At 33.9% G+C, this 58,793-nt stretch overlaps 2 protein-coding genes and 1 long non-coding RNA gene across 8 annotated transcripts; all 3 read left to right on the plus strand.

The window, feature by feature from the left end:
- The first annotated feature begins 2,214 nt into the window (after positions 1 to 2,214).
- Positions 2,215 to 34,029, plus strand: LOC105051666 (uncharacterized). Of its 4 annotated transcripts, none has more exons than XR_003802005.2 (5): positions 2,215 to 2,493; positions 3,350 to 3,503; positions 5,463 to 5,655; positions 6,626 to 6,733; positions 33,254 to 34,029. It is a non-coding gene; the product is annotated as an uncharacterized lncRNA (long non-coding RNA). The 4 variants fall into 4 exon arrangements; XR_012138793.1 differs by having other exon boundaries at positions 2,216 to 2,493; positions 3,369 to 3,503; XR_012138794.1 differs by lacking the exon at positions 3,350 to 3,503 and having other exon boundaries at positions 2,225 to 2,493.
- Positions 34,030 to 42,230: 8,201 nt separating this feature from the next.
- Positions 42,231 to 44,305, plus strand: LOC114914204 (F-box protein At2g26160-like). The gene has a single exon (XM_029264731.2). The coding sequence runs from the start codon at positions 42,952 to 42,954 to the stop codon at positions 44,086 to 44,088; it is 1,137 nt and encodes a 378-aa protein (XP_029120564.1). The 5' UTR covers positions 42,231 to 42,951; the 3' UTR covers positions 44,089 to 44,305.
- Positions 44,306 to 46,313: 2,008 nt separating this feature from the next.
- Positions 46,314 to 49,317, plus strand: LOC105052654 (F-box protein At2g26160). Of its 3 annotated transcripts, none has more exons than XM_029267015.2 (2): positions 46,314 to 47,789; positions 48,776 to 49,317. In XM_029267015.2, the coding sequence occupies exon 1, from the start codon at positions 46,629 to 46,631 to the stop codon at positions 47,778 to 47,780; it is 1,152 nt and encodes a 383-aa protein (XP_029122848.1). In that variant the 5' UTR covers positions 46,314 to 46,628; the 3' UTR covers positions 47,781 to 47,789; positions 48,776 to 49,317. The 3 variants fall into 3 exon arrangements, with proteins under 3 accessions (XP_029122848.1, XP_073108392.1, XP_029122851.1); XM_073252291.1 differs by lacking the exon at positions 48,776 to 49,317 and adding an exon at positions 48,071 to 48,308; XM_029267018.2 differs by lacking the exon at positions 48,776 to 49,317 and having other exon boundaries at positions 46,314 to 46,450; positions 46,553 to 47,968.
- The last annotated feature ends 9,476 nt before the right edge of the window (positions 49,318 to 58,793 follow it).

Consider the following 58,793-nt stretch of genomic DNA (forward strand, 5'->3'; position numbering starts at 1 on the left):
AAACGGCATGTTTCTCCATTATAATTGAATTTTCTTATTTTTATTTCTTATTATTGATTTTTAATTTTGTAATATTTTCATATCGTTTAGAGATTTTGAAAAAAAATGTTATGATCCATAATTTGATCCTACTTGACCCTGTCTACGATTTATGAAAAGCTATACTAAATACACATGCTTAAAAGCAATAGACAAATAACCCCTAAGTAACATTACGGCCACAAGTTTAATTAGTTTTACACGTCAAACGGTAGCGCATGTGAAGACTACCTCTAACAGCTCGATTGAATATATGGGACTGGCAATGCTTTTGAGAGATGAATTGCATCCAATATCATCATTGCAAAGTAGTTAAAGTATTGTATGCCCCAAATTTATGTTCAAAGAAGAGGCAAGAAAATACTTCATTCTAGAATTATGCTTTTGAATAAGTAAATCAAAAGTTGGAAAAAAAAATTAAAAGCAAAAATCCAACGTAGATGTCAACTTCTATGGAGTTCTTATTGAAACAAAATGACCTCCCATGGTTAACTTTCTTTTTTCCGTACAATATATCTGACTGACTTTTTTTTGGTTTATAAGTATCTCTTCTTCTTCTTTTAAAAATTTTTAGGATCTATTTGGAGGGAAGGTGTTTGGTTGGGAGGAATGGAGGCTGGAATCGAAATCGGAATGGGTGACTCCCATTCCAACCATTTGGTTGGGAGGAGCCCTATTTCGATTTTGATTTTAGGATGGAATGGGAATGGCTCAATCTATATAGAACTCAATCCCTATTCTTCTCTGTAGATTCAAATTTTTATTTCAATTTCGATTTCGGTCACGAACCAAATGCTTCGGAAGATTTAGTCATTCCGATTCTGATTCCAAGCCATTCCGATTTTCATTCCCATTCTGATTTCGGTTACAAACCAAACACCCTCTGGATGTCAAATCCAAAAATTCTATGGGATTCATGAATTTAGATTAGTACAACTAGAAAAAAGAAGTTTGAATTAGGCTAATATTCCCAATAGTCAAAGAACTTTAGGGGGTGTTTAGTTCGTCATCGAAATCGGAATGGAAATACGAATTGGAACGGCTTGGAATTAGAATCGGAATAGCCAAATCCTCCGAAGCATTTGGTTCGTGATCAAAATCGAAATTGGAATGAAAATTTGAATCCATAGAGGCGAGTAGGGATTGAGTTTTATATAAATTGAGCCATTTCTATTCCACTTTAGAATTAAAATTGAAATGGGACTCCTCCCAACCAAACAGTTGAAATAGGAGTCATCCATTCCGATTCCGATTCCAGATTTCCACTTCTTCCAACCAAACACCCCTTTAGAATAGATTGGCTTGAATCTCATAGGGAGAAAAAAATAATCTATTGAGATAATTTTTTTCCCAATGAGATTTTGGTAAGCCCATATAAAAAATATTGTTGTATGGTTATAGTTATAGAGTTGTAGACATGAACTAAGTTTATTCTGTAATTCAATATTTTTTGATGATCATACTGGTCCAATCTATAATATTTAGGATCCAATCATCTAAATAGATTTTTAGGGGACGTTTGGTTCGTAATCAGAATCAGAAAGAGAATGGGGATCGGAATGGTTTGGAATCAGAATCGGAATGGTCAAATCCTCCGAAGCGTTTTGTTCACGATCGAAATCGAAATCAGAATCGAAATTAGGATGAAAAATTAAATTCATAAAGAAGAGTAGGAATTGAGTTCTATATACATTGATCCATTTTCATTTCATCTTAAAATCAGAATTGAAATATAATTTTTTTCAATCAAATAATTAAAATAAAAATTATCTATTTTACATCACTCTTCTAAATCAAATATTTTTTTTAAAGTGGATGTATCCTATCCGGACAAAAAAAACGAAACAAAAAATCTTGATCCAAAAGTATACACCCAGCGAGTCAAGAATCATTCAACTCGTGTCCAACTGCAAAGTGGGTCCCGTACAACTTTCCAAATCATAGGGTTTGGTTTTATGACTTTCGCATCTCACGGGTACGTTACAGCGTCTAAGAATCTGCATCGCATTTTGTCTATCACGACTTAAATGACGGATCAGATGGATCCACGTGGACGATAATATTCGCCTCAATTCTACGCGCTCGTTTACACCGCGTCCACACGTTATAAAAACTAAAAAGCCGGCCCCATGGCTTATTTCCCTCTTTGATGCAACCCCCGGCTTATTTTTGCTCTCTCTTCTCCAACCGCCATGCCCCGTATAAATACCCCCTCTCCCGTTATCGTTCAATGGATCACTGACTCTACCGCTCGCATTTCTCGTCCTTCGGAGGCGGACGCGGAAGGCGTCGTCTCTTCTCCGTTCAGGCGGCTGGCTTTGATGGGGGAAGGCGTCGTCTCTTCTCCGTTTCTGCTGCTGATCGAAAAAAGTCATCCGTACTCCGGCGACTTTGATCGGAGACGGGACCAGCCATCCTCTAATCCCTCCTCCTCGGGAATGCAAACCGAATCTGGTAAGATATCTAGGGTTTTGTTCTAGCTTATTTATTCCTTTCCTCCCGATCTTCTTTTTCTTTCATGGTCTTCTTGATTGATATGGATTCTTGATGCTTTTCGTTCATTATCTGATGAGTTCTTGATTTCTTGTGTTTTATGACTTCATGGCTGAGCTCGATTGCTGCGCGCGCGCCCCCCCCCTCCCCCCGCGTCACATAGTTAGCATCTTGGGTTTGTTGGAACTTAAGAGGGGTTTTTGCTCCTTGATCATTGATTTTCATATAATGTTTGCTAATCTTCATCTTTTCTTTGTTTAACCTTCAAGAAAATTCCTTTGTTTTGTTAGTTGGTTCTTTTCTTTTTTAATAGTATGATCAATGACCCTAGAGTTTTCGTCTTCTTTGACTCTATTTGATCTCATCTTCTATTTGCATGGAATTGGATGTGGGTTAAAGTTGGTATGCGGTGTAGAATTCCTGATTCACTTTGTTTGACGCTAGCATTATTTATAAAGTATTACGCTTCTTGATTATTGATTTGCATCTAAGATTAGTGGGTCTCCGTCTTTACTCTGTTTAATGTAAAAAAAAAAATAAATTCTTGTTATTTATTTATTTTTTAAATAGAATGATTAAGAACCCTAGAGTGTTTTCATCTTCTTTGAATCTATTGCTCTCATCCTCTATTTGCGTGGAATTGGATGTGGATTTCATGGTTCGATATTTCTTAAAGACGTTAGAGAATAGATTAGAAGTCGTTGGATTTGTTTCTTGGTAAAGAAAGCCATAGATTTGCCCTCTTTTCCCCGCAATGTTGGTTGAAGTGTATTATACAACGTGGAATTACTTAATTCTGAAATTTACTGTTGTTTAGATGTGATATCTTCCCCAAGATTGATTTCCCTCCTCCGGTGTATGGAATACTGAAACGGAAGAAACCACCTGGACAGGAGGTGTTGGTTTTCATGTCAAGTCGGTTCTTGGACTCTGTTTGGTGCTTCTTGGGGCGTTTTGGAGCTTTGACGGTGGTATAATCTATTCTATTGCCCTCTGTGTTATATCCAATGCCTAGTACATGCTCAAATTGATCAGTTATCAGTTTCTGCAGAATGCTTCAATTATCTTAATTGCAACTTGATTGTTACCTATTGTAATTTAACTTAACCTGCTAGAAGGAATTCTTATGTCCAATGCCTGGTAGATACACATATTTATCTTTTTTGAGGTTTTAGATGCACATATTTATCAGTTATCAGTTTCTGCACAATGCTTCAGTTGTCTCAGTTCATCTTGATTGTTGCCTATTGTAATTTAAGTGAACCCATTGTAATTAGCTCAACCTACTAGAGGGGTTCTTGATGTCATGCTTGTTGATTTGTGCAGATAGTTTGTCAATAATACATGCATGTTATTGGTTCCAAACAAGATGTGCAAGATTGATAGGATGTTTTTCAGTTTCTGGTATACAGATGAATATGCTTTTTTTCTTCCCCTTGACCTGAATGATTTGATCTCAGTTGGTACTTTCCTAAGTCTAGATGGGATTTGGTGATATAGCATAGCAATTGGTGCATTAAAGAGCGAGTTATTGTGGTTAGATTCTTTTTTTCCCTTGTATGGAGCGGTTTTAGTGAATTAATGAGATAAAATCTTTGGTGAGGATTCCACTACAATAACCAAAATCATATGCTACACTTTGAGACTTGACGATAGGATGAAAGGTCTTCTCCAATGGATTCGAGAATGGAGGATTTATAGCTGAGTTGATATAGGGACAAGAATGAGATCGCTAGCTCTTGCGGGACACATGGCTAAGGAGATATTTTAAAATGTTCAACTCCTCTACTGATTGAAAGTTTTTAAGAATGACAATAGGTAGGGTTTGGATGGATATTGTACTATCCATTCAAAAATTTGAATTTAATATTCTATATACAAATCTTATCTGATACCCGATCGGATAAGAAAAGAGACAATCATTTTCATACCCAATGGATTCGGGATATCCATGGGTAATCTATTTTTTCATACTCAATCCATACCCATCTCGTATCTATTCCATACAAAAAAAAAAAATAAACAATCAAAATAATTTTATACATATTATCAATCAAAATAAAATTATCAATTCAACATAGAATATAATTTATAAATTCAAATTTATAGAAATCAAACATAGAAATAGAATTATAATTTAATATAGGACATATAAATAATCAAAATAATTTTATACATATTATTAACCAAAACAGAATTATAAACATATATATTCGGATATGGATTCAAATATTATCTATATCCGTAGGTTTGGATCGGATTCGGATTTGGATAGAAAACAGTACTATCCATACTCTATCCATATCTGTACTATAGTTTTTGGATTTTATCTAAATTTAAATTTAAATTTGATTAAATTTTATTTTTTGGATTTGATCGAATTTAGATACGATGCATATCTATTGGATTGGATTGATTTTATTATAAATTTTTAAATTTTATTTTTTTTGTTTGGAAAATTAAAGCATCATGAACAAAAAGTAAAAAGAAAAAGCATTGATCCAGAATTTTACACCCAGCAAGCCAGGAGCTATTCAACTCGGATCCAACTGGAAAGGTGGGTCCCGTGTAACTTGCCATAAGATTTGGTTTTATGGCATTCGCATCACACCGGTACTTTACAGCGTCAAGAATCTGCATCGCATTTTGTCTATCACGACGTAAATAACGGATGAGATGGATCCACGTGGACGATAATATTCGCCTCAATCCTACGCGCTCGTCTACACCGCCTCTGCACCTTATAAAGGGCCGGCCCCATGGCTTATGTGTCCTTTTGACGCAACCGGACGGCTTATTTTCGCTCGCTCGCTCTCTCTCTCTCTCCCCCCGTTGTCTCCAACGCCATGCCCCATATAAGTAGCCCCTCTCCCGTTATCGTTCAATGGATCACTGAATCTACCCCTCGCATTTCTCGTCCTTTTCTGCAGCGGATGGGAGGCGGACGCAGAAGGCGTGGTCTCTTCTCCGTTAAGGTGGCTGGCTTTGAAGGCGGAAGGCGTCGTCTCTTTTCCATTCGGGCTGCTGATCGAAGAAAGCGTCATCCCTACTCCGCCGACTTTGATCGGAGACGAGATCAGCCGTCCTCTAATCCCTCTTCCTTGGGAATGTAAACCGAATCTGGTAAGATATCTAGGGTTTCGTTCTGGTTTATTTCTTTCTTTCCTCCCGATCTTCTCTTTCTTTCACGGTCTTCTTCATTGATATGGATTCTTGATGCTTTTTTCGTGCATTGTCTGATGAATTCTTGATTTCTTGTGTTTCATGACCCCATGGCTGGGTTCGATTCTCCCCTCCTCCTGCCACATAGTTAGCATCTTGTGTTATTCGAATTTAAGAGGGGTTTTTGCTTCTTGATCATTGATTTGCATATAATGTTTGCTAATCTTCATCTTTTCTTTGTTTAATCGTCAAGAAAATTCCTTTGTTTTGGTACTTTGTTCTTTTCTTTTCTTTTTTAATAGCATGATCAATAACCTTAGAGTTTTCGTCTTCTTTGACTCTATTTGATCTCATCTTCTATTTGCATGCAATTGGATGGGGGTTGGTTTCATATTTCTTAAAGACATTAGAGGGTAGTTCAGAAGTCATTGAGTTTCTTTTATTTTCTATTGTTTTTTAAAATTTTTGGGGAAGAGAACCACAAGTATGTCATCTTTTTCCCATTATTAGGTTCAAGTTGGTATGCAGTGTAGAATTCCTGATTTACTATGTATGACGCTAGCATTATATATAAAATATTTCGCTTCTTGATCATTGATTTGCATCTGAGATTAGCTAGTCTCTGTCTTTACTCTTTTTAATGTAAAAAAAGAAAAACAATTTCTTGTTTTTTTTTTTAAATAGAATGATTAAGAACCCTAAAGTGTTTTCATCTTCTTTGAATCTATTGCTCACATCTTCTATTTGCGTGGAATTGGATGTGGATTTCATGGTTCCATATTTCTTAAAGACGTTAGAGAATAGATTAGAAGTCGTTGGGTTTGTTTCTTGGTAAAGAAAGCCATAGATTTGCCATCTTTTACTCACAAAGTTTGTTGAAGTGTATTATACAATGTGTAATTCCTTAACTCTGACATGTATTGTTGTTTAGATGTGATGTCTTCCCCAAGATTGATTTTTCCGTCCTCCGCTGTGGAATAGTGAAACTGAAGAAACCGCCTGGACAGGAGGTGTGGAGCGTTTTGGAGCTTTGACAGTGGTATAATCTATTCTATTGCCATCTGTGTTATATCCAATGCCCCGTACATGCTCAAATTGATCAGTTATCAGTTTCTACAGAATGCTTCAATTATCTTAATTGCAACTTGATTATTACCTATTGTAATTTAACTTAACCTGCTAGAAGGAATTCTTATATCCAATGCATGATAGATACGCATATTTATCAGTTATCAGTTTCTGCAGAATGCTTCAGTTGTCTCAATTCATCTTGATTGTTACCTATTGTAATTTAAGTGAACTCATCGTAATTAACTCAACCTACTAGAAGGGGTTCTTGATGCCATGCTTGTTGATTTCTGCTGATAATTTGTCAATAATACACCCATGTTATTGGTTCCACACAAGATATGTAAGATTGATAGGATGTTTTTCAGTTTCTAGTATGCAGATGAATATGCTTTTTTCTTCCTCTTGACCTGAATGATTTGATCTCAGTTGGTACTTTCCTAAGTCTGGATGTGATTTGGTGATATGGCATAGCAATTGGTGCATTAAAGAGCGAATTATTGTGGCTAGATTCTTTTTTCCCCCTTGTATGGAGCGATTTTAGTGAAATAATGAGATAAAATCTTGGGTGAGGATTCCACTACAATAACCAAAATCATATGCTACACTGGAGACTTGACAATAGGATGAAAAGTCTTCTCCAATGGATTAGAGAATGGAGGATTTATAACTAAGTTGATATAAGGACATGTGGAGAATGGGATCACGAGCTCTTGGGGGGACACATCGCTAAGGAGATATTTTAAATTGTTCAACTTCTCTACCGACTGAAAGTTTCTGACCTTCATTTTTTGTTTTGAAAATTAAAGCATCATTCTTTTTAATAACTAAGCTCTTCTTTTGAAATAATGTGTTTTGAAATTTTATGTTAAAAAAAAATGTTTTGAGGTTATAAATTTACTCATACCATGATTGGAATCAAAAAGTAGTTTTTGGACATTTTTTCAAAAATTAACACCATTTTTCAATTTTGACATTTTAAAATTTGAAACTTAGTCCAAAAGAAGGGTTTAGAATTACTAAATTTTCTCATAAAAAATATTTTTTTATCATTTTGGAACATTATCATTTGAACAAATAATCTTCTTTGAAATCATATTTTGCAAAGTTTGGAAAAACTTTTGATTTTGGAACATTTTGAAGTTGGAAAATAGTTTTGTGGTTATAAAGATTTACTGACATTGACAAAATTTTATCATAAAATGGATCTTTTATGGTTTATTAATATTCTCATCTCAACAACTATTTTACACTTCTGAAAATTAAGTTCCAAAATAAAAAAAAAAAATAGTTTGAAATGAGGTTTTCGAATTATAAAGTTTTTTGACCTTTATTTTTGGTTTTTTGGTTGCATATATACCCAGTCAATATGATTTGTTGCGTACTTCTCCAAAATCACTGTTTGCATGTATACTTCACAAATTCCTGTTTCTTTATTAGATTTTTGACTCATGGCGCATTATTGTTACAATGTCCTTTGACATTAAAATGATACTTCAGAAAGGCATTCATTTATTGTTATAGCTAGCAAACTGCATCTATAATATTGGAACTTTGGAATTTAAACAATGTAGGTTCAAAAGAATGTTTTGTAACAATAAAGTTATTTGACCTTTATTTTTCTGTTTCATCTTTTAACAACTAAGCACCTGTTTACAAATTGCTTGTTTTAAGAGTCAACAATTTTCCAGTTCAAAAGAAGGCTTTGTAATCATTAGGTTTTCCCATGTTATGATTTATATCAAAATGTGTTTTTGTAATGCGTGAACATTCTCCTTTTAAAAGCTAAATTTCATAATTGTGATATTGGGCTGGGAAATTCAAAATAGGAACATTTTTATTTTGACGAATAAAATACTTCTTTGGAATTATAATTTGCAAAATTAAAAAATGTTGAGTTTTGAAAATAGTATCATAGTTATAGATGTTTCCTTGCATTGACTAAGTTCCTTAAACAGCCATATGTATTAAGATTCAAAAATTTTGTTTGAATCAAGTTTCTAATTAGAAAAAATTTTCTGACCTTCATTTTTTATTTAAAAAATTTGAGCATTCTCCTTTTGACAGCCAAACTTTCCTCATAGTTTTGTCATGTTTTGATATTTAAAAATTTTAAGTTCGAAAAAAGTTTTCACACTTATAGGTGTCACGTTATGATTTGTATTGAAAAGGTGTTTTTGTAATTAGAAAACACTCCTTTTGCAAACTAACTCCATTTTGAAATTGGACATTTCAATTATAAAGATTTCTCATCCCATTTTATTTCAAAAATGAGGTTTTGCTGTTTTGGAATGTTCTCATTTTAACAAGCTCCTCTTCTGGAATCACAAAGGTTTTCTGTGTCATGATTTTGTATCAACTAATATTTTTTTAATCTATGATCATTCTTCTTTTGAAAACTAAACTCAACTTTTGAAATTGTTGAAAAAATATTTTTATGCTGACTAAAAGAAATATGTTTGTGATGTAGGGACATTCTCGTTTTAACATATATGGTCCAATTGGAAACAATTTGCAAACTCAGAAAATGCTTTCCTAGTTGTAAAAAATTTATGTGGGCCATATTCATAAAATAGCACCTTTTGTGGTTTATGGATGTTTTTGTTTCAATAACTAAACTTGATTTAAAGTTTCGAAATTCAAAAAGGTTTAAAATTTCAAAAAAAGTTTTCAAACCATAAAGTTTTGTGACCTTCATTTTTTGTTTTGAAAATTAAAGTATTATTCTTTTTAATAACTAAACTCTTCTTTTGAAATAACATGTTTTGAAATTTAGAAATTTTATGTTCAAAAAAGAAAAATTGTTTTGTGGTCATAAAATTTACTCATGCCATGATTCAAATCAAAGAGTTGTTTTTGTAATTTTAGGACATTTTCTTTTAAAATTAACTCCACTTTCGAATTTTCACATTTCAAAATTTGAAACCTAGTCCAAAAGAAAGAAGGGTTTAGAATTACAAAATTTTCTTATAAAATTTATTTTTGTCATTTTGGAACATTATCATTTGAACAAATAATATTCTTTGATATCATATTTTGCAAAGTTTGGAAAAACCCTTGAGTTGGGAACATTTTGAAGTTGGAAAACGATTCTGTGGTTATAAAGATTTACTCACATTGATAAAATTTTATCAAAATATGGATCTTTTATGGTTTATTAATATTCTCATCTCAACAATTATTTTATACTTGTGAAAAAATATGTTTTAAAATTAAAAAAGTTTAAGCTTGAAATGAGGTTTTCCAATTATAAAGTTTTGACCTTTATTTTTGGTTTTTTTTTGGCATATATACCCTGTCAATATGATTTGTTGCATACTTTTCAAAAGTCACAGTTTGCATGTATACTTCACAAATTCTTGTTTTGCAAGGATTCCCCTCATTAGATTTTTGATGAATGATGCATTATTGTTACAATGTCCTTTCACATTAAAATGATATTTCAGGAAGGCATTCATTTATAGTTTTAGCTAGCAAACTGCATATATAATATATAATTTTTAATTTAAGTAGTGTAGGTTCAAAAGAATTTTTTGTAACAATAAACTTATTGGACCTTTATTTTTCTGTTTCATCTTTTAACAACTAATCACCTGTTTTCAAATTTCTTGTTCGAATATTCAAAAATTTTAAAAGTTCAAAAAAAGGTTTTGTAATCATTAGGTTTTCCAATGTTAGGATTTTATATTGGAATATGTTTTTGTAATGTGTGAACATTCTCCTTTTAAAATAAAGAGCTTAATTTCATAATTCTGATATTGGGCATGGAAATTCAAAATAGGAAACATTCTCATTTTGACAACTAAAATTCTTTTTTGGAACTATAATTTGCAAAATTAAAAAAAGTGAAGTTTTGAAAATAGTATCATAGTTTTGGATGATGCAAGGACCAAGTTTGTTAGAAAGACATTTTGTAGTTTTTAAAATGTTCTTTGAACAACAAAGGTCTACATTTTGAAATCCTATGTGTTAAGATTGAAAAATTTTGTTTGAATCTAGTTTCTAAAAGGAAAGGTTTTTTTGACCTTCATTTTTTATTAAAAATATTGGAGCATTCTTGTTTTAACAACCAAACTCTCACTGATAGGTTTGTCATGTTTTGATATTTAAAAATTTTAAGTTCGAAAGAAGTTTTCACACTTATAGGTGCCATGTTATGATTTGTATTGAAAAGATGTTTTTTTTAATTTGGAAACACTCCTTTTGCAACCTAACTCCATTTTGAAATTGGACATTTCGATCATTAAGGGTTCTCATCCCATTTTTATTTAAAAAATGAGGTTTTGTTGTTTTGGAATGTTCTCATTTTAACAAGCTCCTCTTCTGGAACCACAAAGCTTTTCGATGTCATGATTTTGTATTAATAAACATTTGTTTTCTCATTTATGAACATTCTTCTTTTGAAAACTAGACTCAACTTTTGAAATTGTTGAAAAAATGTTTTCATGCTGACCAAAAGAAATATGTTTTTATGATGTAGGAACATTCTCAGTTTGACATATAAGGCCTTCTCAGAACATGCTTTCCTAGTTATAAAAAGTTTATATTGGCCATAATCATGGAATAGCACCTTTTGTGGTTTATGGATATTTTTATTTCAACAACTAAATTGACTTATGAAAAGTTTTGAAAATAAAAAATGTTTAAACTTTCAAAAGAAGTTTTCGAACCATAAAGCTTTTTAACCTTCATTTTTTGTTTTGAAAGTTAAAGCATTATTCTTCAATACCTAAGCTCTGCTTTTTAAATAACACTAGCTTAGAACCCCGTGTGATGCAGGCATGTAATTATTTTTTCTTAAAATAATAAAATAGATATAATAAAATAAATAAATAAAATTAAATATTATTTTTAAAAAAATCACATCCTAAAGCATATGCACTATCCACTGTGCATATGCTTTGGGATTTGGCCAACTTCATTTGCACCTGGTGCATGCAATAATTTCTTCTGGATGTGCCTTGGGCCTTCACTGTTTCTATGAGAAATCGGGCAGTCGGAACTTTCGTGATAGGGCAATCCGCGACCGCTGAAACCCTTGCATCCATCTCACGTGCGGCGAAAGCCTCGGCCACACCACCACTACCACCTCCTCCCTTCTTGATCCCTCCGCCTCCACCACCACCATGTCTCTTACCCCTCCCTTGCCAATGCCGCCCTGGCCCTTGCCTGTGCCGCAGCCATCCTTCTCGTGCTCTCGACCACCACCATCGTTGCTAGCAGTGTTCATCGAGGCTTCTTCATCATTGAAATCCTATGTCCACCTCACGTGCGGTGAAAGCCTTGGCCGTACCACTACTACCACCTTGCCCCACCCCGATCTCTTTGCCTCCGCCTCCACCACCACCACCTCTCCTACCCCTTCCTCACCGACACCGCCCTCATCCTTGCCCACGCACGCATTATATATAATTATCCCAATCTCAACCCATTTCTTTGAAAAAAAAAAGATAATAAAATGAAAGGAAAAGAAGCGAATAGGGAAGCTTAGACGATGGGGTTTTTTCCTATGTTTTCACTCGTTTTTCCTCTATTGTGTCTGTCCTCTAGAGTCCCAATTGGGTGGTAGGTTTGGAGCGGCCGAACCGTGAAGCTTAGACAATGGTTGGGGTTTTGTGTTGGGTATTTTCTTTCTTTTTCCATTCTGGGAGCCTCCTCATCTCTTCCATCCGCCCCACTGCCGACCTTCCTCTAGATCGACGTCCACTTCTGCGACGCCGCCTCCATCGTCGCCGCGGACCCCATCGTAAGGCCTCCAAACTTCAGCACCTCCCTCCCAATCGAAGCAAAAAATACAAAGGGCGCTATCTTGAGACACGTGGCGGACGGTGGCTTTGGGAAAAATAGATACGTGGGAAAAATATAACAAAATAGCTTATAACCCTATGCAATACATGGGATGTGATTTTTTAAAAATAATATTTAATTTTATTTATCTATTCTATTATATCTATTATATATATATTTTTAAAATAATTAAAATAATTTAAAAAATTGCATTTTGTGCATGGTGTGTGTGTTGTAAGCTATTGAATAAATTTTGTGAAGATGCGACAATCCTGATTTTATAAAGCTTCTTAAACCCATCATTTCTTATTATTTTTATCTTTAATTATTTTTAAATCTTGCCATCTCTCCTTCCTCTTTTCCTTTAATCCTATCATCTCACACCTCCAACTCTCCCAATGGCAGCATCGGCAATGCTGCCCATTGGCCATCATTGTCATTAATGGTAGTAGCATATTCGAGCTTGAGATGGAGAGAAAATATATCAATATACGAAACTTGATCATAAAAATACCTTCGACGACCATATTCCCATCTCTTATAGGAAGAGACAGCGGTCTTGTAACATTCCAATCAAGAATTGGTTTGTGAGCGTATCTCTAATTGATGGCCTAATATTGTAATTGTTTGTTGCTGGATTTTAGATGTAGCAAGAAATATTTAAAATTTAAAAAAATTAAAGATATTATTTATTAACATAAATAATGTGCAAATAAATAACATGATAAAAGGTGAAATAGCATTTCTTAAAATTTTATTTGAAATATCATCTGTTTATTTAAATATTCATCGTTGAACTATCTATTTTACTATATAACATTGCTATCAAATGATTGTTATTGGGCATATCTTCTGTATATCTATAATTTTCTAGATGTAATGTTTACCCACGTATCGTCGATGAATCTAATATTATATGCAAATTTTTTCTTATATATAGAATATCAATTGTACTGCATGTTATCTTAATTGGGTAGCACATGTATGTCAAAGTTAATCCTAATGTTTATTTATTTAGTTCACTAAATTGCAATATTCTCTTTTTTTCCCATAGGAGAAAGCAAAAATACTAACATCTAATGTGCCATAAAACAAAAATATGGTGGGGGATGGGGGTGCCGTTGGAGTGGAGAAGCTGTCATAATATCTAGCGTTAGCCATTTTTGGCTCACCTCCTAAACTAAACAAAAACGGGTCTAGAAACTGCTCTAAAAGAAAAAGAGAAGCCTAGCCCATAGGAAGAGCGATAGAGAAAGAGATGGAAGCACGGCTCTGCTCTCCCATCCACAACTTAGCAATTGTTTCCACCGCCTCGATCCGACCAAGCAGCAACGATACGCTGCCCCATGGATCAAAGCAGCGCCCTTCCCGAGCTCTCCTCGCAGGCATCGTCGGCTTCTCCACTCCGCTTTTGAAGATGTCAGAGAGGGGCAATAGCATCAGCCGTAGCCACCGTAGGATGATGTTGGGGCCGCCGTCGCTGGCATCATTCATCGAGGCTTGTTCGGCCGCTTCGCCAAGCTCTTCTTCCGCTCTCCACTCCCCTTTCTCTCTTGCTTTCTCTCCCTTCCAAGCAAAAGCCTCAACCCACGCGGTGGCTCCACCCATCGCCACCACCATTACCACCATGGCCGTCGTGGCCGTGGCTCCCATCAATGCATCCCGAAGCTCCTCTGAAAGGCAATTTTTTTTTGACTACGAGAGCATCCTGTTGAGCCCTTGCTGCTTTCGTGATTTTTTTTGGCTATCAAGGCTTCTGCACTGTGCGCTGTTTCGACAGTGCGCTCCTTTCGTTGTCGGCGGAGCACTGTTTGGGCGATCGGACCTCGAGCGGGCGCGACGCTGTTCGGGGCGTCGAGCGAGCGTTGTCCCGAGTGCTGTTCGCGGAGCACCTTTTTTTTCCTCTTTCTTTGTCCACGTGGATCCTCTCTTTTTACCCAACACCCCACACATCAAACGGAGGCTTCTCTACAGAGAGGCCTCAGTTTTAATATATATACTAGCTTAGAACCCCATGCGATTCACGGTATGTATTTATTTCTTCAAATAATAATTTTATAAATTAAAAATTCAACATAATATAAAAGACATCATAAATGATATCAAATATTTCAAATTAAAATATAAACTCAAAATATTTAAATAACATAATAATAAGAAGTAATATAATCATTTCTGTCTTTTACTGATAAAGAAATTATTTCTTGAATCAACATTTTCAGCATCAATTGTTTCGGAATCCTTATCATTAAGCAGAACATGACCACCTATTTGCATCCCACATATATCTCTTTTCTTCATAGTCTATCAAAAAAAATAATATATATATTATTATTATATAATTTTTTATTTTATTGAATTTTCGGCATCATTAAAGACTTACTCCAGAGAAAAGGTAGAGACAAATTTTCTGATAGTTGAATTGTTAATAACTTTTTAGTCCCAATAGCTCAAAATTTTATCCAGAATGACTAAGAGACAATGATGATCTATACATATTTGAGATCAGTAGTTTGTGTCCGTTTTGTATGCATTTAAGAATAGATGGTTAAGTAGAAGTAGGAGGCAGGCAGTAGTCATATTGTATTTGTATTTATATGCATGATTGTAGTAGTTGACCCATGGGGACTATCCCAATTAATATTTTTTTTGCCCTTGGGTTCAAAGCCAAAAATGTGGAGATCCAGTAGAAAAGGGCCTTTATATAATAAATATTTTGTCAAAGTTTAATTGCAAAACACCCCTAAACTAAATTAACTTAACATGGTCTGGTTCAGTCAATTGTCAAAAGAGCTTAATTGAATATAGCCTTTATCAAGGGCCTAAATGCAAGATTTTTTGTTTAAATAAATGGATCCAGCCGGATTTCAGATCGGATTGGGACCCAAAATCCGAACCTGTTAGGCCCATCTCCTTCCTTTACCTATTTCACCTGCCAGTGCTACCTCTCCCTCAGGTAGGAACCGAGCATGCCCAAAGTCAGCCACCCGAACATGCGAACAATCATCCAGGAGTACGTTACTTGGCTTCAAATCTCTGTGGATGACCATGGGTTTTTGTTCATGAAGATATTGCACTGCCTGAGCAACTTCCAACGCCTTCTTTAACCTTTCTTTCAAAGGGGGAAGAGGTATTGACCTTTCTCTTTGCCTCTCCTTATGTCCGTGCAACCATTTTGTTAAAGTCTTTCCACTTAACAGCTTTGTGACCACCCATCCATTTGCTGGTGGGAGGAGACATGCACCCATTAATCGTTGATTTTATGTTGTCGATGGAGAGGAGCTCACGCTTTCTCCACTGATATTATCTACTTTCCCAAGTCTCCCACCACAACTCAGAAAAAAAGAAAGAAAGAAAAAAAAATCCCCGCTAACGCGCTTCTTTTTCTCTCTCTCACAAAAGAAACACAACGCACTCAAACCCACATCTACCGTCCAAATGGTCCATGTCATCAATCTGCGACATCTGATTCAACGGTTCCCATTTGCTCCGCCGCCCAAAATAAAACAAAGGCGTCCCACCCCTAGCCCGTGCGGACCCGGTTCGTCTCCGCCCAACAGTTGCCAGGCTCAAACCCAACACCTCACCCCGAGCCATCGAACCCAACCAAAACTTAAATAAATCAAAAATAAAAACTCAAATTAAAATGAAAAAGAAATAAAAGGCCGGGGTTGGCGGAGAGAGGGGAGACAGGAGAGAGAGAGCAGGAGGGGGAGGAGAGAGGGAGAGCAGGAAAACAAACGAAAGCGCATCACGAACTCGTTGTGAGGGTTTTTTTCTCTGGAGGGCTCGCTGGATAGAGGAGGGAGGGGAGAAGAAACTTAGAGGGAAAAATTGTAAATTTCTCCAACTCCTGGGGTGAGGCTCAAGGTTTCTTCACTCGTCCCCTTCTTGCTGAATCTAGCGTTAGGTCTTTTCTTTCTCCTCTTCCGCGTGGTGTTTTGACAGCGCACAAGAGAGTTGTGAGGGCATGATTCGGGAACGTGAACGGCATCGTCGGAGTAGTCATGGTAGTGGGGAGTTGAGGGGCCGGCCCTCTCTTCATCGTTCGGGGAGAAAAGCGGACGCAAGACCGAGCCTTTTTTTTTTTTAGTGATGTGTCATGCAACTGTTTAACCACGTGTCGAATGGAGATGCCTTAACGCGGTTGCTCCGGTTTTATATATATATAATAGAATATATGTCATGAAATTTAGAAATTTTATTGCTTAAAATTTTTTTTTGTGGTCATAAAATTTACTCCTGCCATGATTCGAATCAAAAAGTTGTTTTCATAATTTTTGGACATTTTCTTTTAAAATTAACTCCACCTTTGAATTTTCATGTTTCAAAATTTGAAACTTAGTCCAAAAGAAGGGTTTACAATTACAAATTTTCTTGTAAAAATTATTTTTGTCAATTTGGAACATTATCATTTGAACAAATAATCTTCTTTGAAATTATATTTTGCGAAGTTTGGAAAAACTTTTGATTTTGGAACATTTTGAAGTTTTGAAAATGGTTTTGTGGTTATAAAGATTTACTTAGATTGACAAAATTTTATGAAAATATGGATCTTTTATGGTTTATTAATATTCTCATCTCAACAACTGTTTTACACTTCTGAAAAATAAGTTTTAAAATTAAAACAGTTTTAGTTTGAAATGAGGTTTTCCAATTATAAAGTTTTTTGACCTTTATTTTTGGTTTTTTTTCTTTGCATATATACCCTATCAATATGATTTGTTGCATACTTTTCAAAAATCACTGTTTGCATGTGTACTTCACAAATTCCTGTTTTGCAGGGAAGTCCCTCATCAGATTTTTGCCTAATGGTGCATTATTGTTACAATTTTTTTTCACATTAAAAAGATATTTTAGAAAGGCACTCATGTATTGTTTTAGCTAGGAAACCACATGAACAATATTGGAACCCTGGAATTTAAGTAGTGTAGGTTCAAAGGAATTTTTGGTAATAATGAAGCTATTTAACCATTATTTTTCTGTTTCATCTTTTTAACAACTAAACACCTATTTTCAAATTGCTTGTTCTAGTATTCTAAAATTTTCAATTTCAAAAGAAGGTTTTGTAATCATTAGGTTTTCCCTTGTTAGGATTTTATATCAAAATGTGTTTTTGTAATGTGTGAACATTCTCCTTTTAAAATCTATATTTCATAACAGTGTTGGGCTGGGATATTCAAAATAGGAATATTCTCATTTTAACAAATAAAATTCATTTTTGGTATTCAAATTTGCAAAATTAAAAAATGTTGAGTTTTGAAAATAGTATCATAATTATAGATGTTACCTTGCATCGACCAAGTTTCTGAAAAAGACATTCTGTAGTTTTTAAAACGTTCTTTGAACAATGAAGGTGTACTTTTTGGATTCATATGTATTAAGATTCAAAAATTTTCTTTGAATCAAGTTTCTAAATAGAAAAAGTTTTGTTACCTTCGTTTTTCATTGAAATAATTGGAGCATTCTCCTTTTAACAACCAAACTCTCACTTATAGGTTTGTCATGTTTTGATATTTAAAAATTTTCAGTACAAAAGAAGTTTTTTCACTCATGGGTGTCATGTTATGATTGGCATGGAATACGTGTTTTTGTAATTTGGAAATGATCCTTTTGCAAACTAACTCCATTTTGAAATTGGACATTTCAATCACTAAGGTTTCTCATTGCATTTTTATTTCAAAAATGAGGTGTTGTTCTTTTGAAATGTTCTCATTTTAACAAGCTCTTCTCTGGAATCACAAAGCTTTTCCGTATCATGATTTTATGTCAACAAACATTTGTTTAAAATTTATGGACACTCTTCTTTCGAAAACTATACACAACTTTTAAAATTGTTGAAAAAATGTTTTAATGCAGACTAAAAGAAATATGTTTTTGTGATGTAAGAACATTCTTATTTTGACATATAAGGTCCTCTTGGAAACACAATTTTCAAACTCAGAAAATGCTTTCCTAGTTATAAAAAATTTATATTTGCCATAATCATAGAATTGCATCTTTTGTGGTTCATGGATGTTTAACAACTAGACTTATGAAAAGTTTCAGAGTTCAAAAAGGTTTAAAATTTCCAAAGAAGTTTTCAAACCATAAAGTTGTCTAACATTCATTATTTGTTTTGAAAATTAAAGCATTATTCTTTTTAATAACTAAACTCTTTTTTTTGAAATAACATGTTTTGAAATCTAGAAGTTTTATGTTCAAAACATAATTATTTTGTGGTCATAAAATTTGCTCATGCCATGATTCGAATCAAAAAGTTGTTTTTGTAACTTTTTAATTTACACTTCTGAAAAATTAGTTTTAAAATTACAAAAAATGTTTGAAATGAGCTTTTCCAATTATAAAGTTTTTTGACCTTTATTTTTGGGTTTTTATTGCATATATACGAAAACTTGGTGAAACAATGTTTTTATGCTGATCAAAAGCAATATATTTCTGTGATGCAGGAACATTCTCATTTTAACATATAAGGTCCTCTTGAAAACACAATTTTCAAAGTCAGAAAAGGCTTTCCTAGTTATAAAAAAATTATATTGCACATATTCATAAAATAGCACCTTCTGTGGTTTATGGATGTTCAACAACTAAACTTGACTTATAAAATGTTTCAAAATTCAGAAAGGTTTAAAATTTCAAAAAAAAAATTCAAACCATAAAGTTTTCTAGCCTTCATTTTTTTTTGAAAATTAAAGCATTGTTCTTTTTGATAACTCAACTTAAGAATTCTTTTGAAATAAACTTGTTTTGAAATTTAGAAATTTTATGTTTAAAAAAAGTTTTTTGGTCATAAAGTTTACTGATGCCATGATTTGAATGAAAAAGTTGTTTTTGTAATTTTGGTAATATACACTTCTGAAAAATTAGTTTTAAAATTATAACATTCGTTTGAAATGAGATTTTCCAATTATAAAGTTTTTTGAGCTTTATTTTTGGGTTTTTTTGCATATGTACCCAATGTTGTTGAAACAATGTTTTTATGCTGACCAAAAGAAACATGTTTTCATGATGCAGGAGTATTCTGATTTTAACATATAAGGTCCTCTTGGAAACACAATTTTTAAAATCAGAAAATTCTTTCCTATTTATAAAAAAATCTTATATTGGCCATACTCATAAAATAGCACCTTTTGTAGTTTATGGATGTTCAACAACAAAACTTGGTTTATAGAATGTTTCGAAATTCAAAAAGGTTTAAAATTTCTAAAAAGGTTTTCAAACCATAAAGTTTTCTAACCTTCATTTTTTGTTTTGAAAATTAAAGCATTATTTTTTTGATAACTCAACTCTTCTTTTGAAATAGCATGTTTTGAAATTTAGAAATTTTAGATTCGAAAAAAAATGTTTTGTGGTCATAAAATTTGCTCATGCAAATTGGAGCATTCTCCTTTGAACAACCAAACTCTCACTCACACGTTTGCCATGTTTTGATATTTAAAAATTTTAAGTTCGAAAGAAGTTTTCACACTCATAGGTGTCATGCTATGATTTGTATGGAAAAGGTGTTTTTGTAATTTGGAAACACTCCTTTTGCAAACTAACTCCATTTTGAAATCGGACATTTCAATCAGCAAGATTTCTCATCCGATTTTTATTTCAAAAATGAGGTTTTGTTGTTTTGGAATGTTCTCGTTTTAACATGCTTCTCTTCTGGAATCACAAAGCTTTTCCATGTCATGATTTTGGATCAGCAATTGTTTTTAAATTGATGAACATTCTTCTTTTGAAAACTAGACTAAAATTTGGAAATTGTTGAAAAAATGTTTTTATGCTGACTAGAAGAAGTTTGTTTTTGTGATGTAGGAAAATTCTCATTTTGACATATCAGGTCCTCTTAAAAACACAATTTTCAAACTCAGAAAATGCTTTCCTAGTTATAAAAAAATTATATTGGCCATAGTCGTAGAATAGCCTTTTTGGTTGTTTATGCATGTTCAACAACTAGACTTACGAAAAGTTTCGAAGTTCAAAAAGGTTTAAAATTTCAAAAGAAGTTTTTAAACCATAGAAGTTTTCTAACATTCATATTTTGTTTTGAAAATTAAAGCATTATTCTTTTTAATAACTAAACTCTTCTTTTGAAATAACATGTTTTGAAATTTAGAAATTTTATACTCATAAAAAAATGTTTGTGGTCATAAAATTTACTTATGCCTTGATTCGAATCGAAATGTTGATTTTGTAATTTTTTTTAGTTTACACTTTTGAAAATTTAGTTTTAAAATTAAAAAAATTTGTTTGAAATGAGCTTCTCCAATTATAAAGTTTTTTGGCCTTTATTTTTGTGTTGTTTTTGCATATATATCAAAAGTTGGTGATACAATGCTTTTATGCTGACCAAAAGAAATATATTTTTGTGATGTTGGAACATTCTCATTTTAACATATAAGGTCCTATCGGGAACACAATTTTCAAAATCAGAAAATGCTTAGTTATAAAAATTTATGTTAGGCATATTCATAAAATAGCACTTTTTGTGGTTTATGGATGTTCAACAACTAAACTCGACTTATAAAATGTTCCAATATTAAAAAATGGTTTAAATTTCAAAAGAGTTCGCAAACCATAAAGTTTTCTAACCTTCATTTTTTGTTTTGAAAATTAAAGCATGATTCTTTTTTACAGCTCAACTCTTCTTTTGAAATAATGTGTTTCAAAATTCAAAAATTTTATGCTATAAAAAAATGTTTTGTGGTTGTAAAATTTACTCTTTCCATGATTCAAATCAAAAAGCAGTTTTTGTAATTTACACTTCTAAAATTTAAGTTTTAAAATTTAAAAAATTAGTTTGAAATGAGCTTTCTTTTCCAATTATAATGTTTTTTGACCTTTATTTTTTGTTTTTTTTTTTTGCATATATGCCTTGTCAATATGATTTGTTGCATATTTTTCGAAAAATACTATTTGCAAGCAAGGTTCGCCGTCTCGGTACCGATGGCCGTTTCGGTCGGTCGGCGGTACGGTTCGGTATGGTTTCGTATCGAACCGAATCGGCAGCAAACTGATGAAGGCATCGGATCTGAATCAGGGGAAGAAAAAGAGAGAAATAGAGAGGGGGAGGAAGAAAGAAAAGGAGGGACGGGAAGGAGGGGGCGGGGTCGCTGGATGGCCTCTGGCTAGCCGCTGTGACCGTTGGATAGCGCAGTCCGCGCACGCGGTGCCGCGGGCGTGAAACAAGGGTGACGCCCCTGTTTCACGATTTTTTTTTTACAATCAAAATTTAAGTGAAGCCGGCAAATGGTTTGCTGGCTTCATTGATTTTAATTTTTTTTAAAAAAATTTTTTAAACAGTGAAGCCGGCAAATGGTTTGCCATCTTCACTGTTGATCTTTGTTTTTAAAAAAGAGGACTGCGTGAACAGGGACGACAGACCATATTCCGCGATCGCGATGCCGCCTGTGTCGTTTCCACCACCTCCCTCCCCCGGTCTCGGTAAAGCCTGCATCCGCGACCGTGATGCCTCCCACTCCCATCTCCAGTGATCTCTTTCCTTTTCTCTCTCTCTCTCTCGCTCGTTTCAAAGTCCTATCGGGTGAACCAACGAGCCGTGGATGCTTTCGCGGCCCTCTGGTGGCCGCAGCGGGCCACTGCTGGCCTCCAGCGGCTCTCGCCTTCCTCCCTCTCTCCTCTCTCTCTCTTTCTCACTTTCCCTCTCTTTTCCTCCCTCCTTCGCCGGTATACCCTTTGAGCCAGCTGAACCGTGCCAGTTCCTCATCGGTCCGACTCGGTACGGGGTGTACCGGCCGGTTTGGCACGGTACAGCATTTCATATTTGTAAGTATACTTCATAATTTTCTATTTCGCAAGGATACTCATTAGATTTTTGACTACTGGTGCATTATTGTTGCAATGTTCTTTCATGTTAAAAGGATATTTCAGAAAGGCACTCATTTATTGTTTTAGGTAGCAAACCACAAGCATAATGTTGGAACTTTGGTATTTAAATAGCGTAGGTTCAAAAGAACTTTTTGTAATAATAAAGTTATTTGACTTTTATTTTTCTATTTCATCTTTTTAACAACTAAACACCTGTTTTCAAATTATTGTTCTAATATTCTAAAATTTTCAAGTTCAAAAGAAGGTTATGTAATCATTAAGTTTTCCCATGTTAGGATTTTATATGAAAATGTGTTTTTGTAATGAGTGAACATTCTTCTTTTAAAAGCTAAATTTCATAATTATGATGTTGGGCTTGGATATTCTCATTTTGACAAATAAAATTCATTTTTGTATTATAATTTGCAAAATTAAAAAATGTTAAGAGTTTTGAAAATAGTGTCATAGTTGTAGATGTTTCCTACCAGGTTTCTGAAAAGACATTCTGTAGTTTTTAAAATGTTCTTTGAACAACAAATGTTTACTTTCTGAAATCATAGGTATTAAGATTCAAAAATTTTGTTTGAATCAAGTTTCTGAATGGAAAAAGTTCTGTTACCTTCATTGTTTGTTTGAAAAATTGGAGCATGTTCCTTCTAACAACCAAACTCTCACTCATAGGTTGGTTGTGTTTTGATATTTAAAAATTTTGTCACACTCATAGGTGTCATGTTATGATTTGTATGGAAAAGGTGTTTTGTTAATTTGTAAACACTCCTTTTGCAAACTAACTCCATTTTGAAATTGGACATTTCAATCACTAAGGTTTTTCATCCCATTTTAATTTCAAAATTGAGGTTTTGTTGTTTTGGAATGTTCTCATTTTAACAAGCTCCACTTCTGGAATCATAATGCTTTTCCATGTCATGATTTTATATCAATGAATGCTTTTTCTAATTTATGAACATTCTTCTTTTGAAAACCAGATGCAACTTTAGAAGTTTGTTGAAAAAATGTGTTTTTTTTTTTTGATGTAGGAACATTCTCATTTTAACATATAAGGTCCTCTTGGAAACACAATTTTCAAACTCAGAAAATGCTTTCCTAGTTGTAAAAAATTTATATTGGCCATATTCATGTAATAGCACCTTTCATGGTTTATGGATGTTTTTATTTCAACAACTACACTTGACTTATGAGAAGTTTCAAAATTCAGAAAGGTTAAAAATTTCAAAAGAAGTTTTCTAACCTCCTTTTTTTTTTATTGAAAATTACAGCATTATTCTTTTTGTTAACTAACCTCTTCTTTTGAAATAGTATGTTTTGAAATTTAGAAATTTTTTGTTAAGAAAGAGTTATGTGGTCATAAAATTTACTCATGCCATGATTCAAATCAAAAAGTTGTTTTCGTAATTTACACTTCTGACAAATAAGTTTTAAATTTAAAAAATTTAGTTTGAAATTAGCTTTTCCAATTATAAAGTTTTTTGACCTTTATTTTTGGGTTTTTTTCGTATATACCTGTCAATATGATTTGTTGTGTAATTTTCAACAATCACTATTTGCATATATACTTCACAAATTCATGTTTTGCATGGATACCTCTCAGATTTTTGACTAATGGTGTTTAGGACTGGAAGTGGGCCCAAACTGGGTCTTTGGGTCGGGTCATGAGCTATGCATAAAGCAATTTAGGTCATTTTGGGTCTTAAAAATAGGAGTCGAAGGAACTTTGGGCAGCCTAGCTTGGTCTAGGCCCAACTTGATCCTGGTTGTGTGAACTAGGCTTGAAAGCCTACCCTAGAATTAGGTCGGAGCTAACCAGGAACTGGGCCTAAATTGGCCTGGGGTTGCTCTCTGTCTGTCCTCTCTTTAATCTTGGGCCTCTTAGTGATGGAGAGTATGGCGGATCCATGTTGGCACCTTCTTTTCTTTTGAGCTAACGGAAAATAGTAAATAATGAGACAGGTTTGTGCTTACTTGTGAGATCATTTTTTTGATTTATCCTGCATTTATATTTTTGTGTTCAGTAAATACATCACCAGTGGGCCCCAAATCAGGTCAATTGAGCCAACGAGGGTCAACCTAGGCTTAATTGGCCCAAACAGGCTAATTTGGGTTAGATTGATTGGTTTTCAAGCTGAGCTGAGTCCCAGGTTTGTGATAAGATTTAGAAAAAGTCTTTAGGACTAAGCTTTGACCAAAAGCCTCTAAAAAATATTCAGACTAGGCTCAAGCAGGGGGATGGCCTGGCCTAATTCTAGTCTTAGTGGCATAAGTGAACAACATTTTTTAAGTATAAAATGGTTTTATTAACCTTTTACATTAGTACCCTCAATATATTGTGAAAAGATAGTTATTTTTAATATGGTTTAATGTTAAAATTTTCAAGGATATAAATGTGTAATGTTAACAAACCAACAATGTCCTTTTACACTCCAAGTAGTTATTTTTAGTACTTTAGTATAACATCTGACATGAAGGAATTAGTTGCAAAGCTAGGATGATTTGAGGGTAGACATGCAAATAGTAAGTTATGGAAGATGTATAACTAACAAGCAATATTTAAGGGCTAGATATGCAAAAAAAAAAGAAAACTCTAATTTTTTGTCTCAAAAATTGGAGCATCATCTTTTTACAATTGTACTCTCTCTGGAAATTGCTTGTTTTGAAATTCAGAAATGTTAAGTTCAAGAGGCCTTGCACTCCAAATTTTCTCATGTTATGATTCTATATATAATCTTTGACCCGTGAAAATTAATTGTGTTTTTGAATTTGGATGTCACAGAATCCAAAGTTTAGTCTAAAAGAGGTTCAGAATTTGAAAGTTTTCTTAGGTCTCATTTTTATTTCTATTGTCATTTCTGAACGTTCTTATTTATATGTGCCAACTCTTATGGAATCACTATTTTTAAAGCTTAAAATTTTTGATTTTTTGAAAATAGTTTTGTAGTTATAAAAGTTTCCTTGCAAATATGATTGACAGATCTTTTGTAATTTTTAAATTTTTTTTTTCAACAGCTAAATCATAGTTTCAAAATCATGCATTTCGAAATTCAAAAGTTTAGCTTTGAGACAAACTTTGAAATTAAAAGTTTTCTTACCTTCATTTTATTGTTTTAAAAATTACAACACTGTTCTTTTGGCAACGGTTCCTTGCTTTTGAAATAGTGAGTTTTAATTTGAAAAATTTTTATTTCAAAAAAGGCTTTTGCTTGTATAAAGTTTTCTGTTGTATCAAATTATACCTTTATGGTTAAGGAATGTTCTGCTTTCAGTAACTAAATTGCACTTTTGGAGTGCTGCTTTTCAAATTTCATAAATTTCAAACACTGAAAGAAGTTTTGGAATTTATAAAGCTTTCTTACCTTCAAATAATTTTATTTTCAAAAATTGGAGTGCTATCCTTTGACTATTGAAACTTTTGAAATTGTATGTGCTGAAATCCACACTTGTAATGTTTCCTCAGGTCATTATTCGATATCGAAAAGATAATTTTGTGTTTGTGAACATTCTCTTTCTCAGAAACTAATTTCACTTTTAAAATCAAATATTGCAAAATACGGAACATGGTCCATGATTACAATTTTTTCTCAAATCCCATTTTTGTTTCCAAACCTGCTCTTTGTCATTTCTAAAGATTCTCTTATTAATAAAAAAATCTCCTTATTTAAATCTCATTTTGTAATGTTCAAAACTTTTGTTAGTGGAAAGTGGTTTAATAGTTATAGAAGTTTCCTTGTGCTAACCAAATTTTCATGAAAACCCATTTATAGTTTCTGCATGTTTTCAGCAATTAAACTGAACTTCAAAATCGTATGTTTCCGGATTTAAAATTTAAGTTTGAAACAAGATTTGGAAATGGTGGAAGTTTTCTGAACTCTTTTTATTTTGAAAGCTAGAGCATTGTCTTTTTTTTTTTTAAAAAAAAAAAAGCTGCCCTTGTGAAACTATGTGCTTTAATTTTAAGAATTAAAATTTTAAAATAGATTTTGCTTTCATGAAGTTTCCTCGCATCATTATTTTGTATCAAAGTGTTTTCGTAACCAACATTTCACTTTCAAAACTAAATCTACTTTTGAAATTGCAAATTTTTAATCTCAAAACTTTGTCCAAAAGTTATGTTCACATTTTCAAAATTTTCAAATCTTATTTTTCTTTGAAAATTAATTCTTTTGATTTTGGAATGTTCTGAATTTAGTAAGTAAGCTCCTCTTTTGGAATTACAATTTTCAACATTCAAAATTTCATGACTTGACCAAACTTTATCTGAATATACTTTTTATGATTTATGAACACTTTTAAATGATGTGTTTTTAAAGTCTGAAGTGAGGTTTTGGGATTTATAAAGTCTTTCACTTTCATTTTTGTTAAAAAAGAAATTAGGGCAATATATTTTTAACAGCAAAATGTTCCTTTCAAAATTGTGTGCCTTGAGAATCCAAACTTTAATGCTCAAAAGATGGTCTCACACTCAATTTTTTCGCATGTATGATTTCATATAAAAATTTATGCTTTGCAAATTTCTCTTTTTTAAAATGTATCCCTACTGTTGAAATCAGATATTTCCAAATTCAAAACTTTGTCTAAAAGGAGGTTTTGCAATTACAAAATTTTCTCCAATCTCATTTCTGTTTCATAAAAGCCTTTGTCGTTCAGAACATTCTCCTCTCAAAAAATCTCTTTTAGAATCACAATTTTAAAGTTCAACACTGTTTGGATGGTCTCATAGATATAAAGTTCCCTTGCATTGACTGAATTTCATTGAAAAATATTATTTAGCTCTTCGATGTTCTCTTTTCAACATCATTTTACTCATTTGAAATTGCATGTCTCTAATTTTAAAATTTCATGTTTGAAATAAGGTTTTGAAGTTACAAAATTTCAACCTTCATTTTTTTTTGTAGCGGAAGTTGGAGCATTGGTATATATATATATATATTTTTAGAAGAAGAAAACTCCATTTTTGAATTTTCATGTCTTGAATCATTAAATAGGTTCCAATAAAGTATGTTGAAATCAAGATTTCATATAGAAAAATTTTATGTAACTTATATAAACATTCCCTTTTCAAAGGCTAAACTTCACTTTTCAATTCACTATTTCTGAAATCCAAAACTTTGTCTAAAAAGATGTGTTCACAATTTTAAAGTTTTCTCAGATCTCATTTCTATTCTTAAACAATTTTCTTGCTTGAGGTATATTTTTGTTTCATCAAATAAGCTCTTTTTTGCAATCACAGTTTCCAAAGTTCAGAAGGGGCAAATCTGGAAAATGGATTCATTGTCATAAAAATTCCTTATCTTGATAAAATATTATCAGAATATACCTTTTGTTGTTCATTAAAGTTGGGAGTTTTGAAATTCATTGCTTTGCATGTGAGAAGTGTTCACAATTATAAAGTTTTCTCAAATGTTATTATGCTTTCAAAATGAGTTTTCTTCATTGAGTAACATTCTCGTTTAACAAATTGTCTCTCTCTTGAAGTCAATTTTCAAGGTTCAAAAACTTTATGTTTAGAATTGTTTGACGGCAAAATTGCATATTTTAAATACCTTTTATAGTTAATGAATTTTCTTCTTTTAACAGCAAAATTGCATATTTCGAATAACATGTCTTGGAATAAAAAAAAAAATTAAAGTTTGGAGTCTAGCTTTCAATTTGTAAAATTTTTCAAGTTTCATTTTTTTTTTAAAGAAATTGGAGTATTATCCTTTTATCAAAATTCTGCTTTTGAAATTGCATAACTATAAACTGAAAAGAATTAGGTTTTGCTTTTCTTCATGATTTGATAAGACAATTCTTCATGATTTTATATGAAGAATATGTTTTTGTAACTTGTGATCATTCTCCTTTTGAAAACAAACTCCACCTTTGAATTTGGATACTTCAAAATTCTAAACTTAATCAAACTATGTTTCAAATTTACAAAGTTTTAGTCATTTCAATTTAGAATAGTTTTTTGTCATTTTGAAACATTCTCATTTTAAAAGATAAACTCTTCTTTTTTGAAATTACAATTTTCAAACTTGAAAATATATGGAAAAGTGATCCCACTGTTTTCAAAAGTCTCATCGCATTGACATTATTTAATTAAAAAATCTATGATAGTTATATTCTCTATTTGATAAGTGAAATGCAGCTTCAAAATAGCATATTTTGAAATTCAAAGTTTGAATATGTAATAAACTTTTATAATTATGAAATTTCCCGCTCTTCGTTTTTGTTTTGAAAGTAAGAATTTTGTTCTTTTGTCAGCACAACACTCTTTGAAAAATTGCATATTTTGTATTTAAATTTTTAATTTGGAAAATGATTTTTCACTCAAAATTTTTTCATTTCATGATTTCATATCAAAGGTGTGCTCAAAATCAGTTGTTTCAAAGTTTATTTTTGTTTGAAAATGAGTTTCGATTATTTCAAAATCATAATTTGCACAGATCACATCTTGCTGAATCTGGAAAATGGTTTTCTAAATATAAAAGTTTCCACGCATTGATTTATTGAAAATTCTTTGCTACTATTTGAATATTTCTTCAAAAGCAACCTACACTTAGAAATCATGTTTTCAAATGTAACAATTTTTTGTGTGAACTAGGTTTTGAAATTGTTTTTTTTTTTTTTTTTGGTCTTCACCTTATTTTTTCGTTTCTGACGTAAATCCCACACTGAAATTGCATATTTAAAATTCTAAAATATGTTCAAAGTTCACAGTTATGAAGTTTTGTCAAATCTCGTTTTGGTTTCAATTTTCAAAATGAGTTTTTGCTATTTAATAATATCCTCATTTCAATACTTCTTCTTGGAAAGTCAGTTCTCAAAGTTCTCAAAGTTTATGTTTAAAAAATAATTTTGCGGTTATCAATATTCTCTTGTATCAACTGAATATCATTGAAATATATTTTATAGTTTAAGAATGTTGTCCTTTTTGAGTTATTCAATCACTTATTTCCAAATTCAAAAATTAACCTTGAAATATAGTTTTCTGGAAACACGAAGTTTCTAGACTTGCCTTCTTTTGTTTCAAAGGATTGGTGAATTATCCTTGTAACAACGAAGCTCTCCTTTTGAGGTTGCATGTTTTGAAATTCAAAAGTATTGAATTTGAAAGATGTTTTAACTTTTATAGAGTTTTCTTGCATCATAATTTCATTTCAGAAAAGATGTTCTGTGATTTGTGAACAATCTGATTTCAGTAACTTACTCAACTTTTAAAAGCTGATGTCTTGAATTTCAAAAGTTAGTTCAAAAGAAGGGTTCATAAATATAAAGTTTTCTGAAAATTTCACTTATATTTCAACACAAGTTTTTGTTATTTTTGAATATTCTCTTTTTAACAAATAAGCTCCTCTTTTGAAGTTACGGTCTGAAAATTCAGAACTTTTAAGGTTTCAAAGTGCCTTTTGGTTACAAAAATTTCCTAGTTCAAGAGAAGGGTTTCTAGTTCAAAAGAAGGGTTCATAATTACAAAAATTTCTGAAATTTTCACTTATATTTGAAAACAAGTTTTTGTTATTTTGGCATATTCTCATTTTAACAAATAGGCTTCTCTGTTGAAGTCCCATTCTGCAAATTCAAAACTTTTGTGGTTTCAAAGTGGGTTTTCAGTTACAAAATTTTCCTTGAATTCCTTTTTTGAAATGGCATGTTTGAAATTCCAATTTTTTTAGTTCGAAAGAGATTTTTCTCCCATGATGTTTTCTATGTTCTGTGATTTGTGAATAATCTGATTTTAGTAACTTACTCAACTTTTAAAAGCTGATGTCTTGAATTTCAAAAGTTAGTTCAAAAGAAGGGTTCGTAAATACAACGTTTTCTGAAAATTTCACTTATATTTCAAAAATTAGTTTTTGTTATTTTTGAATGTTCTCTTTTAATCAAATAAGCTCCTCTTTTGAAGTTACAGTCTGAAAATTCAGAACTTTTGAGGTTTCAAAGTGGTTTTTGGTTACAAAAGTTTCCGAGTTCAAGGGAAGGATTTCTACATTGTAGTTCAAAAGGAGGGTTCACAACTACAAAATTTTCTGAAATTTTCACTTAATATATGGACTCCTCTTTTAAAGAAATGGGACTTGGTATATTAATTGACTTTCAAGCAAGATGGTCGAACACTCATAATGTCACATGAGGATGATTATATGTATTGTCTTGTGATACGTGTCAAGGTTTGCGTTTTGAAAGGGGAGAAAATAAGAGCTAAGGACATGTGATTTTTATGATAGATTTTGTTGTTCCGGTAAAACCATAAGACTGCTGGATCATAGATTAGTATTCATTGTGGTGTTCTTCTCTATAAAAAATTACGAATATATGACTGTATGGTCATAAAGTAGATAGTTGGGTCATTACGTGAATATAGTGGTCTGGTATGAGTCTAACTTTTGAAAAGCATAATTTTGTTTCAAATGAGTTCATGCAATTTATGCTCATATGCTGTCCTAAGGGCATGGATGCTTTACTCTTTTCCATGATTATATGTGCAAGTCTCTATTTTTTTGTAGAGTAGGTCTCAGAAAAATTGGTCAACATTTGAGACCTGGCCTTTGTTCTTCAGAGAAATAAACATGGCTTATGAACTTATATTTAAGATGCTTGAAGACCGGTAATGGTTCATGAGCATGACCATAACTACTGTTTTGTATATGTTCATGGTTTCTATTTAACAGGAGGAGAAAATAATATCTGGGGACAGATTTTATTATTTTCATAGAATCATAACATTGTTGGGTTATGTAACAGCATTTGTTATGATGTTATCCTTCTATATACAAAACTTGAAAGGCATTTCTTAGTATGATAATTGATAATTTATGCCTAGCACTTTCAAAGTTGTTGACTTGCATTAATTCTATGCTCTTAGTCTTCATTTTCTTTTAGATTTTATGCACGATTTTCCATTTTTTGCAAGTCCAGATTGTTATATGGACCTCATATGTGTTGTGGTAAGATTAATGTGTTATAACGAAAGACATACTGGGTTAATTGTGGAAAGAGATGAAAATGGAATGGATACGAGCACTATATTTTTAAAGTTGTGATTGTTGTTGCTACCAATGGTTCATTGTAATTTAGAGGAGCTCTGTTAACACTCCAGAGCACGTAGTCTCTGGTTTCTTTTCTTATCCCATGTAAGTATTCACTTCTAATAAAAGCCGGGTGGCAGTACCTCTGCTTCCCTTTTCCTCACAAAAAAAAAAAGAAGAAAAGAAAAGAAAAGAAAAAGAGGTTCATTGTAGAATGGTTGATATTGGGTTAATTGTGCTGATTGATGTACTGTGGCTGTTTCACTAAAACGTGCTAATGTAAAATCTGAATACTCCAAGTTTCTTATCCTTATTTTGCGAATTACTTTAAGATAAGTAAAAGTTTGGCAGTTCCTATGTAAGTTCACTACAAGATTCTCTCGGGAAACTTAGGATTTCTGAAATCTTACATTTAATTTTAAAAAGTGTATTAATGGAAGTAGAAGATGTTAAGAGTTCCAATTGGAATCATATTAAAGCAATTAAATTCTGTTACATGTAAAGGGAACATCCAACTACAACATTTTTTTTTCCAAAGTGGATAATATGCAAATTGCAACCCCAACCACGTCCATAGCAGTTTATCCAGTAATGAAATTTTAACTTTTGGCATAAATGGCAGTTCACATACAAAACATAGAGTGGGATAAAGTTTTCTAAATTTCGAAAATAGACTTTTTTCTTCTGCCTAGTTTTTCTTCAATCCTCTGTTTTGCTTATAAATTCATCCAATTGTTCTATGGCATAAGTTGCTTGCTGGGAGTTTCTCATTTGGAAGGCTTAACTGGTGCATCTCAATTTTTGATTAAGGGCTCAAACCCTTGGCTGTGCTTATATTGCAAAATTCTTTACTTTCTTTGGAAAAGCACTTTGGTGCACCTCATCAAATTTCTTGAAAAGGGTCGAACCTGAGATGAAGCTGCAAAATCCTCAGTTTGCTCCTCAAATATACTTCTGTGTATCATTGGTTCATTGCTGGGATGTTGATGTAAGTGTGACCTGCATAAAACCTCAGTTTCTGACTTGTCTCCATAATGAAGCTTGATCATCAAGCTTTCTTGCTTAAAGCCAAGCAAACCGATGAGGATGCTTATGTTGCACTGCCTATCTAGATTGTCTCTAGTTTATTTCTTGATTCTGTGGGATTTAACTGTTAACTGTTTTAGTACAGGAGCATGTAGGTTCAAACCAACTGCTCATTCCATGCTTCATATAGATTCTCCATTTGCACTTCATTGTAGGAGGGAAAAATTTAAATTTTCAATGATAAAATATTAACTCTTCATTTTCATTTCCATTTTCCAATGATGAAATAAAATTTTGGATAATTGTTTACAATCTCAGACAACTTGATCCCTTGCAACATGATTGGATCCTGTTTCTATGTCTACCAATGTATATGCTGCTAAAGATATCAATGACCGAAGGGGGCTGGCATGCTTGACCAACTGACCTTCATAATATATGCTGATGGTGCAAATCTTTATGAGGAATCAACTCACCTGGTATTCTTCCTTAAAAGAAGTCCATGGTTGCTAGCCATGCATCTGTGACGAGCTTGTTTTAGTAAAGAAGTTTGCTTATTTTGCTGTTAATATTGCTCTCAGCCAGCTGCCTATGCCTTGCATCTGAGCTTATGCTGTTAATATTTACTAGGTTTCTTCAGTTCTGTGACAACACTAGGTGTATATTCACATGCAGAACAACTAGAGCCATTACGCATTCTTGGCTTTTAGTAGGCTCAATATCTCTATAAAATGAAGATAGCACATGTATATGGTTGCTTCATTATAGTGCAAAAATCATGCTGCATTCAATTTTCTCAGATCCTCTCACTGGCCCCAGTTCTTGGTGTTGTAACACAGGTTGGTTTCGCCAGTCACTTCTAAGCCTTGAGCAACTTGGGGGCTGCAAAACTTTTACTAGGTCCCCTTGTGGATCTTCTTTCTATTTGGGAACTTCACAGCCAATGAATTCTTCCCATGGAAGGTGAGCCCTCCATGCTAGTTGAGCCTTATCTGAATCCACCAAAGTTGTTTCGAACCGTCCATCATCACCACAGCTGCCCCTGAAGACGCCACAACTGAGTGCAGCATATTCAATTTCACATCGTATATTTGGAGCTGCTGTAGCATCCTCTATCCTGTTAATTCCTGCTTCTATGAAGTTTAGCCTTATGTATGATGTATGAAGGCCAATTTCTGAAGTTGCTTTTGAGGGAGCAGTTTCAAAATCTGTCGAAACCAAGTATCTGGATCTGTTTACAGGTGACTACCCTAGAATAATGGTATTCAGACCAGCATAGATTCTTGTTTTATTTGCAAATAGCCATCCAGAATAAGTAGGAACCTGCTGCTAAAAATATTATTCCTCTAACTGTGTTTGAACTATGGTTGTTTTTGTTTTTCATTATGTTGAAATTGGAGTACTCATTTTATGAGAACCGTGACAAACTCCATATTTTCTGTGCCTGAACCTGGAATCTCTCCCCACCGCATGCTGAGAGGAGAGTGGGGTGCCCACAGGCAGCTCAGAGTGTTGTTGCCTTTGGTCTACTGTAACCATCTGCTGTTCTTCCCACTATAGATATGTTTTCAGGCGCAGGGTTTGTGAAATGCAGGATAGCAAAGTTACCTTGGCCCCCCCGAATGGATCAACATTTGCTTTTTTTCACACAGAAATATGATTTGTTGGAATGCATTTCCATGACTTGAAACCGCAATTTAGCACACGGATTTTTGAGCTGAGCATTTCACCATTCAACATTCCTCAAGCATTTCACCATTCAACATTCCTCTAGATAAATGTTCCTATGAATGCAGGAAGTCCGGTGAAATGGAACCTTTCAATGTGTAAAGTGGTTCTAAAAGAAACAATTAAGGCATCCAATCATGAGTAAGAACTATGAAATAAGTGCTGTGATCTTACATAGTTTTTATTTTAAAATGAGTTTTTGTCCTTTTGGATGTTCTTGTTTTAACACATAAACTTCTTTTGAACATCACAATTTCCATAGTTCAAACTGTTTGGAATTTGGAAAATTGTTAGATATAAAAAACTTCTTCGCATTGACCAACTTCATGGAATAGGCCCTTGTAGTTTGTGAATGCTCTGCTTCCAGCAACTAAATTCAAAATCACAATTCAAAATCAAAACAATTAATTTTGAAATAAGGCTTTGAAATTGTAACATTTTTTGATCTCACTTTCTTATTTCAAAAGTAGGACATGAAATTTCATGTTTTAAAATTCAAAATTTTATTGTTTAAAAAGGTTTCACTCCAATGGAATTTCCTGACGTCCTAATTTCATGTCAAAAATTTCTTTTGTAATTTATTAACATTCAGCAGGTTAAGATTAAACTACAATTGAAAATGTGAGTTTTGAAATTTTCAAGTCATAGCTTGTCACTGCAGAAGTTTTCTCAATTACAAAAGTTTTCTCAGATCTCAATTTTTTTCAAAATGTGTTTTTGTCATTTTGAAATATTCTAATTTTAATATATGGACTCCTCTTTTTAAATCTTAATCACCAAAGTTCTGAATTTTATGCTTGGAAAAAGTTTTCATAGTTTTAGCATTTTCTCACATTAGTCAATGTCAATGAAATAATTTAAAAGATGATTTCAAGTTGTAAAGTTTTTGACCCCCATTTTTTTGATTGGAGCGCCATTCTCTTAACAGCTAAAATCTACTTTTGAAATTGCCTGTTTTTGAAATTCAAAAGTAGTAAGTTCAGAAGAACGTTTTGAATTTGGAGTTTTCTTATATCATGATTTCATATCAAAAAGGTGTTTTTATTTGAATCAGATTTTTAGAAATTAAAATTTAGCCTAAAAGGGTTTTTCGACCTTTATTGTTCATTTAAAAAATTGGTGGACCATTCTTTTAACTGGTAAACTCTCCTTTTGAAATTGCTTGTGTTGAAATTTGTACCTAAAGTTCTCTTGCATCATGGTTTCATAACAAAAAAGTTATTTTACAATTTTGAACTTTTTTTTATAAAATAAACATCACTTTTGAAATTAGATGCTTCAAAATTTTAAACTTTGTCTGAAAAGAGGGTTTGCAAGCGGAAAGTTTTCTCAAATCTCATTCATTGTTTCAAATTAGGTTTTTTTTTTGTAGTTTCTGAATCTTATCATCTTAACAAATAAACTCCTCTTTATTCAAAACTTTTGATCTAGAAATTTGTTTTGTGGTTATAAATGTCTTGTTACATCAGCCATCAAGTAAATTTCATCAAAAAGCTTTTGTGTGTATGAATTTTCTTGATTCTACTGGAGAACTTCACACTTTTGGAAATTCAAAATTTTGAGTTGTAAATAAGATTTAGGAATGATAAAATTTTTTGGTTATCATTTTTCATTCTGAAAATTAGAGCATCATCGTTTTGGCAACAATACTCAATTTAATTGCATCTTTTTACTTTAAGAAAATTTAAGTTCAAAAATTATTGCACTTTCATGGTTTCTCAGGTCAGTTTCGTGTCAAAAAGTATTTTGCTTGATAATGAGTTTTTGTAATTTAGGAGCATTCTCATTTGTCAAATAGGGTCCTATTTAGGAATTAGTACATTCAAAGTTCAAAATTTAATATTTAGAAAATTGCTTCTTGGTTATAAAAGGGCCCTCACATTGGCCATATTTCATCGAAATAAGTTTTGTAGTTTACAAATGTACTCCTTTCAATAACTAAACTGTAATTTAGGTGTAAGTGAGACTGCAATTTTGAAGTCATATGTTTCAAATCAATAAGTTGAAGTTTGAAAATGTTTTGAAATTCTAAAGTATTGTGATCTTCACTTTGTTACTTGAAAAGTTGGAGCATTATCCTGTGAACAACCGAACTCTCCTTTGAAATCACATATTTTGAAATTCAGATATTTTATATTCAAAAAAAGATTTCACACACAGTTTTTTCATATCATGATTTTATATTTAAAAGCTGTTCTTGTAGTTTATGAACATTCTCCTTTTAGAAACAAACTTCAGTTTTGAATTTGCATATTTCAAAATTCAAAACAAGTCAAGAAGGAAAGTTCACAAATACAAAGATTTCAAGGATCTTTTGGTTTTAAAATGAGTTTTTTGTGATTTAAGAACATTATCATCTTAACAAATAAGCTTTTTTTTGGAATTACAATATGCAAATTTCAGAACATTGGAGTTTGGAAAATGGTTTGTGTTTACATAAGTTTCCTTGTATGGGCTAAATTCATTAGAAAGCCTTTTGTAGTTTCTGGAGCGTCCTGTTTCAATTATTAAACTTCTGTAATCACATGTTTAGTTTTTCAAAAGTTTTAAGTTTGAAAGTTGTTTTTTTCAAAATAAATTAGAGCATTATACTTTTGATAACAAAACTCCCCTTTTGAAATTTGTATTTTTTGAATTTAAAATTTTAGGTTTAGAAATAATTTGCTTTCATCGAGTTTTCTGATGTTGTGATTTTATGTCAAAAAGTGTTTTTTGTTGCCTATGAACATTCCCCATATAAAAACTAATCTCTATTTTTGAAATCACAATTTTGTTATTCAATACTTTATCCAAAAGAGGTGTTCCCCGTGAAAAAGTCAAATATTCTTCTATATTGAGACGGGCTTTTATGATTTACTCTTAAAATCACATGTTTTAAAGCACAAAAATATTTAGTCAAATGGAAGGATTCACACATTAAAAAGTACAAACCTTTTTCAAATCATGATATTTTTTCAATTTGAAATTTTATCATTTTTTAATAATCTTAATTTAGCAACCAAAATTCCTTTGGCCATCTCAAGTTTCAAAAATACTTTTCACAGCTTATGAACATTCTTATTTGAACAACTAAGCTACAAGTTTGAAATCAAATATTTTCAAATTAAAAAATCTTCAGTTTCAAACTTGTTTTTTGAATTATAAACCTTTCTCATGTTCATAATTTTATTTTTTCAAAAGGGTTCTGTGATTTATGGTCGTTATATCTTTGACAACTCCACTTGTGAAATCACATGTTTCGGAATTTAAAAAATTTGAGTTTTAAAGAGTGTTTTGGCGCTTAATTTTCTAGTTTTTTGTGAAGACCTTTGGTTATGTATGAATCTATCCTTTTAACAATTAAAAATTACACTTTTAAATTTGCGAGTTTTATAATTCAACCATTTTGAGTCCAAGATATTGTTGTCCATTTACATTATGTTCTTTAATCCTGATGTTTTTTCAAAAAGGCCATCATTTATGAACATTCCCAATTTAAGTACTAAATTCACACTAGATATTGCTGTTTTGGAAATTTAAAAATTGTACCATGAATATAGATGGCTTCATTGTTGTGGAATTTTCTTTTCATTGTTATTTTGTTTCCAAAAAATGCTTTTGGAAGTTTTTCATTATTCTCATTTCAATAACCACAGCGCTCTTTTGAAATTGATATTTTCAATACCGTGAGATTTTTATTTTGAAAAGATGGTTATAATCTTGATCTTTGCAATTGCAAAATTTTTCTCATGTTCATGATCTTTGCAATTGCAAATGGTGGAGCATGGAGATGCAATAAGTTATACCTGTGTTTTTGTACAGATAGGTGGTTTCCTATCTGCTGCAATTCAGGGTTTTTCTACACGGACAAGGATAGTCTTCCATGTCTAGGATTTGTTTGAGGGATCTAGTAGGAATGGGAAGATCTAGGTTGGTAATGAAATGAGGCATCAGGTAATTTTCTTCATGAAGAAGGGAGTGAGAGCAGAAGAATTAATATGATCTATAGCTCGTTTCTACCAAGCTCTTCATTACTTAGGAAAATCCTTCCAACAACACGCAATTCATACACATGACAACTAAAGCTACTTTGTTTTTTTTTCTATCTTTTTTTTTATAAAAAAAATAAAGGATGAAAACCCAACAAAAATCATTAGGCTCATGAAAAACTGACAACCATTTGAACATAGTTTATAGCATCCTACAAAAGGAAGATCATAGAACTTTCTCTCAAAAAATCATCAAAAGAGGGAAGCCCTATTTACTCATGGATTTTTTTTTCTTTTTTCCTCCTCTTTTTTGTGAACGGGACGGATCATACAGCTCTAGTGTGGATACATTCTAGGGGGTTAGAAAATAAAATTTTTCTAAATTGTATTGGAAGATTGTAGGAAGACACCCATATGGTTGCTCCTGTATGTTTAGCAACATAAGATGTGACCTAGTTACTAGTACAATTCACCTCAACTCCCGAAGAAAACACTCTTACTCGTGGAGTGTCCGTTGGACTAGTACAATAGATCTCCTAGACAAACATGTCTTGTTTTTCAAAATACCATAAAACATAGTCAAATTCATATTTAAAGATTAGACTATCAGCTCAACTACTGCTGGATGTTACTGCCTCTTTGTAACTCTACATGAACTTACAGCAGGAACACATTTGTAGTAGAAAATGTTGCCATTATCTTTTCATGGTCGACTCATTTGTTCCAAGATGAAAGCTGAACAAACATAATAAAACTTAATTTTTTGTAAAAAAAATAACACACTTATTTGAGCTTCATGATTGACAGGTATGGATCTATTGTTCAAAGTTTCAAATAATCAACTTTTGATTCTTATAATAGTACATTTAAGCATTTACTGAAGCTCTTGATAAAACTAACAGTTTTTTCTTTAAGACCAAGAAACAATTCAGATTTAAATGGTGATGCAGCACAGGTGATGTCAATATACATGTTATCAAGCATCTTGCAACTCTTGAGAATAATCATACCAGCTTAATTTCCTTGTTGCAGTCCTTTAGGAAGTTTTTGAGGATGAAACTTGGTCCACCAATGCAAGAAGTGGATTTGGTACTGAAAAGAAGAAGCAAGTGGGAAGATAGGGCACTTTTTCCAATTCTCACTCTCTTCAAACTATCCATGTTGTTCTCCAATCTCTGAAATGTCAAAGCAAAACAATCAAATGAGGAATTAAAATGTGTTAAGTATGGTTTGAGAACATACCGAAGATGGTCTCAGATCACTGACGTTAATAATCAGAGACTCAACATTATGGTAGTCCCTAGTTAAATAGGCAATTCCTGGAAGATGCCACTCATCCAATCAGATTCCAATTCCTGACATAACCCTGAAACAGTTTCAAAATTTTGTGCATGTCTAAAGGTAGAAACCTGAACATATTGATGGGTGTTCCTATATGAAATTGTAGTCCATACTAAAAATGACAGCTCACTAGAAGAATATATTGACATTTCTTAATCTGCACATCTGAAATTGAAAGAGTAGTCTAAGGACTGAGTAAAAATTTTTCCTATAACCATACCCAACAAGCCTGGAAGAAAAGCAAGCAAATCATATGCCTATGTTTAAGCAAGCATGGTTGTTAATCTTAGCTGATTTAGATAGAGAACATGAGTTGACATAAGCATACACATGCTTTTCTGGGTTTTTCTGCTTCTTGGTATATCAACTGGAACGCATGGAAGATTTAGACTGGTAAAACATATTGTTATTTTTTGGAAGTAACAAAAGCATGTAATCAAAATTGATTGGAAACAAAAGGCAACATCTTATCTTGGATATTTGCCAGTGGATCTACATTAAGATAAAAATAAACTTAACCTTACCAGAGTCTACATCCTGAGAATTTTATAAAATCAGGATTTGCGATGATCCAACAATTAGATATATGAATTGGTTGAATTCCAAACCACTTTGACCACGAAACCAGGTATGAAGTAATATGATCAGTATTGCATGTTCAGAAAGTTGACCTATAAGATTATTATGCATTATATATGCAGGTGGTTGGGTTATCCTTAATAATATATTGAAAAATTTCAACTTCACCTGGCATAAATTTGGTATAACTATTCCATTTCCCTCTTTGTATAAGCTCTTTTAAATACCAAGCCATGAGTTAGAATTGAGACAATTAGGGTGAAACTAAGTGGTATCATGTGCTATCTGTGGATTATATAATGTTGATATAAGAGATAATAAGCTTAAAAAAATAAATTCAATTATAGATTAAAAATAATGTTAAATTCTAAGTTGGAAAACTAGAAAAAGCTTTTGGAGGATAGAGTATATATTTTGAAGGGATATCACCTGAGCTTGAATATATATAAAATATCAGATAGACAAATCTAATAATTAAGATTTAAGCAGTGCAGGTGAAGAGGTACTTCTAAGTTGTTATAAAAGATCAAGATTTCCTTTATAAGACAAGGGGGAAAAATGAGATTAAAATAAAAAAAAATACAAGATTCTAATAAAGATGGCATTTTTCATATGGCTGATAATGCAAGATTATTAACAAGGTCTATGCACTGATGACAAGTGTAATGGACATAAAAATGTAGACATAATTGTGCATAACAAATTAACTAAGGTTGCTAAAAAGTTTAAAAAGCTTAAAAGAGCTAAAGAGTAAATAAATTGAAGAAAGATTAGGATTTTATACCAATAAACCACGTGGTAATAGAGAGCCAAATGAAATGTTATGGTCCAGGGCACTTAAGATTTTCAAAGGCCCTCATAAGAAGAGGAACTAGGATTTGTCAGGACAGTTTAAAAGAATCGATGGAAATCGTCCGGAAATATTCTAAAAAGCTTGATGGAGCATGAATTCTAACACCTAACACTAGGGTTTCAGAAATGAAAGCAGTACTATTATTCAAACTTCCATCCATTCTAGGCTAGGTGTTCAAAAATGAAAGCAGTACTATCAAGAGTATCAGGTTTTTTGCAGAAGACTGATTTGAAGCTGATTCTTTGAAACACAGAAAGAAAGTTCTGCCTTTCTTTGAACTTCTCAATCTAAAAGTTGATATAAGTTGATTACTTGTCTGTCTTTGTTTTTTCTTTTCTGCATTCCCACTTATCTTAACGCAATCAGTTACATTTTGCTTCTGTCTCAAGAAAAGAAAAAGAAAACATATAGCTTCAAAGAGGACTAAATGGCAAAGAAGAATGTTTTATCTCTGCAACAAAAAGCTTAAATAAGTTGCAAAAGGGCTTCATCTGCCTTCTTCTTTTTGAAGATATGTGATCTAAATAAGAGTTCTTAAATAGGAGTGCAAAACCAACTTATTCTATGTATCAGTAAATATCTTGTTTGTAGAATTGCAGAGTATCAAATGAAACAACATGTTTTGCAAGAACTCAATATCCTCCACTCAGGCTTAGCCAATTCTCACGCTTCATATGTGAAGGAAATGTAGACTCATAATTGTACATACGTTACCATACCACTTCTTCAAACCCCTCCACTGAAAAAAGGAAGAAAAAAAGAATTGGACCTTTTTGATTCATAGAAAAGAAAGAAAGAAAGAAAATGGAACATACAGAAACAAGGTCAATAATTATATCATGTTATCACACATAAATTGTAGTTGCTAGGCCTTTGAATAGGCTAGACTGTTTGATTAATGACAAGAGAAATAAATGAAGGAAATCAGCTATGAATAGTGGAAGATGATGTTTATAACTTGAAATTATGAGAAAACCCAACAGTTATGTTACATAAACCAAAAGAAAATTGACATCAACTATTTATATTAAGATCCCACAAAAGGAGGAAGTGCAAGGAGCACATGTATGGGAATAGATTTGTTTCTTACACTAAGCTAACAAAATTTCCAACTGCTGGCATCGAAGTAGGGAACAATATTATTATCGATTTATATTTGTATTATTGGTGCTTTATTTATGGTGTTATAGTGTTCTCAGTCCCTAAGCTACCAAAGGAAACCCTACGAAGAAACGGAACATTCTCAACTAAATGCACAGTAGATCCAAGGCCCGGCTCGGTTGGGCCGGCCTGAACCAAATTGGAACCCAGCCATATCTGGCAATCTTTTTGATTGAACGTATCTGGTTATCTTAGACGAGCCGTGAAACCGCCGGCTTCTTCTTCCCGGGATCTCCGGAGCCAGGGAGCACGCTATCTCTCCCACCTCTATAAAACCCTCCGCGACCCTACGATTCCTACTGCTTAATTCCCACTTGTCTTTTTCTTCCCTTCCTCGACTTTTTGATCGCCGCAACGCCGCCCCTGTTCCACGGCTATTTTGGTTTCACCACGCCGGCGACGAGGTAATATGAACCTCTCCGTCACCCGTGCTGTCATCCGATCGGTCCTCTTCAGCGTGATTCTGCAGCCAGACGGAATAGATCGATGAATCGCTGGGATTTAACGGGGATCCCGACTTCCCTGTTTTAGCTGCGCCGATCGCTCCCTATTTCCGTAACGTTAACGGCCTTGGCCGCGCATCCGGCCATGACCTTCGCTCGCTGCCGCACTACGCCGCTGTGGACAACACCCTCCGGCCACCGCCAAGCCATCGCTTCCCCCCCCTCTTCCGCTCCGAGAGAAAACACGAAGGTGTTTGTTTTTATCTCCCTCCTCTTTCTCTCTCTTCTATCTCTTTTCTCTCGGTTTTGACGGAAGATGAATCGGAAACACGGGAGTTTCGGGACTTCTATTTCTAATAGGTGTTAGAGTTTTGGTCGGACTTCAGAGTCTTTCCTGGGCCGTAACTATAAATACAACCCAGAAGAGGTCCTTTCTCCCTATCGTTTGTTACTTCGGTTCAGCCATGGCATCCGATTCTGAAAAAAGAGAAGAAAAACAATGGTCCGAATTTCCAGAAGAGCTTTTAGTTCTCATCTTCAAGAAGTTACGTCTCATCTCCGACTGCATCCGCTTCGGCGGCGTCTGCAAATCATGGCGGTCGGCCTCGCAGCCGACCGCTGCCACCAGTAGTCTCCATCCTCAACTCCCACTTCTCTTACTCCCCTACCTGTGCTTCACCGATTCCCGTTCCTTCTTCAGCCTCTCCACCAACAGCATCCACACCCTCTCCCTCCCTAACACTTGCTGCAAGGAAATCCTCGCATCATCTCATGGTTGGCTGCTGCTGGCGGACTTTAAGACCAAGGCAATCTCCTTGTTGAACCCCATCACCGAGGCACAAATCCAGCTTCCTCCACTCCCCGAATACCACCCCGAAATTGATGGCACGAATTTAACCACGGTCGTACCTCACAAGGGTGTCATATCCTCAAGCCCAAGTTCGGCTGAGCATGATTGCGTCGTGATAACGATTACGTGCCAACCTTGGAAATCTCATAGGAGACATGTGAACTTCTGTAGACCGGGCCGAGATGAAGTCTGGACAAAACTGAAAACATCTCCTATCTTAGATTCTGTCGTGTATAGTAAGGGGCGATTTTATATGCTGGACCTCGCTGGAGTTGTTACCGTCTATGATGCTGTTGATCCTTCCGTGAAGATCCTTTCACTGCCGAAACCTGCTTTCGCCCTCCAATATTTCTTAGTGAAGGCATCAGAAACGGAGCTGTTGTTCTGTGCCTATTCCAGAGAGTTGTCTGGTGGAATGGATTTGCGACATTTTAAGATGGATTTGAGTGGACAGATGCTTGAATGGTCCGAGATAGACGGTATAGGAGATAAAGCATTGTTTTTGACGCGAGAAAAATGCTCATGCTCGATGGTCTGTGCTAGGGACTTTCCTGGATGCAAAGAAGGTTGCGTTTATTATGAAACTCCTTTCTTCGACGACGATCTTGTTGATGCTTTCTTGCCTCAAAACCATAATATCAAAGTAATTAACATAAAGGACGGCAGTTATGAGTTCATACGGTGCGCTGCTCTGGGGACGTCTGCAAAACATCTAATGGCTCCTGTCTGGTTTACACCTAGCCTCTATTGAGGTCCCTTGCCGGCTCCAAAATTTATTGCAATTATATCTTGGCTTATTTGTGATTGCACTAGTTGGAATAAAAGTACTTAACATGTGAGTCTTAGTTTTATTAAGATAAATTCAGTTTTAGGATTATTGACTGAAATGTACCTGGGTTGTTTGGAACTTACACAGGACTTCACTCCTACTTTGATTAGAAGATAAGAGGCCCAGATGCCTTTTTTTCTTTTTTTGTGTGTCTTTATGTTTTTTCAGTGTGTCTTTATGGTGTTTGGCTCTTTGCAAAGTCTTGTAATTTTTTATTAATAAAATTGAGATTAGTAAAAAGTTATTTGTCAAAAGTTCATGCAGGTCCCTAGTGATCCATCTCAAAGCACTCTGCTGATTCAACATCGCAGAGGGAATGGAACAGTGCACTTAAGCAGCTTGTCTATGGACAGGATTCCACATTAAGCTGTAGATCTTTGGATGCTATGATGTAAAACGTAGCTTACACATTGGGTGATGTTGCATGTCATGGGACCAGTGTGGAGATTGAATTCTGTGAGCTAGTGTTAAAGTGGAGGCAGAGTATGTCATGAAAAAATGCACCTATTCCAGCATCCCTGGCGAACAAGAATTCTTCCTCTGTTTTAGCCCATCAGACTAATATGTTTCGTATGGAAGTATAGAAGACTGATCTAGCTTGCTCTCGAGAGGTTTTCTTTTCATATTCTTTCTTTGAGAGGAAGGGAAGGAGATCCACCAGCGCTATAAGTATGCAGGTCTAGATTTCTGAAAATGCATCCAAATCTTTTGGTTGTTAAGTGGAGGCTTATTGCTGCTAGGCCACGAATAAGCTGGCTTCTTTCCCTACCAGTCTTTTCTAGACTAAATTCAAGGGGTTAATACACTAAATTCAAGGGGTTAATAGGGTTATATCTCATTATTTTTTAATTCTCTCACCTTCTATTATTCATGTTTGCAAACATCGAATGAATAATGTGCATGGCACCTGAATCAAGACAATGTAGTGGTTTTTGGATTTGTGTGATGCTTGACCTAGTTTGGCTTGAACAAATTATACACCTTTGAAATTTCTTTCCAAATTTAACTAAATTTGTGAAATCCAATGCAATTAATCGATTAGTTAAATTTTCTATTGAAATTATCATTTGAAAGAAAACTCATCTAGATCCGCATGACGCCTGTCATTGTTCAGATCCAACCTAGACGTAGAACGGTTCTCGTTTGAGCTTCCTTGCTTTTGATGTGGTTTCAGGTTGGTAATAAATGTAATCAAATCGAGTGACCGAAGAACATTTATCCGTCCATTTGGAGATTATAAAATAATTTCAATGGCCTATTGACTTTATGTTCTATGCTGACTTATATGGCATGGTGGAACATAGGATCAGAAAATAATAGCAACTAGCATGTAACTTACATGATGCATAGGATACACATTTTTCTCTTCTCTTCAATTATTATTAAAATATAGAATAAATATAATAAATAAATTATAAAAAATAGAATAGAATATAAACCATATAAGATCATATTTATTTTTTAAAATAAAATTTTGATATTAATATCATGATATACTATTACTATAAAAAATTCTAATAGTACATGTGTGTGTATACATCAATAATATAAACTAATAGATTTTATTAGAAAAATAAAATTACGATTCAACTTGTGCATAATAAAAAATATAAAATATTGCATCCAAGGGAGCTTTAAATGCGGTAGAGTGAGGTTGGTTTGTATTTTCACTTTTAAGTAAAATAATAATTATAAAAATATAATAAAATTAATAAAATATTAGTATAATATAATGATTCTCAGTATGATATTAATAAAAAATATTTTTATTAGTATTAGCATACGTTTAACAAGTATCGTCGTTAACAATATCATTGATTTATGTTTTAATTTAGTAGTACCCATAAAAGGTTCTTCATTTAATACTGTTTAATAAGCTAAAAACTTTTTACTAAAAATAATTATATCATTATATTTTGGTCAAGAATCGTATTAAATAAATAAATAAATAAATACACAGATAGATAGTTAGAGATTTACAAAATAACTTTCAAATATATAGTCTTATATAGTCGGCAAGGCGTTTGCAGTTTAAACATATAAATTTTTTTACTTACTTTTAAAATAAAATATATGATTTAGGGACTTGGTAATTATAATTAGAGATCAATTTGGGTTATCCTTAAAACAAATTTTCCATCGTTATTTGCTCCACACCATCACTCTGCCTTTTACGCCCATACTCTCCCTCTTCTTCTTCCTCTTCCTCCGTGACATCATGGCGACCACCGGAATCTCCAGACCCAGGGCCCTCGCCACGAGTTTCTGCTTCACTCGGAATCAGGTGATCCTTTCTAACCGTAAATTATTTCCAGTTCCACCTCTTCGTCTGGATCCTTTCGTCTCGTAAAACCCTAGTCCGTTAAAAACCCTAAATTTGCTCCAGATTTCATCCCCGTCCGGACCCAATCTGGTTCCATCTTCTTGAACCGCTTCAATTGTTCTCCTTCTCCTGATATCCAATGGCATGTAGTAGTGGCAAAAGAATAGTAGAAGAGGAACGGCCGCAATGGTCCGACCTCCCAACCGATCTCCTTGGGCTGATCGCCAAGAAGGTGGCCCTTATCGCCGATTACATCCGCTTCCGCGCCGTCTGCAAGTCGTGGCGCTCCGCCGCGCTGCCGGCCAACCTCCGGCCGCAGCCCCCGCTTCTCCTTCTCCCCTACCACCGGTTGACCGACGTCCGCCCCTTCTTCAGCCTCGCCACCAACTCCGTCCGCACCCTCTCCATCCCCCAATCCTACGGCCAGGCCATCCTCGCCTCATCCCACGGTTGGCTGCTAATGCTCCGGGACACCGCCCTCTCCTTGCTCAATCCCGTCACCAGGGTCCAAATCTGGCTCCCCCCGCCGACCGACTTTTACCTGCCGGGACGCTCCGCCACCGAAGGCGGCGGCCATAAAGCCATCAGCTTCATCTGGAACGCTTCCTTCTTCTCGAGCCCAGGCTCTCGTGCGCATGACTGTGTCATCACCGTCATGGTCCACAACTGGAGTTCTGGCCAACGTCATGTGCACTTCTGTAGACTCGGAGACAGTTTCTGGACCGAGCTGAAAACCGATTCACCCGCTCCTCTTGTTTCCGTGGTGTACGATGACGGGCGATTCTACACCCTGGACATCAATGGAATTGTTACCGTCTATGCCGCTGCTACTTCCAAATCGATCTTTTCAGTGCCTGCGCCCATTGCCGCTGCCAAATTTTTATTGGTGAAGGTATCTGAAACCGAGCTGTTGCTGCTTGCCCGTGATCCCAGGTTCCTTGATCCCAGGTTCGTTTTCCGGGATGATGATGTCAAGGACTTGAAGCTTTTTAAGCTCGATTTGAGTGGACGGCTGCTGCGGTGGTCCGAGATCGAAAGTATCGAAGATATGGCAGTGTTCTCGGCAGAAGATCACTGCTCGATGATCTGCGTGGGCGACTTTCCTGGATTCAGAGAAGATTGCATCTATTTTGAAGCTCCTTATGACATTTTCCAGAGATTCAAGAACAAATTCCATCACATAGAAGTGCTGAACATAAAGAATGGCAGCTATGAATTCATATGGTGTGGGTGGGAAAAGCCTTCAAATGATTTGATGAAGCCTATTTGGTTTGCACCCAGTCTCTGCTAGAAGTTCCCGGTGAGTTTGTTTTGGTAAATGGCTGCAGTTGCTCGTTTATACTTTGGTCTATGTTATCAAAGCTGTAGCTAAGAGTCTCTTATATGAGTGCTTACTGTATGAGATACTGCTGTCATGAGGATTGAACATACCATGGAATTAGTTTCTGCTTGCTAAAGAAAAGTTTCATTTGTCTCAAATGTCTTCATTAGTTGATGAATCGCCTTCCATTTTTCTCTCTCTCAGAATATTTAGCAGAACTGATGCAATGGAATGAATTTTCCTTCTCTATTTTCATTTAGGTGAATGGATGCAAAGACCACCAACAAAGATATTGATGATTGACCTAATATTGTGTAAAAACAGAAGGGACAGAGATTTATTACAGATCGCAGTGGGTTTAGTGGATCCTCTACTTATTTAAGTGCTATAGTTAAGTTGAAATGTTTTTGGAGCTAACCAGCAATCAGCCAGAATATTATTGAGATTATTATGGTGCTAAGTCGATGCAGCATGAGATTTAAGTTTGAGCAAAACCTTGATTAGAGCAAAATATCTCCTGCTATATATCTAATATTTATTCAGGAACTGTAATCAAGTTAATGTTATTTGTTTTTTTTTTTTTCCTTTTCAAATATGCATATACTCACCTAAAAGATGTTTCCAACTACTAATTTTTGAGTGAACAGAAATAACAGTTATACTGCCTCATGAATACATTAAAGCATGGTCATAAACTCAAGTTCAACACACAAAGTTATAAAACCTCTATAATATAAGCAGCTGCTTGGGTTATATATCCCAATCTTAGTGCTGTAGCCACAATTTCCTCGAGAAGAGAATTATTTAGCCACCTAAGATTTTTCTTTGAATTAAAATTGCATAAATCAATTCTCAGTTTGAAAGTGAGTGGCCATAATGTGAGACTTCATTTATGGAGTAGCTGTAATGAGAATGTTGAAACCAACTTCCAAATGTAATAATGTAGGCTGAATGTAATAATGCAGGCTGGACTTAATTCAAGGTCAGGGCAGGCGAATGAGACAAAAGACCAGAATGTTCAAGGCAAATAAGGTTACTTGGGCGAATCTAGTATCCTTCAGTCCGGGAAGTGATACCGCAGATAGAAAATGGACACTGTACTAATGCGATGTGGACCTGTGTGTGTGTGTGTGTGTCTGTGTCCCTCTCCCTCTTTTGCTCTCTAAGCTCATCATGAGTCCGGTACTCAACTTAGAATGCAGAGTAGTGCTTCATGCTATGCGAGTCCTGTTCTCAACTTACAGTGCAGAGTAGTGCTTCATACTATGCGAGTCCTGTTCTCAACTTACAATGCAGAGTCGTGCTTCATGCTATGCGAGTCCTGTTCTTATCTTACAATGCAGAGTAGTGCTTCATGCTGTTGATAATTCTAAATATAACAGATAGGATATAGTTATCATTTTGCTTTTGAAAACTGCATGAGTCATATAACTAGTGTACCATAGATATGATCAAAAGAAATGTCTATCCTTAACTAGGATAAGTACTGGTGGAGTTCATATTGAAATCTATTAAAGAACTTTCAAATGCATGAAATCTCAAATTAGTCACAGTGCTTGTTTACTTGAAAAAAGGGAAAAAATAGAAAACTTCATTGTCATCCCCGTTGATGTGCGATACATTGCCATATGCTCGTCTCATCTGTTAGGAGCAGTTACCCTGCATGGTTCTGAAATAAGAGTTTATCGGTCATATCTGTTGTGAACTTTTCTTGAAGCTTCTTAGATCAATTGCCGCTTGATGAGTAGGATACTTATAAGACAGCCTCCTTGTCACGCCCCGAACCCAACACCCGGATCGGATACGTGATGGCCGCACACTCCTTAGAGCAAACTCTAAAGAATATGCAAGGCCAAATTAAATCATTACAATCTTAACAACCATAATATTTAATTTCAATAATAATTCATAAAACCTTGTATAATTACAATTTAAATTTCTTCAATTCTCTGATCAGATAATATGACACTTTTATCTATCCTTCTGCTCACCCATAAATCCAGGTCATAGCCAACCATAAGCATCCTGTAACTCTGAGAAGAAAAGAAAGATGAAAGAATGTGAGCTTTACAGCCCAGTAAGAATTTCCATATCACACCAATATAATAATATAATCTGAAAATAATGATAGGCAATAATACGTAAAAGTCGATGTTCACTGTCCAGAATACTGCAAACATTTATAGATTATCTATTTTATCAAAAGAGATGCATCATCATAGGTTAAATAAGTGAAACAATTTTATTCAACGGTTGTTTCATGTCTTATCTTTCTATTTTCTTCTATTATCACATCATCTTTAATCCTTTTCTTTTTCGCTTTAGCTTTAGCTTTGGCTTTGGCTTTGGCTTTGGACTACCAGGATCATGCGACGATCTTTTATTCGGATCGATTTCTGTGATCTTCCTCGGATCGAAATATTCATGATCTTTCTCGAATCAAAATGGCCATGATCTTTTTCGGATCAAATCATTCATGATTTTTTTCGGATCAGATTCTTCATGATCTTTCTCGGATCATATTCTTCCACACATAAGCCTGTGGGGACTGTCCCAGGCATAAGCTCCTGGCAAGTTATTCCACATGACAAGGCCAGTCCAAACCATATTTCTCTTTCTTTTCATTTTCATGAAATTAAAATATTTGACTTCATTAATCAATTCAAATTTTGCAATATAATAAATATGTCATACCCATATAATCATGCCATCAATTGCTGATACATATGTATTGATATAACATACTCATGCTCAAAATCACATAAATAACAATGTCTCAGATATAACAAATTCATCGATCTCAAATCCAACGATGCAAAATCAATGAGATAAAACCAACGGTCAAAGAATATATATAAGGATGATCATGTACAGGGATTCTTACCTTTATCGGTGACTGATCCAAGCACAACAATCAATGTTCTTCTTTGATTTATGAATTCTTTAACAAAATATTCCACTCGATATCATTTGCAGACAATCATCTCTTCATAACCCTGATCAAATATAAAGATCATATATGAAGAAAATTATCGATAATCGATCCTAATAACACAGATCGAGGACCTTTCTTAGGATTAATCAAAATTAGGATTTATCTAAGCATCTAGATCCTCCACTGATCCATAAGACTTCTAGAGAAAAAAAATCCATGAAGAGAGAGAAAATTCTAGAGAGAGAAAGTAGAGAGAGAATCTTCGTATTCTTCCGATGAGGCAATCATGATCGAGATCATCAAAGGTCCTATCAGGGTGACTCAATATGAATCAAGTGTTACAAATTTCAAATAGAATCGGATTGGGATCAGATCTACCGCACGAATTTCGGAGCAATCTCAAATCATTATATTTTTATTTCAAATTTATTCTAGGGTTCATGATGCAATCAGAGAAGAAGAAAAGATCCTAGAGAGACAAAATTCGTAAAGAGAGAGAAAAGTCTAGAGAGAGAATCTAGAGAGAGAAAATGTAGAGAGAGAAGGTAGAGAGAGGAGAGAGAAAAGAGAGAGAAAGGAGGAAAAAAGGAGAGAGAGGAAAATTCTCTCTCTTCTTCTTCTTTTTATTTTATTTTATTTTATTTTTATTTTTATTTTTCTCTTTCTCTTTTTTTTTTCTTTTTTCTTTTTCTTTTCTTTTTTCTTTTTCCTTTTTCTTTTCTTTTCTTTTCTTCTTCTTCTTCTTTCTTTTCTTCTCTTTTTCCGTGGGTTCCTTTGGGCCAAAACAGGGGACCGTGAGGTCCCCTCGTTGGTTGGCCGGGCTCCGATGAGGTGGGTGACATCCACTCGACGGCGACAAAGCAAGGTCGGTCGGCCGCGAGGTTCGGCCAGCGAGCCGAAGGGTTTTCGAAAAAACAGAGGACCGTCCCTATTTTTTTTATTTTTATTTTTCGGTCGTTGGCCGGTCACCGGCGGCCAAAACTTTCAGGGAAGGAAGAGTGAGAGACGAGGGTCCGATCTCGGGGATGGAACGCCGCAACCGGCGGTGCCGGTGGTCGGAAAAGAGAGGGAAGAGTCCGGCCGAAACAGAGCAAAAACAGGGGTCATCTTATTCATGGATTTTCCGACGATCCTGACGGCCGGCGAGGGTGCACGAAGCCGTGGAAAAGAGAGGAAAGAAGAGAGGAAGGAGAAGACGGGTTTACCTCCGACTCCGGTGAGGTCTCCGGCGAGTATTTGAGATGAACACGATGAGGACATCCGCGGCTTCAACGAAAAAATTCGAGAAAAATAAAAGAAAAATCCGGTGCTTGTCGTGACCAACCTTAGAGAGAAAGAGAGGGGGTTTTATAGGGTGTAGGGGAGGTTGAATCCGCCTCAGATTCAACCTCTCCACCGGTGATTTGGATGGAAGAAGACTCCCAGCGGGAGTCTTCTTCATTCTTTTTTTTTTTTTTGTAATGCTTTGGGCTTTTTGGGCTGATTTGGGCCGGGGTGTTACATTCTCCCCCCCTTCAAATAATTTCGTCCTCAAAATTAAGTTATGTTGTTTGAGATATATTTCAAGGTATATATTCTTCGTATCATTCTCAAGCTTACAATAATGTCTTATATATTATTATTTCTCATGATCTTGTTATAACAAAATTATTTGAAATTTCAAATTCATCTCCTCTTATTGATTTCTCAACTTTTTGAAGAATTGTAATACTTTGGACTTGTATTAATATACCACCATTATTTGTCTAATACATTTCACTCGAAATTCATAATTATCTCAGACTACCTTTGATAGAAAATAAATAAAGGTCAAACATCGGACATTCTTCACAATCATCGATTTTTTTCTTCTCTTGACCCTCTAATAAATTTTATATGTAGACTCTCATCTTAAGAAAAATCTCAATCTTCTATATCAGTTTAAGTAACAATATTAATTTTTTTAAAAATATGAGATCTATATTAGGACTTTCTAAGTTTGAACTAATATCAGAACTATCAAGCTGTTAATAAACTTGAGATATCTAAAATTTCTTGGCATTATCTATAATGAAACAACCTACTGACAAAAATTATCCGGCTATGATCAGATTAGATCAAAATTTATAGCATCCTTTCATTATCAATAAAATCCATCCTTATTTGCAACTAATGTATTTCATCATAATATCTTTTGATTTAAAAGATTAATATTTCTAATCAATTTAATCCACCGTGCTTTTGCTGCGCACTCTGATTTTAATTTATCAAATTATATAATTATATCAAAGATAAAAAAATATCCTTATATGTTAGATCAATCCAAGATAGATCTAACCTTCAAATTTTATATAAGACTTAGGATAAAATTTTAAGTTTCTTTATCTTTACTACCTTTGGGCATAGCATATAAAAATTAAATCTTGATCCACTTCCTATATTTGAAATCATTGCATAAATTTCATCACTCTTCAAGAATCTAACATCTCTAGAATCAATTGGAATTAACCTTAGATTTACCTTACAATCATTTAGATAATTTCTAAATCAATCTTTTTTCTTTTTTTTAAAAGAATTAATTCTAACTTGACAAATTAGAAGAACTCAAGCCAACATCTTTATAAATAAAATTAACTTGATTATTTCTTATAGAGCTCTCTTCATCACAACCCTTAATATTAATCGATAAATCCATAGAAAATCTTGTCCCTTGTATAAGTCATTCAAAATTTAACACTAGCAAGATGTCTTAGTTCAATTTTAAAAAAAAATCTAAACTTTGATTTGAATAATTAATACACTTCACCATCTTCAACAAAAAAAAATCAATCTACAGATAGTAATTCAAATTATTAAAGATTTCATCATAACCTGTATATCATACTCTGACAAAATAAATTTTCTTCTTTAATTTAATAACAATATAAAAATACTTTTGATCCACTTAGAAAAATAAACTATTGACTTGAAATTCAATGCAACTTGAAAGATCAAGGAATCATATTCAGAATATGATATTTTGAGTAACCAAAGATTTCACCAAAATGTGTATCTCATATTCTCATAATAAAATTCAAGTATATTTTTCATTTAAGATTGAATTTCATATATGACCTTTTATAGGTTCAGTGTTCAAAAATATTTCTCTCTCATATGATGTAATTTCTTCTTAGACCATACCCTAATTAACTTTCTTTTGATAAGTCCAAAATTCATAATGCTCAGTCAATTATCATCGAAATTAGAAAAAGTATCATGATCTTCGATCATATAAGTTTTATATTCCAAAATCATCTAGTATACTCAACATAACTTATTAATACCTTCCACTTCATTTCAAGATCAACTCTTTCATACTTAGGTCAACCTTACTAATTGAAATCTAAGATATAACTTGTCAATTTTATTATAGTCATCATATACCACTTATACATAAAGTTTCATCATAGTATTTATTGATTCAAATTCCAAATATTGATTTCTTTCTTTTATGTCAATCATGTTCCTTATGATCATAACCTAGGTTTAAATATCACTAAAGTCATAATTTCAAATAATTATAATCTTAAGCTTAAATACCACTTAAATCATATTCTCTAATGATCATAATCTAAATTGTAATATCATTTTATTACATCATTAATGATTATAACCTCAGACTCTAATATTATCTATCATACTCTATTGATTATAATCTTAAAGTTTTGATATCACCTATATGACAATCCCTAGTGATCTTAACTTGGGCTCTAGTACTGTTCTATCATATCCTAATCACTTGTATCATTGTCTCCAAATAAACGTAACCTAACCTTAAAGCTCAGATGCAACTCTGTCACATCCTACTGATCTTACATAAAGTTTTAATATCTCTTTATAATCTCTAGTGATCTTAAACCTAAGCTCTGATATTATTCTATCTCATCCTATTCATTTATATCGTAATCTCCAATGATCATAACCTAAGCTCTAATATCACTCTATAATATTCTAATCAGTTATATCATAATCCCTAATGATCATAATCTATGCTCTGATACCATTCTGTCACGTCCCGAACCCAACACCTTGGTCGGATACGTGATGGCCGCACACTCCTTAGAGCAAACCCTAAAGAATATGCAAGGCCAAATTAAATCATTACAATCTTAACAACCATAATATTTAATTTCAATAATAATTCATAAAATCTTGCATAATTACAATTTAAATTTCTTCAATTCTCTGATCAGATACTATGACACTTTTATCTATCCTTCTGCTCACCCATAAATCCAGGCCATAGCCAACCATAAGTATCCTGTAACTCTGAGAAGAAAAGAAAGATGAAGGGGTGTGAGCTTTACAGTCCAGTAAGAATTTTCATATCACACCAATATAATAATATAATCTGAAAATAATGATAGGCAATAATACGTAAAAGTCGATGTTCACTGTCCAGAATACTGCAAACATTTATAGATTATCTATTTTATCAAAAGAGATGCATCATCATAGGTTAAATAAGTGAAACAATTTTATTCAATGATTGTTTCATGTCTTATCTTTCTATTTTCTTCTATTATCACATCATCTTTAATCCTTTTCTTTTTTGCTTTAGCTTTGGCTTTGGCTTTGGCTTTGGCTTTGGACTACCAGGATCATGCGACGATCTTTTATTCGGATCGATTTCTGTAATCTTCCTCGGATCGAAATATTCATGATCTTTCTCGGATCAAAGTGGCCATGATCTTTCTCGGATCAAATCATTCATGATCTTTCTCGGATCAGATTCTTCATGATCTTTCTCGGATCATATTCTTCCACACATAAGCATGTGGGGGCTGTCCCAGGCATAAGCTCCTGGCAAGTTATTCCACATGACAAAGCCAGTCCAAACCATATTTTTCTTTCTTTTCATTTTCATGAAATTAAAATATTTGACTTCATTAATCAATTCAAATTTTGCAATATAATAAATATGTCATACCCATATAATCATGCCATCAATTGCTGATACATATGTATTGATATAACATACTCATGCTCAAAATCACATAAATAACAATATCTCAGATATAACAAATTCATCGATCTCAAATCCAACGATGCAAAATCAATGAGATAAAACCAACGGTCAAATAATATATATAAGGATGATCATGTACAGGGATTCTTACCTTTATCGGTGACTGATCCAAGCACAAAAATCAATGTTCTTCTTTGATTTATGAATTCTTTAACAAAATATTCCACTCGATATCATTTGCAGACAATCATCTCTTCATAACCCTGATCAAATATAAAGATCATATATGGAGAAAATTATCGATAATCGATCCTAATAACACAGATCGAGGACCTTTCTTAAGATTAATCAAAATTAGGATTTATCTAAGCATCTAGATCCTCCACTGATCCGTAAGACTTCTAGAGAAAAAAATCCATGAAGAGAGAAAATTATAGAGAGAGAAAGTAGAGAGAGAATCTTCGTATTCTTTCGATGAGGCAATCATGATCGAGATCATCAAAGGTCCTATCAGGGTGACTCAATATGAATCAAGTGTTACGAATTTCAAATAGAATCGGACTGGGATCAGATCTATCGCACGAATTTCGGAGCAATCTCAAATCATTATATTTTTATTTCAAATTTATTCTAGGGTTCAGATGCAATCAGAGAAGAAGAAAAGATCCTAGAGAGACAAAATCCGTAAAGAGAGAGAGAAAAGTCTAGAGAGAGAATCTAGAGAGAGAAAATGTAGAGAGAGAAGGTAGAGAGAGGAGAGAGAAAAGAGAGAGAAAGGAGGGAAAAAGGAGAGAGAGGAAAATTCTCTCTCTTCTTCTTCTTTTTATTTTATTTTATTTTATTTTTATTTTTCTCTTTCTCTTTTTTTTTCTTTTTTCTTTTTCTTTTCTTTTTTCTTTTTCCTTTTTCTTTTCTTTTCTTTTCTTCTTCTTCTTCTTTCTTTTCTTCTCTTTTCCCGTGGGTTCCTTTGGGCCAAAACAGGAGACCGTGAGGTCTCCTCGTTGGTTGGTCGGGCTCCGACGAGGTGGGCGACATCCACTCGACGGCGACAAAGCAAGGCTGGTCGGTGGCGAGGTTCGGCCAGCGAGCCGAAGGGTTTTCGAAAAAAACAGAGGACCGTCCCTATTTTTTTTTTTATTTTCCGGTCGTTGGCCGGTCACCGGCGGCCAAAACTTTCAGGGAAGGAAGAGTGAGAGACGAGGGTCCGATCTCGGAGATGGAACGTCGCAACCGGCGGTGCCGGTGGCCGAAAAAGAGAGGGAAGAGTCCGGCCGAAACAGAGCAAAAACATGGGTCATCTTATTCATGGATTTTCCGACGATCCTGACGGCCGGCGAGGGTGCACGAAGCCGTGGAAAAGAGAGGAAAGAAGAGAGGAAGGAGAAGACGGGTTTACCTCCGACTCCGGTGAGGTCTCTGGCGAGTATTTGAGATGAACACGATGAGGACATCCGCGGCTTCAACGAAAAAATTCGAGAAAAATAAAAGAAAAATTCGGTGCTCGTCGTGACCAACCTTAGAGGGAAGGAGAGGGGGTTTTATAGGGTGTAGGGGAGGTCGAATCCGCCTCAGATTCAACCTCTCCACCGGTGATTTGGGTGGAAGAAGACTCCCAGCGGGAGTCTTCTTTGTTCTTTTTTTTTTTTTTTTTTTTTGTAATACTTTGGGCTTTTTGGGCTGATTTGGGCCGGGGTGTTACACTCCCCGTCTTGAAACCTGCCCAATTACTGAACAAATCATGTTCTGAAAGACTATTATAAGCATGCTATCATGTGTAACACCTCCCACTGTAATCACTATTGACCGCTGTAACAGTTACAATGGATTTTATTAGTTTCAAAAAGCAACTGTTTATTTTTTGATATTAAAATAGTCACTAAAATAACAACTATTATAGCAGTGTTATAATGGAAATAATGGACAGTAACACAAAAATTACAGTCTTATATTTCTCTTTGTTTTTACTGAGGAATGATATTTTTTTTTGAATTGTACAAAATGACTTTGAAGGGAATTTTGAGGTGAAAATATTTGAGATTTTTATCAAACATTATTTTATTTAAAACAAGGTGTAAGTGAAAATTAATGGCTGTTATTTATGTTATAACAGTTCATTATGACGAGAAATAAGGGAAAATAATGCTTGTTATATATTCTGCATTATTTGCCTCAATGAGATACTGGAGGATGGCCATAACCATTATAACTGCTGTTATAACATTTATAACGTCGTTATTCAAGACTACGAGGGTGCATAAAGTAGTCATTGGAAAAATTTTTCATTTTACTTCATATACAGCTTATTGTAATGCTCAAACATATTGATCAGCTCATATGTATGTCAAGCATTACAGCATTACCAGAGCATAATCAACCATTTCTTTTCCCAAGGTTGGTGGGTGAGATTAGGAGAGTGGTTACTTCTTCTTCGAGCTTGCAGTGTATGCCATTTGGCTTTAGTCTCAGACACTTTAGATTAGATATTGTGGGCAGATGTTGCATTTCTTTATGGTGGATGAACTGGTATGCAATAAGATAGAGAAGATTAACACCTTTGAGATTTTTCTTTTTTTTAAAAAATGCAATCTCTAGTGCTTGTCAGTGATCTATCTTGGAAGAACGAGTTGAACAAGCATCAAGGCATGCCACAGAAATAAAATTAGATAATCTAGGAATCTTTGCAGTACAAAGCTCTTGAAGACTCCTAATTATATGAGGATAAAACCCAAGTTGAAGGTATACGATTATCAGAGGTGACAGATTGCAGTAAATAATTCCAAGGTGAACCAAGAAAGTCCGAGGAGATGGGATTTGGCATAGAGGCAGCCCTCAATAGCGTGTCAGCCAGACAGAAGACTGTGCAAGGCTTTGTAATATATGATAAACTCAAGGTGCAAGGTCGTGCGGCCTTCCCGGGATGCGTAGTATTTTGCGGTGCACGAGGCGCACCACAGAGGATCCTGGTTGAAAGTTAAACAGCGGCTGCAAATGTTGGGTCGCAGGCTTGTGGCCCTGTTAGAGGTATCTGGTCAGTCTGCACTGCTGTTTTCAAACAAACTCG

This window comes from Elaeis guineensis, chromosome 2 (genome assembly GCF_000442705.2).
Source record: "Elaeis guineensis isolate ETL-2024a chromosome 2, EG11, whole genome shotgun sequence".
In the NCBI taxonomy this organism is placed as follows: Eukaryota; Viridiplantae; Streptophyta; class Magnoliopsida; order Arecales; family Arecaceae; genus Elaeis; species Elaeis guineensis.

Excerpts from the sequence above, each read along its gene's own strand:
- LOC105052654 (XM_029267015.2), top strand. The coding sequence starts at position 46,629 with ATGGCATGTAGTAGTGGCAAAAGAATAGTAGAAGAGGAACGGCCGCAA.
- LOC114914204 (XM_029264731.2), top strand. The coding sequence starts at position 42,952 with ATGGCATCCGATTCTGAAAAAAGAGAAGAAAAACAATGGTCCGAATTT.